Raw genomic sequence first — 72,089 nt, 5'->3', positions numbered from 1 at the left:
TTTTCTCCTTGATAATATTTACGTACGTTTCGGCAACAAAGTTTCTCGACAGGTTGTAGGTATCCCCATGGGCACTACTTGTGCCCCTTTAATAGCAGACTTGTTTTTGTACTGTTACGAAACACAGTTTATGACTAAACTCAGTAAAGACCCTTCGAAATTGCATTTAATTGATAAATTCAACAACACTTACTGTTATCTTGGTGATATTGTTTCGTTAAAAAATCAAGAATTTTCTCAATATACTGCTGAAATTTACCCCAAGGAACTTACTTTAAATAAATCAAATGTATTCGGTAATAACTGTCCTTTCTTGGATTTAGATATTTCGGTTTTAAACGGGAAACTTCACACTAAAATTTACGACAAAAGAGACGATTTTTCGTTCCCTATTGTTAATTTTCCATTTTTAGATGGTGATATTCCTTTGGCACCATCTTACGGTGTTTATATTTCACAACTTGTTCGCTATGCCCGTGTCTGTTGTTTCGGTTTTTTTTATTTTAACGGACGCAACCTATGTATTACTGGTAAATTATTAAACCAGGGATATCGTTACCATAAATTACTTAAAACCTTTACTAAATTTTTTCCATAGATATAAAGATTTAGTTTTGAAGTTTGAGTGTACCTGTAGAAAACTATTTTCAAACGAGAAAGCACATCCTCATTTTTACGGAAATGTTGTTAACCGTGCCCGGCAATTTAGAAATGATCCATGCAAACTTGTTACTCCTTATTTAAAAAGGCTACCTATTCAACACTATAGTAAGATCATTGAATATTGTTTTTATTGGTATAGATATTGATTTTGTTATCAGTAAATTAAAAGCTAACTAAATATTACTAGTATGTTATATACATAAACATTTTCATGGATCTACAATCTGTCGATACCTGTAACTTGGCATTGCACAAGGTCATGTTTTTCCCTGGCTGTTTATGACGTCTTTACACTAAATCCATTGTATGTTGGATATGTACGGATTGATTGTTTTGTCTTAGAGGCATGATTTTTTTATTAGTTGTTAGTGGCTTTGAACTAGCTGTCAGATAACTGCGAGTACTCTCAGATCTGTTCATTGTGTCTTTTTGTATCGGGATGTATAAGTACCCGCCCACGTCCACTTGTATTTTTTGTCTATCTGATGAGTTAAGCCTTTTTCAACTGATTTTTTATAGTTCGTTCTTATGTTGTACTGTTATACCACTGTCCCAGGTTAGAGGAGGGTTGGGATCCCGCTTACATGTTTCACCCCGCCACATTATTTATGTATGTGTCTGTCCGAAGTCAGGAGCCTGTAATTCAGTGGTTGTCGTCTGTTTATGTGTTACATATTTGTTTTTTGATGTTTTTTACATAAATAAGGCCGTCAGTTTTCTCGTTTGAATTGTTTTACATGGTCTTATCGGGGCTTTTTATAGCTGACTATGTGCAGTATGGGCTTTGCTCATTGTTGAAGGCCTACGGTGACCTATAGTTGTTAATGTTTGTGTCATTTTGGTCTTTTGTGGATAGTTGTCTCATTGGCAATAATACCACATCTTCTTTTTTATACATTCATAAAAGAATAAACACAATATGCCATTTAATACACAATCATAAAATTTAGAATGCTTGTGACATTCGTAAAACAACTATGAGCGACTGTTCTATACAATATTTAAAAATCAGAATAAAAACAGAGTTTCACATTTTACACAAATCATAAAAGTGCAATATTACCATACACATTGCAGGATAAAAATTGATACATGTGCATGCTCATAAAAATACTATCTTTAATGTTCATCGATATAAAATATCATTTTGTCTCAATAAAATAGTATGGCAGGTATTGACAACAGAACTATAAACATTTTCATTTTTTAAACAAAAACATAAAATTTTCATCCTCTGATAATGTTAAAAAATGTCTTGTCATGTTAATAAATGATGTAAAAAAATATAGACTTTCTCGGATCGTTATATAATGGACATGTTTAAAATACATGTTTTTCATTTTGTATATTATCACATTGAGACACAATTTCTTATGTCAATCTGATCTTTCGTAACGACCAGTCTCAATTTTTAAAGGTGCTACTCCACATCTAAATTTAACATGTGCCTTGCGATATCGAGTAGATATATATTTTGTAAAAAATATTGTTCAGTAGAGTATGAATAATTTAAGTTTTCAACTTATTTCCTTGAGCATGACAATCAAGCCTTGTACTCCATTCAGTCTTATACTTATATTTTCTTCTAACTGATAAATTGTATTTTTATCCAGTATATAATCATTTACATCACAAAATCTGTCCATTTTGTAAAGTTTCAACATTTTCATAACCTTTATAAATCCAATTCAAGCAATACTTGATATGTTGCACACACATGCACCGTGTCTTATTGCTTTACCCAGAGTACAAATTATCGTGATGATACAATTAATGATTTTACTGTCGTGTTAAGTTAGGGGGAACATTTTAGCTTTACGAAAATGCCTAAATGAATATAGCAAAATCACTTGAATATTTTCTGCTTTTGTTATATGATATATTTAATCTATAAACTATATTTTAAGAACTATTTTAACCACCTACAAATAGCGTAATAATTTTATTTTTCTTGTTGAATATATCACGTACACTTCGGCTGCTGGGGGTTCCCCGTCCAACATGAAATTTAGAAAACCGTGTCCAATGGACCTTATTACGACAATCGTAATTTTAAAGTATAATGATTTCCTTAAATTTTCCAAATTAATAAGCCGTGCGCTATCCGTTTAATTAAATTAACTCATTAACTGGAAGACTTTTTGAAAAATGGGCACCATACTATATGTACTATGTGTTAGTAAAATATCATGATTATGAACAACGTTGATTATGTAAGATGTCTAAACAGTGCAACACAACCGCGTTGATGCACAAAATGTAGGTGTCAATTTTATAAAAAAAATATATCTCATATATTCATTTGATAAAATTTGCTGTTTGCGAAAGCATTAATTGTTCTAAATAATAAGGATGTTCTTATCCCAAGCATAAAAACTACGCCGTATTTGGCACAATCATTTTCAACTTTTGATCTTCAGTGCTGTACAACTTTGTACCTTTTGCGTCACTGGTGAGTCTTGTGTTGACGAGGCGCGTTGTTGACGTATTGAATTAGAGACCTGATTCTTTTTGTTATCTATTAATCATGTGTTTCTTTGTCTAATATGTACTCCTATTTATTTGTATTGTAGTCCTGTAATATAATGTTGTCATTTTAATGTTATATTTAACTTGGCCATTAAAGTGCGAGGTTTGGCATGCCACAAAACCAGGTTCAACCCACCATTTTTATTCCCCTTTAAAAATGTCCCGTACCAAGTCAGGAAGATGGCCATTGTTATATTATTGTTCGTTTCTGTGTGTGTTGCATTTTAATGTTGTGTCGTTTGTTTTCTCTTATTTTTGAGATATTAAAATAAGACGTGGCACGGTACTTGTTTATCCCAAATTCATGTATTTGGTTTAGATGTTATATTTGTTATTATCGTGGGATTTTGTCTGATGCTTGGTCCGTTTCTGTGTGTGTTGCGTTTCGGTGTTGTGTCATTTTTCTCCTCTTATATTTAATGCGTTTCCCTTGGTTTTAGTTTGTTACGCCGATTTTGTTTTTTGTCCATGGATTTATGATTTTTGAACAGCGGTATACTACTGTTACCTTTATTTATATTCATGCTTTTGGTTTTTTTAAAGTATGCACATCTCAAAGTTATAATGAAAATTAACAATAATTTACTCTTATACCAAATAACTTCAAAAACCAAAATAAATTAATGTCAATAACATGAATAATCAATATCAAATATTTTTGATGATATTTTGGCTCTTTAGATAATACATAATTATATAATTTGGCATACAGTTTTATATTGTATTGTATTTGATTTTGTTTTTGATGTTTTGTTTGTCCAAATGAAAGTCATTAGATTCTTCAAAATGGCGTATTTCTTTCATGAAAGCAATATCCTTCAATGCAGGTAAAAAATGCTTATACAGAGATAAAATCACAAGTATGTTCACTTTGATTCTTGTGTTTGCCGATTGTTTGTTATACTTTTTTCGGAAAAGATACATGGAAAATATTATCAAAAACTTTTTCTTGTCGATTTCGGTTGGTGTTTCTAATAATAGACTGAGTATCTCCTTTTGTCCATGAAATAGAGCCAAATGCCATGGCCTTAGATAAGCAAAACTGGTTTCCACATTTGTATCAGAACCAGATTCTAACAAGACTCTACACTGTTCGATATTACCGTTTTCTGCACATATATGTAATGGATTCTTCAAAACTTTATAATGATATAAGAAGAAGAATTTAATATTTGTGTCGTTGTTTTCATAAATCATTGCATATGACGAATCTAAGTTTGCAAATGCTTCACAGTCAGCTCCTTTTTTCAGCAACAATGTCAAAATAGAAACATCTCCACATAAGCAGGCCAGATGGAGTGGCGAAAGCATACATACACTGTCCTTGTGTTCAGAAAAAGAGGAGAATTTTTCTACAGATATAGACTCATTTAAGAACAAACATATATGCCACATAGACATTGGACATATGTCGTTTATTGTCTGGACTTGTGATAAAATCATTCGGGTAAATGTTACGTTTTGCTTTAAGCAAGTCAAATGTAGCGGAAAGAGTTCTGAATGAGTTGAAACTGTAACAAATTCAGATATTTCGAATTCTATTGAAAATTCAGCAGGCAAGTTCAGATTGGCATTTCTTCTTATCAATAACTCTCCAATTTCTATATTTTCTTGAATACATGCAATATGAAAAGCTGTCAGGTTGAATGAAGTATAAGAGTTTATCAGCGGAGCAATTTCTGTGTTGTACTTGAAATCCATATGAAGAGGAAATATTTTACAGACGATGTCCGTTTTATCTGTTTTTCTTAATATCAATTCAGTAATAACAACGTCATCCATTAGACTTGCAATATGCAGCGGTGTTAATTCCGATGAACTGTTTTTGTATTTTTCACTTTTGTGTACACAAACTTTCTCAACGGTGAGGATTGTTAAATGCAATAAAGTAAGATTTGTAGCTATGCTGTTGAAATCACATTGTGTGTGGAATAAACCTTTAATGGCATCATTATTTTGCCTAAAACATAAAATATGAATAGGAGCCATTTGTGCCATACTTAAAATGTTTTCATTTATAACATATTTCAAGTAATATGTATTCCTCATTAGCAAAATAATATGGAGTGATGACAGGGTGGCAAATGAGTTCACGTTACATTTCATCATTAATGACATCAATACAGTTTTTTTCAAATCTTTAAAGCATGCAACATGTACATTTTTCAATTCTGCATTCTTGCTGATCTTCTTCATCTTCTCGTATGGTATTAAATTTAATATTTTCGCTAAACTCCCATTCATGAAACACATAAGATGCAAACATGGAATTGTATAGGTTATGTTCATATCGACATTGCAGTACAGTAACTTTTTTACATTATGTTTATTGTTATGCAAACATGCTGCAACTGCAGACGTAAAGAACACCTTATTTTCTTTAGCCTCCGTTATGTGAAATAATATATCTGAAATATATCCATCAGTTAAAAACTCTAACTCTAATGCTGATATCATAACTCCTTGTGAGGAAATCGAACAGGAAAAATCTACAATGTCAATATTACCCAGACAAATTAAGTCAACAATGCCACAACGTATGTACTTACTTGTTAGACTGTTAAAATTCATCATTTGGAGAACGGTATCCCATTTCTGGTTAAGACACGCAGCTAAAAGAATACTGAAATTGACAGATGTGCCTAGTCCTAGGTGTTCGAGATATTCTGTTATGTGATCAGTATCGTCGTTATCAAAATCTATGGTATATACTATAAGATCTGAATCCTCAATTGCACATAGATTCGATAAATCTGCATTAGAAACATCTGGCATATGTTGACATCTTTTATAATATGGCTCGCAATACATTAGCCAAGCAAGTAAACAAATAGGAACAGTGCTTTTTAATCTTTGTCTTTTTATAAATAAGCATGACGGTTTTTGTTTGCCAATACAAAGTGTTAACAAACAGGGTGTTACATTTACAGATGTTTGCATTATAATTGGATGTCCAGGCAAACTTTGTAAAATATAGGGGTCAGAAAAAAAGCAACAGAATTCAAAGAATGAAATGTTTAAGGCAAACTGATATCTTTTCCATGGTAGCTTCCATTCTTCCAAATAGTCAATGTCATCCATCAACTGAGAAACGGATATTAAATGAGAACACTGTATTGAAAATGGGTTGTTTGCATCAATGTTACTATTCAGAATTATTTTTAAGTGGTCACTGAATCCTCTATAGCAAAGAAAATGAATTATAGTTATATCTGTGCTGTCATTAAAACTCTCTAAAAACGGAAATGAAGTTTTCAATACATCTTCGTCGTTCTGTAACAAAGCAACAAACAAAGAATTTACACGGCATCTAGATGTGAGGGAAAAAGTAGCTCTGCAAGTTAAAATCAAAGATGAGATTTCTGGTTGAATTGAAATTATGTCCAGTAGACTAATATCTGCTGCATATGTAACTGAGGCATCATTACTTAACAAAACATTGATGAGTTTACAATGATTCATTAAAGTCGCATACAAAAGAGGCGTAACCTCGGTCTTGCAAAGTTCCTCTTGTAAGTTATAATTTTCTAAAACCTCAATAATACATGAACCATTTCCAGTTAGTGACGATAAGAGTAAAGGAGTAACATAAAATTTACTATTCACATCAGCAAGACCGTAATCTACAAATAATTCGACTATGTCACTGACGCCTAATATCACAGCTACTTGGAATGGTGATAAATTCAATTTGATATGATACTTTGTATTGCCATCAAAAAAGTGATTCTTTTCTATTAAAGTGTTGCTAAATATGGACACGTTTTGCAAAACGGAAAGTAACGAATTTTCAAGCAACATAGTCAGCATATGTTCGTTGTCTGACAATACAGCTAGATAAACCGGAGAAAGTTCCTGGCTTTGAAATTCCGGCTTTGAAGAAAAGTGCTCAATACAAAACCTTAAATTACAATCTGCATTTCTAGCTAGTAAAGCGCTTACTATCTTATCGTTATTCAACATACAAGCTAAATGAAGTGGTACGACATGTTGCATCCTTTTTATAGAGTTGCTACCAAGAAGGTTTTGAACACCATGTTCATTAACATTACATGAAAGATTTACAGACGCATTTGCATCTAGTAGTTTGTGAAAAATATTTACATTTTGTTTTGCAACAGCAATAAGAAGAGGCGTTTCGCCGTAAACGTTAAGACTATCTACATTTCCTTCAGATGTTATTAGTTTGTCTAGAAGTTCTTCATCCTCCATTCTACAAGCAAAGTGCATAACACTATCTACATCATTAACTGCATATCCAACTTGAAAGGAGCAAAGTATGTCATTCAATACTGATCTCATTGGCATGTAAAAATCATTTAATATGTTCTGTCCTTTTTCTTCGAATTGCTTTAAAATGTCAGACATTTTCAGTTCAAATAAAACTGATAAGACATTTGGTTGTGAATAGGAACACGCTAACAACAATGCATTTTCACCAGACGCCGTTAAAGCATTAACATTTGCATTGTTCTCGATAAGCAGTCTTACAATTTTATCATGGCCATTTGTTATTGCCATTTGAAGTGGTGTTAGTTCATTAAAAGTTGCCCGACTTTCTGAATTGATATTTTCACAATTTAAAAGGTATGTGACCACGTCGTCATTGCCTGCATTACATGCAATGTGTAAAGCTGATTGACCATCATTTATGCGTTGCTTATTAACATTAAGACCACATTCGTGCAAAAAGCGTAAACATGTTGAAGTACTGAATTCTGCTACTATAAACCATCCTTCATATAAAACACTAATACTCATTGGTGTGTCTTTAAAATAAGAATTGATTAACACTTTTATAAGTGAGACTTTCGATTTACCACAGGCCCAAATGATTTCATGTTCAACAACTCTTTGTTCGACGGATGTAGTATTCAAAATATCAGCCACATCACTAAGTTGTCCATTTAAACAAACTTGGTGAAATGATGAATTAACATTGATATCCGCTCCACGTTGTATCAATAGTTTTCCAATATCTGCATGACTATTTTTGAAACTTGTATGCAATAGTGTCTCGTCATTGAATATAACTTTATTGATATCCATTTCAACAGTATTATCTAATATGAAGTTCATAATGTCAAATTGTCCTTTTACGCATGCACGGTGCAAGTAGAAGTCACGTTCATGTTTACAAACATTCCAATCGGCATGATAATTTAGAAGACGTCGCATTATATCGATGTTACCAATTTTAAATGCAAAATATAGTGCTGTTTCACCCGCATAATGACAATAATCTACATCTGCATTGTACTTCAATAATAAATCTAATATTTCAGCATGATTTTGTTTGCAAGACATAATCAACAAACTCTCAGTATTTACCAGTATCGCATTCGGATTTGCGTCTTTTTTCAATAACATTTCTGCCTCGACAATATTGTTATGCCTGCAAGAAAAATAAAGCGGACTTAAACCTTCATACGATCTTATATTCACCTTCGCATTTTTTTCCAGAAGTAAACACGTAATTTCGTCATAGCCTCTACAGCAGCTTATGTATAGCGGTGTTTTGCGATCAGTGTTGTAGACATTCGTTCGTGCTTTGTTTACAAGTAGAAGCAAAATTATATCGATTTCACGATCATTGCATGCTTTAAATAACAATGTTTCCTTCTGTGGTCCATATCTTTTATCAATATCAGCACCTTTCAAGATAAGTACTTTAAGCATTTCGATATTTCTGTTATCATAAGCAATTGAAAGCGGTGTCATTCCTGAGCTACTTTTGAAATCCAAATATTCCTGAATAAGACCATTATTGAAGGCACTATTGTCAGATTGCGTGAGCAGATGTAAACATTCCATATTATTTGTCTTGCATGCAATGTGCAATGCATTTTCTCCGTGTTTGTTTGGAAGTATTGGATCTCCACCATTTTTTATCAAAAATTCAATTATATACGTGCACTCATTTCTCGTTGCTATATGGATTGGAGTTTCATCGGAACCCATAGCACGACAGTTTACGCGGGCATTGTTTGACACTAACAATTCCACAACCTCTGCTTGGTTAGCCTCGCATGCATAGTGAATTGGGGATTTCTTTTGATGAATGATGGACGTGTCCTGAATGATGACCAAAAGAGCTCTGATAGTTTGTATATCACCTAAGCTACAACTTTTGGCAAATGTTTCAAACAGTTTATGAATATTTGTTTGTTCAAAGCAGATTCCTAATTGTTTTAAATCTCTGATAATACTGATATGATTGTTTTCAAACAAAAACATTTCAACTGATGTTTTATAAACTGTTCCGTCAATTTCTCTGGTTTGTAACTCCTGCATGTTTCTAGAAAAACCCGCCAGTATTGTATCTGATATACGACAAGTTTCGAATGTAGAAGCACCGTGTTTAAGTAGTGTTTTTAAGATAGTCCAATGAGTACTGAAACATGCAATTTGTATTGGGGTTAACGTAAATGTCTGCTTTTCTCCGGAAATCAAGTCAAAATTTACGGATAAACCATGCATACATATTACCTGCTCTGCGTTTATCAAAATTGGGCTGTCTATATAATCGGGAAGATTAGCAATGTTGCCTTGTAATAACATTTCAACGATTCTATCATGTCCCATTAAACAAGCTAGGTGAAGAGGAAGAACGTTGTGAATAATACTGCAATTCGAATAGTTGTTCATTGCTTTTTCAGAACTATAAGCTTTGTTACATTTTTTGGCTAAAATGTGAAGCATCATTGGATTAACAGAACATTTCAACTTTATTCTTGTTTTGTTATCTAAAAGCATCTTTACGATATTTCCACTGTTTAAGATGCTTGCTATATGTAATGCTGATATTGAAAATTCAGGTGTATCGAACCGCTTGAATGCAACCATTTCTATAATATCAACTTGCTCGTCACTTTGGTATAATGTGTAACATATATCACCAATGTTGGTAACAGTGTTCACGTTTGAATTTTGGTTCAACAAAAGATTTACCATATCTTCATTTTCTAAGATGCAGGCAACAGCGAGAGGTAAACTTCCTGTTGCAAAACAACTGTTTGGATCTGCTCTTCTTTTTAACAAAAGCTCCATTATATCTATGTTCTCCTCATAGCATGCTATTTCTAAGGGACATACGCAAAGGTGATTCCAATTTCCAACTTTTTTCAATACATTATCTATGTATTTGGTGTTTCGAACAGCATAAGCGGTGTGTAAGGTTAATTCTGCTTTTTTATTTACATCAATATAATCGTCATTTTGAAGAAAAATTGAGCACATCTCGTAATTGTTCAAAAGACATGCTAAGTGAAGAGGTAAGGTTAATGAAACTGACTCTTTTGAATCGTTTACATCTGCACCTTTAGTTATGAGATATTTTACTAGTTCACAATCTTCACTTAGACAACCAAGCTGCATTACTGTCTCGCCTTGTGTGGTACAGATGTTCAAAATAGCTTGATTTTCTAATAATAAATTAATAATTTCTAGGTTACCGTTATCACACGCTAAGTGAAGTGCGTTTTTTCCTGATTTCATGAACCCGTTGATATCTATGTCACTTTCCATTAGAATTTCTAAAAGATCTCTATCATTTTTTTCAATAGCATATTCAATCATTAAGTAAATTTCGTCTTTTAAAATAACTGTCTTCATCAAACTGATTAATACTTCCTTTTTATCTCGTTGAAGAAGTTTAAGAGGTGATAGTTCCGTTTTTCCTGATACAGATAGTAGGTCAGCCCTATTTGCAACAAGCATATGTATTATATTGTTGAACGATGTAGAACAAGTTATATGTAAAGGTGTTTCACCATCTGATGAACATTTATTTGCATCTGCTCCGTTTTCCAATAACATTTCGACTATTTTTTCATGACCACTTTTGCAAGCCCGGTGGAGAGCAGTTAAACCTTTACCATCTTGTTTATCTATTTCTGCTCCAAATTCTATTAATAGTTTGGCTATTTCAGAATATCCTTTTTCACTAACAAGCAAAAGAGGAATTAAACATCTATCGTTACACAGATTCGGATTAGCATGATTTTCTAAAAGACGTTTCACAACATCTACGTTGCCAGACATGCATGCACCAAATAATGCAGAAAAGCCTCTCGATTCGTACAAATTTACAGTTGCACCTGCATTTAACAGTACATTAACCAATTTTTCATTTTCATACTTGCACGCTGTATGTAATGGGGTCATCCCTATGTCGTCGTATGTATTTATATCCACACCCTTTTCTAAACAGAATAATGCAAAATAGGTATATCCACGTTTACATACGTGATGAAACAGATCAATCCCAAAATATGATAATTTTAATAACCTTTCTATTTCTTTAGAATCAATTTTTTTAAAGAATGCAAGGAATTTTGTTCTGTAGTTTTTATCATTCATCTGTTTGCAATCGAAAATATCAAGGAAATTATTATCAGTTGTTTCCCTTAATAATCGTTCAAAGAAGAAAATCTCAAAGTTACCTGGTACGAAAAATTGATAATGTTGCCGACCTTCATCTAGGCAGTCAAGACCAAATTTATCACAAAGCATTGATACAGTACAATGTTTGATAATGCATTTCAAGAATGTTTTAGCCATGAAGGTAAATGTCATTTCAAATAGCCTTTCATTTGTAAATCGGTAAGAATTGTCTTCGAATATCAAATAAACTCCAATCATTGAGTCTAAGTGATCTTTGATTAATTTTCTTGAAGTCCCGCGTGTTTCCCCGCATTCCTCAAGTATATTATCAAATATGTTACGATCATCTGTTCCGATGTCATCAATGAGTAATTCATCGTTAAAACTGTTGTTGAAAATAGTCACCAAAAGTAAACCACAAAAATTCAGTTTGTCTCTACTTCTCATTTGGTTTAATTCATTTTCAAAAACCACACTTGGGTTCAACAAAAAAGTTAATACTTTACTCGTCTCCCAAGTTTTTGCCATTCTGCATAGTAAAGGAAAGCAATCATGTGCTTGAATACATTCATCCGATAATTCTTTTAAAACCGTTTCGGAAACATACTTTGATGCAATTAAACGTTTTTCCGGTATTGTAAAATCACTGGAAAGCAGATTAAATTGACATTCTCGCAACAAATATAATGACTCAAACGGCTTACTCTGAAATATTTGCAACCTACAATTACACAATATCTTTATATCTTTTCCGGATATACAATTTGCAATTTCCTCCGAATATCTTTCCCAGTCTTCGATTTCATTATGTAACAGGTGTGTTCTTCCGCAAACATCGTCGAATACAAATACCATTTTTGCATTTGCCGATACGTAGTTTAAAATATCGACTGGATTTCTAACAGGCATAATTTCATACCCGTTATAATGCAATTGTGATGCTACATGTCTTGTTGTAAACGATTTTCCAACACCAGATTTACCTGTGATGGTCAATGAACCTTTAGTCTCTAAAAGTTCGAATATTGTCTCTAATTGTTTTGTTGTTACAAACTTACAATCATCTTTTATCCAATTTGTTAATGCATTGTTCCAAAAAGCTGGAAAAAAATTATCTTCATAAATTGAATACTATCGAAATTGATGCGACTACATTTTATAGTATTCCTACATCCCTATATGTTGTTTTTTTCTTCGGTTGTATTTATCCTTAACCGACAGCATTTTAATATCTAGATTTTATTATTTACAAATTAAATGGCTTTTATCTGAATCTATTAATGTTATCTATTTGTGCATAAATTATAACTATCTGAACCCTTGTGTAGATGGCATACTAACTGATGCTACATGGTGATAATATACTAGTAGATATTCATGATGTAGGTTTATATTTGATTCTAACATGACGACCTATAACTGTCAACCAGTATAATCTCAGTATATCTACTTTCAGCGCAAGCGCATAAGTTCACAAGTCTGGCTACTCCGCCTTACGCCGAACTTAAGAATATTACCAGATATTCTCAATTTTCGACAACCAAACCATCATTTAGCATAGAACAAGAATCAGATACAATTGAGTTAGTCTTTTCTAAATAATCATTATTGAACTATATGATCTTACTTATATTATCATATTGGGGTAAAACAAATATACGGCTGCCATGAGTTATTTCTTAAATAATACATGTAAATTTGGAAGTGTTTTTATTTATTTCAAAAAGTTCAGATTTTGACAATTAAAAAAACCCACAGCGATTCAAATTGTGACACAAAAGCAGTAATCAAGTAACAATATGATGTCAGGAAAATAAATGAAATCAAGATTCAATATCCATAACTACAGAACTACTGAAATAAAATCAACGGTACCAATTTTGTTGCACCAGATGCGCATTTCGACAATATATGTCTCTTCAGTGATGCTCGTGGCCAAAATATTTGAAATCCAAAGCTTATATAAAAGAAGAAGAGCTATAATCCAAAAGGTCCAAAAAGTATAGCCAAATTCGTGAAAGGAATCAGAGCTTTGCACGAGGGAGATACATTCCTTAATTTATAATAATTTTTAATATTTTGTAACAGCAAATTTTAATAACACAAAAAATCCGTATTTTCATGCCAGTACCGAAGTACTGGCTACTGGGCTGGTGATACCCTCGGGGACTAATAGTCCACCAGCAGAGGCATCGACCCAGTGGTAGTAATAAAATCAACGGTACCAATTTTGTTGCACCAGATGCGCATTTCGACAATATATGTCTCTTCAGTGATGCTCGTGGCCAAAATATTTGAAATCCAAAGCTTATATAAAAGAAGAAGAGCTATAATCCAAAAGGTCCAAAAAGTATAGCCAAATTCGTGAAAGGAATCAGAGCTTTGCACGAGGGAGATACATTCCTTAATTTATAATAATTTTTAATATTTTGTAACAGCAAATTTTAACAACACAAAAAATCCGTATTTTCATGCCAGTACCGAAGTACTGGCTACTGGGCTGGTGATACCCTCGGGGACTAATGAAAGGTTTACTGCTTCTGGAAAGTTTGAGATTATATTATTAAATAATGACAGTTTTCATTTTTAATGAAAACTAATTGCTCTTTTTTTAACAATTGAAAAGATAAAGAATATATTACTTCTATGTAAAAGCAGGTGTAATTGTCTGATATGTTACGGGTTCCGACAATTATCAGAAGCTTACATTTAAAACATACACAACTTTATTTTCTATCTATAATTTTGAATATCACTCTAATATCTTTATCCCCTCTTTATCAAAATACACAATTTTGTAATAATTGTCCTTATTTATATTTTCAACTTAATGGGAGACCGAGATTTTTTTTTGTTACTTGTCAAACACAATTATCATATTAATAAGAGGAAAATTTTTGGTCGAACAGTGATGAATCCAGAATTGATCACTAAAGACATCATTAACCTCGTGCCATCATAGATAGCAAGAACATTTATTAATTCACGAAAAGTATTTCATAATTATTGCTTTATGTTGACACGATATAACGCATCGAGTATGTATATAATATTACCTCTTATATGTTGAGGAACTGTGTCTTTCAAACGGTTTTCTATGTCGCTTGTCTTTATTTTCAAAGCTTCAACCATACTTGCCAAGGCATCTGCTACTGCATCTTTGGAATGGCGAATATTTAACAGAATATCTTTATAAGATTCACTGTCTAAATTAGAACTTTTCAGAACTAAGCATTCTTGCTGGAAAACAGTGCCACCAAGTCTTCCTATAGCCTAAAAATAAAACCAAGGAACACATAATGAGTAATGCTGTGCAATTTGGATTTGACATCACGAACATTTTATCAATTTTTATACATCTTTTGAAACTATTCAAACGAGATTGTTATTAAAATGCGATTGGATTTTTAAGGACACATTTTTGTCGGAATTGTCCTTTAAAAAAAGCTTCATAGTTTATCACATAACTGTATCATAATCAACTGTTATGCTATATTATACAATTATGGCCTGATAAGGAGTTGAATATCTAAAATGGTCAACCTGTAGGATTATTCCACGAGGGCTCTGTTTTATATTATACCGAACAAACAAATTCATTATTAAAATTACAATATTGTAATAGATTGTAAAAACTCTTACCGTCTTGCGTTACAGAATTAGTATGTCTATTAACATTACACGTATGTACAACAAAGGTAGACTCTTTCTGTAAAATATTGATGGCCCTAAAAGGGTCCGTTTACAAGAGATAACGTCGACAAGTTGAATTTCTAAGTATTGTATGGTCTTGTTCCGTTGTCAATTGACTGATTTATAAGCTTGCCATTGCCATATTTGTTTTCGTTTCTCTGACGTTAAGTTACGTCTTACTTTAAAGGGAGTCAACTCTTGATCATTGCGTACGACAAGGGTTATTCCCCGGTGAATAATAGTCTGTTCGATGGAGGTTTCAATTTGTTATGGTTTCTCATCGCTATGGTTTGAGGCAATCAGGTGTTTACTATATAATGTTAGAAAAAAACTAACTTGAAGTAAGTCTAAATCTCTTGTTATGTTTCTTTGATGTTTGTTTGTAATAGTGTAAAAGTAAACACAATTAAAAACAAGACCAAGTGTTGCCCTCGCACTCCATTCTGAAGTAACTGTAGCAAAGTCAACGTATGAGGTTTTTAAACATATTATTGTGTATAGGAAACACACATTAAGCCCCTGCAGAAGGATATTAAATAAAAATACAGATCAACTATCTGAAAAAAAAACAGAAAATATTAAAACAAGAGTGCACACGCTGAAATGTCTCGCCTTCTGTGCTAATCATTGATATTATGTTGATAGTCCTAAGTATGAAGCTTTATTACAACTGTCATATAAACTTAACATTAATTAAGATAACTAGTCAAAGACCTATGAACCTTGAAAATGAGGTCAAGGTCAGATGAACTATGCCAGGAAGAGATGTTAAGCTAAAAATGCTTCTATACAACATAAAATTGAGAAGGAAATGGGGAATGTGTCAAAGAGACAACAACCCGACCGTAGAAAAAAACAAAACAACAACAACAGCAGAAGGTCACCAACAGGTCTTCAATGAAGCGAGAAATTCCAGCACCCGGAGGCGTCCTTCAGCTGGCCCCTAAACAAATATATACTAGTTCAGTGATAATGAGCATATATAGTTGACCTATTACTTATAGGTGAAGAAAAATAGACCAATCACAAAAACTTAACACTGTGCAATGAACTGTGAAAATGAGGTCACGGTCAAATAAAACCTGCGTGACTGACATAAAGATAATAAAATATTTCCATACACCAAATATAGTCGACCTATGGCATAAAGTATTAGATAGAAAGACCAAAACTCAAAAACTTCAACTTTGACCACTGAACCATGAAAATGAGGTCAAGGTCACATGACATCTGCCCGCTAGACATGTACACCTTATAATCATTCCATACAACAAATATAGTAGACCTGTTGCATTTAGTAGGAGAAAAACACACCAAAACACAAAAACTAAACTATAACCACTGAACCATGAACATGAGGTCAAGGTCAGATGACACCTGCCACTTGGACATGTATACCTTACAGTCCTTCCATACACCGAATATACTAGCCCTATTGATTATAGTATCTGAGATATGGACTTGACCACCAAAACTTAACCTTGAGCACTGATCCATGAAATGAGGTCGAGGTCAAGTGAAAACTGTTTGACAAACATAAGAACCTTGCAAGGTACGCACATATCAAATTTAGTTATCCTATTACTTATAAAAAGAGAGAATTCAACATTACAAAAAAAATATTTTTTTTTCAAGTTGTCACTGAACCATAAAAATGAGGTTAAGGACATTGGACATATGACTGACAGAAACTACGTAACATGAGGCATCTATATACAAAGTATGAAGCATCCAGGTCTTCCACCTTCTAAAATATAAAGCTTTTAAGAAGTTAGCTTACGCCGCCGCCGTAGCCGCCGGATCACTATCCCTATGTTGAGCTTTCTGCAACAAAAGTTGCAGGCTCGACAAAAATGAACCTGACTACATGAACACCTTCAATTTGTGTTGTCAGTTTGTTTTGGATTTATGAGTTTGACTGTCCCTTTGATATCTTTCGTCCCTCTTTTGCAATATAAGTACAAACAACCAGCAAACTGAAAACTTCCTAGCATTCAACCTGTTGGAAGATTTATGCGGAATATTTATAACGTTTTGTCCCTCTTATCTGGACGCACAAGAACCTGGCCACGTCCACTTGTATTGTTGTCAATCTGATTAGTTTAGCCTTTTTTCAACTGATTTTTATAGTTCGTTCTTTTGTTGTACTTTCATACCACTAACGCTAACGTTTTTAACCCAACCACATTATTTATGTATGTTTCTGTTCCAAGTCAGGAGCCTGTAATTCAGTGGTTGTCGTTTGTTTATGTGTCACATATTTGTTTTTCGTTCATTTCTTTTCATATAAATGAGGCCGTTAGTTTTCTCGTTTGAATTGTTTTTCATTGTCATATCGGGGCCTTTTATAGCTGACAATGCGGTATAGGCTTTGCTCATTGTTGAAGGCCGTACGGTGACCTATAATTGTTAATGTATGTTTCATTTTGGTTTCTTGTGGACAGTTGTCTCATTGGCAATCATTCCACATCTTCCTTCTTATATATTTGCCCACAATGTGACGGACGGACAGGAGTAAACCCACTAGGGGTTTAGTATTATAGTATGATGAAATATATGAGAAGAACATAACCCGTGTCATGCAAACAACTGCTTTTAGAATAAATGTGTTTTATTCCGATGTAAAGGCCCTATTATGCGTGAATGAATATTTAAGCCAAAAAATGCAATCTTTAAAGACCTTACAACAGTATCGCAACTAAATCCCTTCTCAGTAAGACTTTTTAAAGGTTTTGTGTCGCTTTTGGGGTAAATATGACATTTTTGTGCGTTGTAAAGAATATTTCTATAAAATACCTGAAACGTATAAGATGCATATTGAGTTATATTTACGAATGATGTCCTTGTACCAATGATAACATTTAGTAAACGTTTTGACTAGTCTGTGATATCGGAAACACTGGCGTAATACATTTTCATTAATACATAAATTTCTCTCTCTAGATCTAATACGTTTGTTACATACACGAGAGAATCGTACAAATTAAGATTTATAAGCACCTTAATATGGTGACAAAGGAACGACACCATCTAAAAATGGATAATTAACGAAAGGAATTGAAAAATCATCTCTTTTTTTTTTGTTAGATTCCTTTCAATGATTAAGATATCAAGCTCGAGGAAAGGACAGTGGTCATTGTTAGGATTAGCTTTATTGAAGGTTAGTTTAACAGGATAATTTTTTTAGTCTACATACTGGAGTCGGCATTATTGAGATTCAATATCTCATCCAAATATTCAAAAGTTATGTTAAATTTTTGTATCAGATGTTGTTTCGATGGATCTTTGCTGATTTTAGACATAAATTGCAACTCATAAGAATTTAGAAAAAATAGGTCCACATTAGCGGTGCACAGTAAGTCCCAATTGTATTTCCAATAACTTAAAGATATCTTCAAAGCGAACAAAAATGTTATCTAGCAAAAATCAAAGGGTAGCTTTAGTATCAGAGCATGTCCAATTAACAAAGTTCTTAGGCAAAGTTGTATAAAGGGAAAAGAACGAAATTTTGAACATATTCAAAAGGCTACTTTAGTTTTTCAAGTCGTTTCATGAACGCCATGAATTGACAGTAGGTTACCAGGGACGAAATTATATGAATGGTCCACAAACATACATAGATTTTTTTTGAACAACGGTATACTAATGGATTGATACAGGGAACAAATGATTAGGTATGAATGTATAAATAAAAACTAATTATCGTATGTACCATACCAAATCATTTGATTCTCGATTATGAGAACTGTGGGTTGAAAAGTGGGGATGAAAGTTAAGATTTAAGCCTAGACGTCGAAAAAGTAGGAGAATACATTGAATAATTAATAGGGATGCCGCTAGGGTTCTGTTTTTGCAATGTTTATTCAGGGCGAGACTTCTGGCTGTCCAAATTGTTATCAAAGGTACCAGGATTATAATTTAGTACGCCAGACGTGTGTTTCGTCTACATAAGACTCATCAGTGACGCTCATATCAAAATAGTAATAAACCAAACAAATACAAAGTTGAAGAGCATTGAGGATCCAAAACTCCAAAAAGTTGTGCCAAATACGGCTAAGGTAATCTATGCCTGGGATAAGAAAATCCTTAGTTTTTCGAAAAATTCAAAGTTTTGTATACAGGAAATTTATAAAAATGACCACATAATTGATATTCATGTCAACACCGAAGTGCTGACTACTGGGCTGGTGATACCCTCGGGGACGAAACTTCCACCAGCAGAGGCATCGACCCAGTGGTGTAAATTGTTATCAAAGGTACCAGGATTATAATTTAGTACGCCAGACGCGCGTTTTGTCTACATAAGACTCATCAGTGACGCTCATATCAAAATAGTAATAAACCAAACAAATACAAAGTTGAAGAGCATTGAGGATCCAAAATTCCAAAAAGTTGTGCCAAATACGGCTAAGGTAATCTATGCCTGGGATAAGAAAATCCTTAGTTTTTCGAAAAATTCAAAGTTTTGTATACAGGAAATTTATAAAAATGACCACATAATTGATATTCATGTCAACACCGAAGTGCTGACTACTGGGCTGGTGATACCCTCGGGGACCAAACGTCCACCAGCAGAGGCATCGACCCAGTGGTGTAAATTGTTATCAAAGGTACCAGGATTATAATTTAGTACGCCAGACGCGCGTTTCGTCTACATAAGACTCATCAGTGACGCTCATATCAAAATAGTAATAAACCAAACAAATACAAAGTTGAAGAGCATTGAGGATCCAAAATTCCAAAAAGTTGTGCCAAATACGGCTAAGGTAATCTATGTCTGGGATAAGAAAATCCTTAGTTTTTCGAAAAATTCAAAGTTTTGTATACAGGAAATTTATAAAAATGTCCACATAATTGATATTCATGTCAACACGGAAGTGCTGACTACTGGGATGGTGATACCCTCGGGGACGAAACGTCCACCAGCAGAGGCATCGACCCAGTGGTGTAAATTGTTATCAAAGGTACCAGGATTATAATTTAGTACGCCAGACGCGCGTTTCGTCTACATAAGACTCATCAGTGACGCTCATATCAAAATAGTAATAAACCAAACAAATACAAAGTTGAAGAGCATTGAGGATCCAAAATTCCAAAAAGTTGTGCCAAATACGGCTAGGGTAATCTATGCCTAGGATAAGAAAATCCTTAGTTTTTCGAAAAATTCAAAGTTTTGTATACAGGAAATTTATAAAAATGACCACATAATTGATATTCATGTCAACACCGAAAACAGTGAAATTTAAAAAAGAATAACAAAATAAGAATTCCAATTCATCGTAAATGAAAGTTAATTACATATATTGATTGTTTAATTGTTTTATCTGAATATCTGTTTGCTCTTGAGGTATATATAACATCATTAAAAATGTAGTAGTCCATGCATCATCTGCCGAAGTTTTGGTGGAATTCATCGATTCAATTTATAATCAGGGTACATTTAATATGACTAGTTTTGGGGTATTATAATATATAATATGTGTGTTTTGTAGTAACATATTTGTCGTTCAAGACATGCGAACACTTGCTTAAACATGTACTCATTATAAATCTTGAAATCGCTCACTTTAATCGAATTTGACCAATTGAAATTTTCAAAATATTTATACAACTTGGCTTGTGTTAATTTAGATTATCTATTAGTATAAGCTTGTAGAAAGATTGATGTTCAGTTAACATCTTTTTATTATTTGACCAAACAATGGCATACAGTAAAAATAATAAAATGCACCACTGGATGCAGCTTGATACGACCTCAAAGGTCGAACCCGGTTTGGTTTTGGCTCCTAAATATTTAAAAGAATATCCGCCAAAAGCAATCTTTCTGGTGTGGTACTTCCTACAATTTTATAGATCATTACTTATTGTAATACTCGCGTTTTTGTCTGAAAACGAAATATCTTTAACGAAATAACCACGACGTAGATGTGATATGGACAATATCCTTACACAATATAAACGCAAACAAATTGCGATCGAATAAAACTATGTTGAAAAGGGCAATCAGATAAAAACAAAGCAGAAAATGAAAGTGGTCGCATGTGTGTTCATTTTTACTATTGAAATATAAGTGTTAATTGATGATAATACATAACATATATAAAGGTTGATGATGACCACGGATGCGGCCACTTTCATTTTTGACAAAAAAACATGTGTAAAGTGACAGTTATTAGTATATTTGATAGATATTTCATATTTAAGCTTTAAATTGGTAAATATCTTTCACATACAATAATTGAATCAACTAAAATAGACACTTCAGTGTTTTAAAAGTGTCCAGCATCTTTCGTCAGATAAACCCTGAAATTTGAGGCAAAAAGGCCCTTAGCGGACCTACTCTTCTAAAAAGGACACAAAGTACAGCTCTTAGAGTACTCGCAGTTACTGACAGCTAATAAATATTGTATGAAACTAAGCATCAAATACATTGTTTAAAAATGTTTACCCATTTGAATTTTCAAATGTCTACGTTGAATAACGTAGTCTATATTTGACAAAATATAAACAATATACAGAAGAGAAGCTTGTAAACACCGGATTAATTTTGAAATCTAAAACGAATATATTCTTCCAAAATATAAAAATCCCTAGAAAAAAAACATTATAAGTATATTCTTCGAAAGAGTATAAATGGGGAAAAAACTTTATGTAACAAAATTTCAGGATTCCTATTTGAATAACTATGTATAATATGTGAAAGAGGTTTTGAACTGAACAGGAAGATTAAACGAATAATTGCACTGTCAGTTACCCAGACATCATGTCCATCAGAACAAAAACCACCTTCTACGAAATGATGTGAATTTAAAGAAACACAATTTTTTTCTTAAGGACACCACATTCTCTTCAGAGATCTAGAGTTGCTGTGGCTTCACACGAAACTATGGATGAGTACTTTAAGCTGTTAGATTTTACTTTTAACAAACTTGATCCACAAGAAAAACCCTCACACATATGGAATATAAACGAGGCTAGGTTAAAAAAAGAAACAGACCAAATGAAGTAAGGAATCCCCATCTGGTACAAAACATCCATACACACAGCAAATATCTGATAACAAGCACATAAATTTATTAGTATGTGAACCCGCTGCAGGTGGATTTATTTCCAAGTTATTTATCTTTACTAAATTTCGTCAATGTGGACGTTCCGCCACTAAAATGCCAAAAAGACTTTGTGGAATGGTGAAACCACACTCAATGACATGTGCTAAAATTGTGGTAGAGCAATCACATATCCGTTAGTGAAAGCAGTTTAAGTTGATAAGGATGTTATCATATTTTGATTTTAGGGATAATTACTAGATCAGACAAACCAAATAACAAAAGGCTAACATGAGCCCACATATACACTGGCAAAGAAATGCGAAGAACACTGAAAACAACAGAAAATGAAGAAGGGTTAAAACAGGACAAAGCGGTCAAAGGGACTAAAAGAATTGATATACAAAATGCCATTAGAATGAAGCAATCAAAGACAAAAGCTCAGTTTTAGTTTGTAACCCTAATATTTTTTTTAAAATCGATTTATGAATTTCGAACACCGGTATACTTCTGTTGCATTTATTGATATATTATAACGGTAAGACAAAAATTACCAAACAAAAACTGATCCATCTGAAGATAGAAGACACCGTGTAAATCCACATACCATCACAATTAATAGTGCTGCACAAACAGAGATAACTTCACCCAAGGAATCTCACAATGAAGAGCAAATTCAACTAGGAGTACAAAAAGCAAATTTGAGAAAGATAAGATAAGAAAACGATATTAAACATTATTTGGCAATGAAATTTTCTATTTACGTAAAAGAAAGTATTCACGAGTTACAAACAACAGTTGTCATAGAAAATCCACATTTTATGTTTACATAGTTATGTGATGTCTAAAATCTGACGTTAGATCTACTCATTGGAAGCCATCCGAATTATCAAAAAAAAGAACGATACAAAGAAAGCTACTGAAAATCAAAAAGTTCGTTTAATTTCATTAGACACGCTAAAATCAAATCTGTTAAGAATAAATCAGTTCATGAACAAGTAAAGAGTTTTAACGTGTGGCTATATATAAAAAAAAAAGTAAATTCACAAAAAAAAATGATCTCCGAGGTAAAGTCAAAACGTAAAGTCCCAAATCAAATGGTAAAATCAAATAATAAAACACATCAAACGAATGAACATCAACTGTCATTTTCCTGACTTGGTACCGGCATTATCAAATATTAAACAAAGGACACAGATGGATTCATGACAAAATGTGTTTTGGGGATGGTGATGTGTTTGTAGATATTACTTTACTGAAATTCTTGCTGCTTACAATTATCTCTATCTACAATGAACTTGGCCCAGTGGTTACAGTGGAAAACGTTTAGCGAACATTTACAAAATTAATGAAAATTGTTAAAAATTGACAATTAAGGGCAATAACTCCTTGAGGGGTAAATTGACCATTTTTTGCATGTTAACTTATTTTTAGATCTTATTTTGCTGTACATTATTGCTGTTTACAGTTTATCTCTATCTAATATGAAACTAAAAGATGCAAAATGTTCTTAAAATTACAAATTTAGGGCAGCAACCCAACAACGAGTTGCCTGAATGGTCTGAAAATTTCATGGCGGCCATCTTGGTTGGTTGACCGGTTCACTTGACATATTTTTTAAACTACATACCCCAACGATGATTGTGGCTAAGTTTGAAGTAAATTGGCAGAATTGTTGCAGAGGAGAAATTTTTTGTAAAAGTTCACGACGACGGACGACGACGGCGACGATTGACACAAAGTGATGAGAAAAGCTTACTTGGTCCTTTGGGCCAGGTGACCTAGAAAAGAGTATATACAATTTAACAAGCATTTTTATCTTTATACAAACCTTCGGGTAACTTTGCCGAATTGAATTTAAAATATTGTAACGTGTAGGGTGGAAGCCTGTAGGTTTGTAGGCATGATTTTTTTTCTATCTACTCGGTAAACAATAAATTTTACATTCACATTCGTCGTTTTCTGGCTCGAACGTAAAGACATTTAATGTATTGATGAATATTACATATATTTTTATTGTTATTAAATGTAAATATTCTTTTAACAAAACAATACACTTAGTAATTGGAAATAAAGGCAACAGTAGTATACCACTGTTCGAAATTCATAAATCGATAGAGAAAAAACAAATCCGGGTTACAAACTAAAACTGAGAGAAACGTTTCATATTTAAGAGAACTACGACACAACACCAAAATGTAACACACACAGAAACGAACTATTATGTAACAATGGCCATTTTCCTGACTTGGTACATGGCATTTTATGCAAAAAATAGTAGATTGAACCTCGTTTTGTGGCATGCAAAACCTTCCCGCTGGAATGGCAATGTTACTTATAACATTAAAATGACAATATTACACAATAAATAAATGGGAGAAAATATATCACAGATAAACAAACGAATAATAGCCATCAAAAAGTGCCTAGGTTACAAACAATTTTACGCCAGACATGCGTTACGTCTACACAAAACTATGCTAAGATGCAAAAGTTTGAAAGCCAAAAGAAGTAAAAGGTTGAAGATCGCCGAGGACCAAAACTTCCAAAAAGTGTGACTAATACGGCCAGGGTAATCTGTAAAAAAAAAAGAAAAAAAAAAAAGAAAAAAAACCATCATTATTATCAAGAATAATATATAGTTTTGTGAACAGTAAATTTAGTAAATTGACTATATAATAGATATATTGGATGAAATTCAAGACCAGATTTGTATGTCTTATCTAACTTATATTAATAAAGGGATACTCCATACCAAACTCGTTCAAATGGTATCAATATTTTCAATATTCAATATCGCTTATCTGAAAATACCACAATCGTTAACATTCTAAATAATAAAAGTCATTGTACACAAAAATCGATAAGTGAAATGCCACAAAATGACTTGCATGTCCCCGTTTATCACCCTAAATAAGTTTAAAAGGTCCATGTTAAATAGTCACACATATTCTTTAAATTTTGAAACTGATATCAATTTGAAATCTTACAGTTTTATCTATTTATTTAAAAGAGACAATTCTTAATGCGGTGGTGAACATAGGGGAGACTAGATGCTATTTATGTAAACGCACCCAATAACATCTTTATCGTTTCAAAAATCAAAATCACAAAAATATTAAATTCCGAGGAAAAATCAAAGCGGAAAGTCCCTAATGACAGTTGCATCAATTTTCATTATATTGAAAATGATGTGTGAAATAAACAAACAGACATTATAGGTTAAAAAATGTAAAAAAGTTGGGTACAGCAGTCAAAATTGTTTTCTTATCTTAAACACTCTTAAAAGAAAACAAAATTATGATACCAAAAAACCACAAAAAGGCATAAAGACAAAGCATATTAGCCAAAAGTATAGACAAGGATACAAAGTTTCATTACAATATCACAATAATACAATGACGGGATTTACATGTACAGAGAAACGTCATATGTATCACAGAAACACAAAAAGGCCTACAGACAAAGCCCATAAGCAAGGATAAAAGACAAGAATGCAATAATTATCATAGAACAATAAAACAATGACGGGATGTATTTGTACAGATTCAAGTCAAATTGATGACACCAAAAAAATCATAAGCAGTCAAAGAAAAAGTCATAACACATTACTAAGGTGATGAATAACGTCAGAATCTTAAATTAATGACCATCGTGTAATGTTTGTGAAGTTGGAACGGAATATATATATCAAGAAGGTTTTGGTATCCGATGAAATTTTTTGAAAAGTACAAGACGTTCTTTGACATTGTCCAGGTTCATCAACTTTCTGCTCAGACACGGATGACTTTTTATAAGAACCTGCAAGCTCTTTAAGATGGGGGAAATTGATAATTTAAAAAAAATGAAATCTTCTTGTTTGTCAACTAATTATTCTTGTACCGATATGACTGCGTAATTCAAATTCAATGTATTATTCTAAAACTTAGGCGGAGTCAAAAGACCCCATGTTTATAGTTCACGATTAATCAACACATTAAGAAGCACAATCTTTTGAAGTATTTAACCTTTATACTTTAGAAGTAGTAAATAAGCAACCTTGTTGTAGAATCTCATTACATACGTTGTGTTTTTCTACATACGTTTAACCGTCATGATAGCTAATGAATATATATGATAACTTATTCACTATAGCATTATGGTTATAACGTTACCGAAGTGCAATGCTAGTACTTCGCGTATTTTCCCACAAACCTACGTGTATGGAATCGCATTCAAAATGTGTGCCATTACAGAAAAATTAACTAAATTCAATTTTTTAACTTATTCTATAGAATTTACTCATAATTTTATTTACATTTTCGATATAGTTTGTAAAAATGTTTATGGATGTCGAGTGAATCGCAATCAGAGGAAATTTCTATCTTCACAATGTATCTATTCTTGAAGATGAGTAACTGTCTCATGCAGATACTGTCGGCAGACATTTGCTAGTCTTGTGTGGGTTTTTTTTTTAAATTTTAGATCATCTATACGTTTTGGAGTTTAGTATGACTTCAATTTTTACTGAACAAGTACACACAGTCTTCTTTATGTAGGAACCAGCTGAAGTCCAACTCGGGTTGCGTGATTTTCTCGCTGCATTTAAGACCCGTTTTTGACTGGCCGAATTGTTGTCTCTATGACATTTCCCCCATTTCCATTCTCTGTTTTATAAATAAATGTATTTACATATAAGAGTATATAGTGTTGTCTGATTATTGAGGCATTGATAAAATGGAAAGACTCTTAAAAAATATAATTTCATCAATTTAAGTTAGGTCACCATTACAACTAAAAATATGTTATGTTAAGAATCAAATCCTAAGTTGAGGACAGGGTGAAAAGTCTTAATTGATTTAATCTATTTACTTGCGTGACTGGTACCTATAAATCAATATATGAAAGGAAAAATATATGGTGATTTTACCTAACTGCTGAGTAAAGAGTAAGGGCCGATTTTGGCCTTAAATTTCAGGTTCATCTAACAAAAGATTTCGGACACTTTTTTAACACGTTAACATGGCAACATAAGAAATTTTTATACTTTTAATTTTTTTTATGAGCACTTTAGGTCGAATATGATGTGTGGACAAAATATCTAGAAAATCTACAAACATGTGTGCCGTTCCAGTGTTTTGCTTTTTGGCCCTTACAGAGAATTGTTGTTAAGTGTCTATTTCAATTGATTTTATTACTTTATGCAAAGATTTTAACTGATTGAGTCATTAAAAACGCTCCGATTTGAGCTCAAATATGAAAAATCTATCAAATATACCATAAATTGTCACTTTTCAGATGGTTTTTGTCCAAAATTAAAGTGGCCGCATCCGTGGTCATCCTCAACCTTTATATATGTAAAGTATTGTCATGGAATACAACTTACATTTCAATAAATAAATATGAATGAACACGAAGGACGGCCACTTTCATTTAAGACGGAAACCATTTCAAATTTAACTAAAATGCTAAAATTGTGAAGAGTAATTTAGCATGACTTAATGATGCAAGTACCCGATATATGTGCATTGTAGTGTCAAAAACAGCCCATATTTTTGTAGCAGAAGCATTATTCTTTCCAGGAAATAGCTTAAAAATTACATTTTCACAATTTGTAAAACGACTTTTTTGGGGGGCCAAAAAGGGGTCCTACTGGACATACTCATTTATTTTGCTCCTTTTATACCGTAGCATTGCTTATAAAATCTGCATTATCGTGAGATTTGTTTAAATTTACATATATAAATGCCAAGTGTTGTTGCTATGAAATCAATGTATTTTGTCTGTTGGAAGTAATACTATCACGTCAGAATAATTTAAAAACTATATGTAAGCTTTACAAAAGAAATCACAACATGTTTCACCTTTTGTACACACAATTTTTATGATAGATCACTGTGTTGGGAGTTGAAAAACAAATATTTAGGTAAAAATAGTTTTGTGATCCATATTTTTCTTTTTATCTATTGGAAGCTCACTGTTTTGAATATGTTATGTTGAAAAAAAATCAATAGACTAATAATATGAAATTTAAAGAAGAATAGAAATGAAATCGGGGCTGGATGTAATTAATATGTTAAAAACTGCCATTATTTGTGTTACATTTATAACATTACTTTAGTTACAATAATAATCTTTATTTGTCATATAAGTAACATTATACTTGTGACATAAACAAAAGTAACAACAACAATAAAATAACTGAGTTAACACACACATATCTATATATATATATACAAGTAAAACTAAGAGTCCCCTGTCCTCAGCTCTAAAGACTGTTTTATAAAGGAACCTGTTTTTTTCACTTGGTTTATATTAGTAGGATTTAGTAGGATTACTAGTTTTTGTGTATCAGATAGATTTGGAAACATAGGATTATCTATTGCCATGTCATTAAAAAGTTTTATATGTAAAACGTTATTAATTTGACAGTGGAGTGATTTTCATCTTCTAAGGTTTTACAAGTTGGACATGTTCTATTGTCTCGAGGTATTTTTAGATATCTGCCCTTCTCAATGAGCAAATTATGGTCACTAATTCTAATTTTTGTAAATAAACGTCTAGTTTCAAAATTTTGATATTTAAGATAAAATTCTTGGTCTTGTTTGACTTTAATATTTTTGTAAAGAAAAAGTTTGTTATTTTCGTTCAAACTATTTATTTTATTTTCCAATAGTTCTGAATAAAATTTACTTGTAATATTCTTAATCCAAGACTTTAATTTGTTAACTTGTTCCATGTTTTGACAGGACATTACTTTTTGTATATCAATATTCATTTCTTGTGTTGAATCTTTTATAAAAGTGGACCAAGTATAAACTCCTTGTGAATCAAGGTGTTTACTTAGTGTATAACTTTCTTTTAGTAACGGGTTTATGTTTTCAGTATTTAATCTAGCCCAATAAAGTATTGCTTGTGTTTTTATATATTTTTCTATTGGTTGTCTACCAAGTTCAGCTTTAACACCTAAATTAGCAGATGTTTTTTTTTAGTACCTAGAATATATTTACAGAAATTAACATGAACCTTTTCAAAGGGAGTGATAAAATATGAATAAATTCAAAATATTTTAAATTGATTTTGTTTTTACATTGTGTCATAGATCAAATTTATTCAGTCAGTGTATATAAAAAGAAAATGTGGTATGATTGCCAATGACACAACTCTCTACAAGAGACCAAACTACACAGTAATAAACAACTATTGGTCATCGATCAGGCCTTTAACAATGAGCAAAGCCCAAACCGCAAAGTCAGCTATAGAGAGCCCCGAAATGAAAAATGTACAACGATGTTCACTTGTAGGAAGATATTTATTACTTGAGTAAAGTATTTCAATTGATATTTTATAGTGTGTTTTTCCAAATTGTGATGTAACACTGTTGTCTCAGGTACGGGTGAAGGTTTGTTCCTATCAAAACGTCAGGGACTTGATGTTCAGCAGTTGTCGTTTGTTTATGTGGTTAATAAATGTTTTTGTTTGCCGTCTTTTTATACAGACCAGACCGTTGTTTTCCCGTATGAATGGTTTTATACTAGTCATTATTGGAGCCCGATATAGCATGCTGTGTGAGTCAAAGTTCTGTGTTGAAGACCGTACTGAAACCTTTAATGGTTTACTTTAACAAATTGTGACTTGTATGTAGAGTTGTCTCATTGGCACTCATGCCACATCTTCCTATATCTAAATATTATGAATCCGTTGTGCATATATACATGACTTAAGGTGAATTATGCATATTGTATACTCAGTAGAACCTTCTTATGGGAGTCTAAAATAAAAATGATAGAATTTGTTCATACTTTTGCCAAAAAGTAGTATCTATTGATATTTGTTGAAATATATAATAAAAATGATAGGTCACCGCGCATTTTCTCAAGCTACAGGACGCGACAAAATGACACATTTTGTAAGAATTATACAGAAAAAAAACACCATTTTGTGGTTAGAAACTAAACAAAATTATAGAATTGATAGCTTTCAGACAACGCTTTGAGAATTTCAAAAGAAAAGATAGAGTCACCTTAAGTTTTTTTTCCGGCTGAAATACAAAATAGGAAAATTCCATGAAGAATCTTTCAGAAAATGCACTATTTTAGAGTTACATCCCCTTAAAATGGCAATTTAAACAAATATAAAAAACAAACAAAAATAATCAACATTTGCAAAATATTAATATTTATAAGTTATATTCAAATAAATTTGTTCTTTTAAATGAAAATTCATATTGAATATCTGCATTTTTGCATCAAATTTTGCTTACTTGATAGAAAATCTGCACCTTTGGTTCACTTTTTTTTACAATCCAAAATGGAGGAAGACACCCATACCACCTTAATCTTCAAGAAATGGTTATAAACCTTTATATCTGAATTAATTTAATTAAAACTGAGGATAAACTAAATTTGTCTACATGTTTCCTTTTTCAAACAATATTATCTTACCTCCTATACATTTCTAGGATTGTGATTGGTTAAAAGCGTCCACGTGATTTTTTTAATATTTGAGCTTGAATCGGATCGTTTTTAATGATTGAATCAGTTAAAATATTTGATATTAGGTTAGTATGGAGGCGGGCTTATTCCATACATGGTTAGTAGTGGATTTACTTCCCTTTATTAGGTAGTAGGGAGGCGTGGTTTATTTCATACAGGGTTAGTAGTGGTGTTACGTCCCTTTATAAAAAACAAAACGGAACTGAGAAAAAATCTTAAAGGGTTACAACATACGAAGAAATTGATGATTAAGATTGAAATAAATTCATTAAACACATTGAAACCTATCTCTTGCACGTTTAAGACACCCTTGTAGATTTCAAAAAGAGCAGTCTAATGCCGCTACAAGGCAGCACTCGCACCCGCAGAGTGGAAGGGGATTTATACAAGTTGCTAAACTTGTTTCCCAATCCACTATAAATTAATATGTTTAAACTAATTAAACTAATTGAACTAATCAGGTTGTTATCGTTGGCTATTGTTCTTGTAGGATCAATGGAAGTAGTTTCTTAATGCTAACAGTATTGAAGAATGGCTTGCTCATTTTGATAGATAACAAGTCTAAATTTACACGTTCGGCAACATCCATTTTCTTATCCGGGTGGGGGGGTGTCTTACGGCTGGGATTTTTTAGAAAATTTTGATGGCCTAGCTGAAAGAAAAAAAGATTATGTTGTCACCTGCTTGATAAAAATTTTGCACTTCTGAATTTGAGAATAGTTAAAATATCAACAGTTGAGATGTTTCACAGCAGATTATAAACGTCTGTCCAGTCTACAGATAACGCTAAGATTTCTAGTACTACTTTTTGTATTTTCCTGTAATAGTGTTTGATCTAGAATATTTAACACTATTCCAAATCTCCCGCATATATGCTACTACATGAATACATACTTAAAACTGCAACTCAAATGGTCCTATTATTACAGGGATAATTATGGTATCATAAGCAGTCTTTTAAAGTAGCCCTGATTGTGTTTGACAAAGACTTATTTGCCAGTAGTATTTTCCTTTATATCATTTTGTATCATTCTTTATACCTCTTATTTCAATAGAATGTCAATTATCATAGTTGGAAACAGTGGATGTTTATAATGTTTATAATTTGGAGCTACTCACTCTTTGCCATTAAATATGGCAATGGTGGCCACTTCAATTGCAGTATAAAAATTCAAGGACTGTGGTACCTGTAAGACGGACTCAGAGAATATGATGTAGAAAGTGGGCTAAAAAAACACAGAGATAATGCCAGGATATAGACATGCCCATGCACTATACATGCATTTTAAATAATTAAAATGAATTTTATGTAAATTTTACGGTTTTGAGAAAAAAAAATGTGCTTCTGTTCCATATTATAGGGGGGAAAATTGCTTTCCTTCTCAGAAGATAAAAAAATATTTTATCTGAGAAAGGTTCTGAAAAAAATTAATGAACAAAATAAAAATCACAGCCCTCCGCCCCCCCCCCCCCTAAAATACGGTAAGATATATACCGTATTACGTAACTAGCACACTATGTAACTAATATATATTCACTACTTTTTGCAACACTTATATACCGCGAACTATCTGCGGTGTTTACAAAACTTCTGTATCACCCCTTTCTTTAGATATTATTTGGAATTAAATTTCATCGTTATTCATATGGTTTTTACTGATAAAATTTGCAAGTTATTTTTCCACTAAGTTATGTAACTCCACAAAACTAACTTCACCTGTATGTCTGTTATTGTTTAGTGTATTGAATTGTTAACGTTTTCAATGTTAAGACAGCTTAATTAAAACTCTGAGACTACTAACATAAAATATTTAATCATTTGATTTGTAAACTCCATTTCGTGACCTTTTGATTAATCTAAATGAAATCAATTTCGAAATACACTTTTGATAATAAAATTGAGAATGGAAATGGGGAATGTGTCAAAGAGACAACAATCCTCCAATGAGCAAACAACAGCCGAATGCCACCAATAGGTGTTCAATACAGCGTGAAAGTCCAGCACCCGAAGGCGTGCTTAAGCTGGCCGCTAAACAAACATATGTACTAGTTCAGTGATAATAAACTCCGAAATATACTCAAGAAACTAAAATTCAAAATTAAACAAGACCAACAAAGGCTAGAGGCTCCTGACATGGGTCAGTTGAAATACTGCGGCGGGATTGAGCATTGTTTTTTTAAATATTTCAACTGTATCTCTAGTCAATGTAAAAAAACAACACATAACAATACGCACAGTAAAACTCAGTTTAAAAATCTATAAGCATCGAATGTGATAGATCTTACCGTGGCAGCTTCATTCCAAGCATCCTCAAATTCATTGGTCAGCGTTTTGGAGTCTGTTGAATGAGCAATTCTATTTCTGTAATATTTTAAACGAGCTAAATCAGCTCCTGTGCTTGTATCAACTGATGATGGAAAGGTGTCATAGCCTTTGACGGGAGGAGTTATCCCACCAATATTTCTCAGAAGACATATCATTAATGTTATGTCAAAATTATTTGATGCAACTGCAGATCCTGTATAAAGTTAAAGTAAATATTAGAACTAATAATAGTTATCAACAGTACCAGGATTATAATTTTATACGCCAGACGCGCGTTTCGTCTACATAACACTCATCAGTGACGCTCAGATCAAAATAGTTAAAAATCCAAACAAATACAAAGTTGATGAGCATTGAAGACCCGAAATTCCAAAAATTTGTGCCAAAATCTAAAAACAATTCTTACCATTGTTGTTGAATATGATCGAAATCACATTTCATTAGATAAGCGTTCATTCAAATAAGAAAATTGTTCTTTTTTAAATCTACATACATTTCTTATAAAAATACATGAACTAAATCTGTTTTAAGATAGATATATCATATTAGAATGACATCATATTTTGTTGATAACAGACAGTTAAAACAATCTGAAATAAACTGATAAAACCAGCATAATGGTACTCTAGTATTTTTTGGAAATTTTGCAGTATGAAAAGTAAGCCAATTAAATGGTTTACTTTTTACAAATTGTGACTTGAATGGAACGTCCAAGGGATTTAGTGTGTTAACACCATAGGCAGTCGAAGAAGACCTGTTCAATGCCAAAAGAGAATTAATTTTCTACAGCAAGTTGGATAGTTAGTATTTAATCTAATAATAAATATACATCATGTTATATATATATTAAGTAATATCTTAATAGAAAGTAAGCGTGGATGTGATTATCTGTTTATAAAACTTTTGAATTTTTGAAATACTCAGGCTTTTCTACCCCAGGAATAGCTGTATTTGGCAAAACTTTTAGGAATTTTGGTCCTTAATGCTCTTCAACTTTGTAGTTTATTTGACCTTGTTGACCTTGTTGGGGTTCGAGCGTCACTGGTGAGTCTTTTGTAGACGAAACACAAATTGGTATCTTGGTATCTATGATGAGTTTATTAAAACACAAAACCAAACTTTCGAAAAGAATACAAATTTAGTTATATTTTAGTTTGTTGATGACAAAATAATGTTAGTGCCAATGTCAACATGGTCAACAATAATCAAAGATTTAATTACAACATTTATAAGATAAGATTTATTATTAAGTTGATGTAAAGGTTCGGTGTATTTACACAGATCACATAGTCTGATGTGAAATGTCATTTGTAATTTTTTTTCAGCAACATTTATTAATCAAATCTTTGTATCTATGAAAGAATTTAGTAAATGTTTTGATTAATTCATAGTTATGAAATCCTTGGCCTAATAAATTACCAGTCATGCATTTATCGTTAAAATCTATGATACAATTAAACAGTTGGGCAAAATGAATTGGTTGGGATATCTAATTACTGTATTATGAAGTCAAAAGAACATCGACGACTTATTATAAAGTGAACCATAGAATATAAAAAATCATTTCTTTTATCGTTGATTTTGGTAAAGAAGTTCCCATGCAAAAATGAAATATCTAAATCTTGAAAAGGACAACTCCTGCTTGTTATGTAAGATTATTTAGATATAAGTTCGTTTTAGGTAATTTTTCCGTTAGTAAATTTTAATAGGTACCAACCTTCGCCCTTACTCGAAACAATATTGTAAAATCTTATGGAACAGTTACTTATCAAATGTATCTTGTTTTGATTCAAACAATGTTTAAACAAAAGCGGAGCAGTGTAAACAGTCATACGACCAAACGGAACATAACAGTTTAAACAAATACAGGGGAATCTTTTACAAACATGAAACCTATAAAACAAGACAAAATCTTGTCTTGGGAAGATGGTATTAACTTAACCTGGATCATTTCATTTTCCTTAGACACAAATGACGTTTTACACAGTCTTTCAACTTTCCATAGGTCGCCTAAGGTAGCACAATACAAAGATTTTATACCTCTAATTCCCTAATTTTAAAATGCTGTAACTTTCTTTATAATGCTTGAAATTTATAAAAGTTTTATCTATGGATCGCTTACAGATTACTTTTTCAAATCAATGCAATGTTAGTATTAAACATCAATTACATGAATTATGTAATCAATTATAATGCTAACTGGTTCTTCAAAATTTACAACAAATTTTCACTTTCAATTGGAATTAGCTTCTTTGTGGATCCCCCATGAGTGTTAATTTTATTGTATGTTGTTCCTTGGGCTAGTATCTACAAAAGGGTTCTCAGTTTTGGATAGAATGTATAGATCAAATTTTACACCTAATCATACATTATCTACTTGTATGTGGTAAGGTTGTTTACACTAACTACAAATTTATGAGAGAATGGAATACAATAGCGGTCATTTGAGACGCGTTTGAAGCTCCTGCTGTGTTGATTAAGATAACGTTAAAATTTCTTGTGTAGCTATAAAGATGAAAGAGCGAAGTTCATTCAAGTGAACTGATCAATATTTTGCCATTAATTACAGAATTATCTATCTATATATATATATATATCTTTTATTAATTTATATGCAGTTTTAAGAAAGTTACAGCATTTTAATGATTGGGGATTGGAAGTAAAAAAATCTTTGTATTGTGCTACCTTCAACAACAAAATTTAGATTTTGGGATTGTATATTGGCATTCTTTTTTCGGTTCTTTTATCACACATGGTTTTTATATCTTCTTGGAATGACTTGTCGTGGCATGTAATTGTGATGAAATTATAGTGGTATTTTTTTAATTTATGTGTGTGTACGACTTGACGAACTATCCCTTTGACAACTAAAATATATATTTTACATACCTGTAGGAAATAACACGTTATACTGAACTAATGTTAAAACTCGTTTTCGATATCTTAAATCATCCAGTGCTGTTTGATGGTTCAGTAATGACGACTGAAGATTGTTCGGCGGGAAGACTTTGTCAAAATAACAACGAACAGCTTTTGGTGCAAGACCAATAATCAAGGCGACCAGTCGTAGGAAGTTCGTTTCCTCTACTGTAAGCGGAGGAGCCATCTGAAATACAATATTTATAAAAGTAAGAAGATGTAGTATGATTTGAAACTATCCACTAAAGTTTGAATAACGTAGATGTTTGCCACTAACGATTCAGTTTACGCGTAGAAAAAAAAACTATTTTTTAATATACCATATCAAAGATTGTAACGACAAACACAATTATCAGAGATAAGGTCATTCCACTCTGGGTAGTATCTGTATTTGTATGTATCTGATGGGTCAATGACGATGGAAGTTTTTAACGACCTTGACTGGCTATACAACCCTTGCACGAAGTTTTATTGTTCGTTCTTATTTTTTTTTATTTTTTGTACTGTAACACCACCCTCATTGTCAAATTCTAGATCAAGCCGACTTAACTGTATATGTTGTATCCTTTATCTCTAGTTCGAGTGGATATATGTGTTCGTCAAAGTTACCAGATTTTTAATTATTTATCATTATCTATAAAGCGGAAAGTTAAGTTAAAAGATATTGCTTACTTATTATTTTTTATCATTAGAAGTTCCTGTATGAAGTAAGCATCATAATAATAAAGAAACAATTCGGCACGATGTAGGGCGCCATTGGTTCACATCGGAATGTCGACATTCTGATGATCAAATAGACATAAAAGGTTAACATGTCAAAAAGAGCAGTATAGCAGTCAACATCAACATTGTGTTATAATCTTAATCAATTGTGTCGAAAAATGTAATGGCATATAAACAAAACTATGCAGATTAAAAGATAAGAATACAAAAGAGAAACCATATCAAAAACCACAATAGGGTGATGAATAAGTATAAAAAAACGCAAATAGGATATTACCAAGAATAAAATACAGTAACGGTTAAAAATCTATAAGGACAAATAAAAAATACCTATAACACGTAATATTCCCATGTCCATGTTTAGCAGGACAAGAGAACTTCTTAGACATACCCTTGTTTCCTCTTCTTTCTAGTATGCATATATAAAAGAAGATTTGGTATGATTGCCAATGAGACAACTCTCCACAACAGACAAAATGACATTGAAAATTAGAACTATAGGTCGCCTTCAACAATCATTGTTGACGTTCTATTAAGTCTAACTAGCAGCTGGAAGATATTGAGAAACGAATGATTTGGGATATGTAATGAAAGAAAACTAAACTTGTAAAACAGTGCAATCAAACATTTATTTTAGGCATATAGCTGATTTCTTAAAATCATAATTTGTAATTTTGGGACACCTGTTCACTCTTAAAAATATATTTGTTTAACCTGAATAAATTATTATCACAAAGATGTTTCTCGCTTTTTTTGTAATTTCGATAATCTAATTGTTGAACTTAGAATAGCAACTGCTTAATATGTAAGTTTTGCAAATACTGTATAAACATTAATTTTCGTGGTTTTGTATCCAAAAGTAAGTTCGTGGGGATTAAATTTCGTGGATTTTAAGTTTAGAAAACAATTACATAAATGACACTTTATAATTGACAATACTTAATAAAACTGATCTGAACTTTCGCTGTTGAGAAAAATCAATAATTGCATTTCATAGTAACGGTGAGCACGAATCAAGTGTTGTGCCCTGCACTTGTTAATTGGCTTTCCACACCTTTGGTGTTTTATTCAAGGACAATGATTGTGTAATAAATGTATTAGGACTTGAGGGCATTACAGACGCATTAAACTGTTAAATGACATTGACTGACAGTTCTTGATGATTATAAATTACTGTACAAACAAAGGATTAGATTACCGTCTGACTTAAAGAAAACCTTTGAATGTCGATGTCTAATCAATTAACCTATTTATTTTAGTGTATGCATTTATGTTCATCAATTACATAATGTCAATAAAATTTAGTCAGATCATAAAATAATGTAAATCTACAGTTAAATTTTCGTTGGGGTTTTAATTTCGTAGATAATTCTTATCCACGAAATAAACGAAATTAAATCCCCCACGAAAATTTCTGCTTTTACAGTATTCAAAATCTTGACTGAAGGTACATGGCTTAAAAGAGGGACGGCAGATACCAATGAGACAGTCAAACTCATAAATCTAAAACAAACTGACAACGCCATGGCTAAAAATGAAAAAGACAAACAGAAAAACGAAAAACAATAGTACGCATGACACAACATAGAAAACTAAAGAATAAACAACACGAACCCCACCAAAAACTAGGGGTGATCTCAGGTGCTCCGGAAGGGTAGGCAGATCCTGCTCCACATGTGGCACCCGTCATGTTACGTATGTGATTACAAATCCGGTAAATAGTCTAATTCGGTAGGTCACATTCATGAAAGGAACGGGGTTTGTAGTTACGACGTAAGGAACATATCCGATATCATTTGTGAAAGGGTTATTCCATAACGGTCAACCAACTCGTGATGGCGTCCGTAAAATGTACGGAGGGATGATTTCAACTTCACTTTAATAGCTTTCTTTAGAGCAGCAACCCTATGTAAAACCAATCATGATAGGAAATGCAAGCACGTGATTATCGTATCAATTGGGAGATATATACCCCGTATGCAGGTGCTGCTGGAATGTTGCTACTTAGAAATGGAAAGTTCACAATTGGAAAGCTGAAAATCAACTCTTTTGTCGTAAAGTTTTGTTTTCAACCGACCCTCATTGTCAATTTCTAGATGTCATAAACTAGACCTAACACTAACTAATACATAGTTGACGCCCCCGTTGCCGTCGCCGGCGACGCCAGAAACAGCAAACCTTTGTCTCGCTTTTTGACTTTGTCAATCGAGACAAAATATATGTTTTTAATTTGTTTCATGTATAACTAGAACTAGTTCTCCCTCATGCAAAACTCTGATTCTTTTCACGGATTTGGCTATACTTTTTGGACCTTTTGTATTATAGCTCTTCATCTTTTATATACGCTTTGGATTTCAAATATTTTGGCCACGAGCATCACTGAAGAGACATGTATTGTCGAAATGCGCATCTGGTGCAACAAAATTGGTATCGTTAAATTTATTAAGAACTATAGGTAACCGTACGTCCTTCAACAATACACTGTTGACGTATTATAAAGTCTAACTAGCAGCTGGAAGATATTGTGAACCGAATGATTTGGAATATGTAATGAAGAACAACAAACTTGTAAAACAGTGCAATCAAACATTTCTTTTATGCTAATAGCTGATTTCTTAAATGCATAATTTGTAGTTTTGGGACATCTGTTCAATCTTAAAAATATGTTTTTCAACCTGAATAAACTATAATCACTGAGATATTTTTCGCTTTTTTGTAATTTCGATAATGTAAATGTTGAAATTAGAATAGCAACACCTTAGTATGTATTTTTTGCAAATAGAAGGTACATGGCTTAACAATCGCAATAGACATAAGATGTGCCAATGCTAATACAAGTGCATACCAAATACCATTGACTTATCATAATTAGTTCCCTTTAAAATAAACCTTAACACAAACTAATATATGTACTCTTAGCAAAATTTCAAAGTCAATAAACCATAACTGAGGGGGCGGAGTTCAAAAATTCCGATGGTATTGAGATATGAAAATGCAAATACAAATGCATAACAAATATCATTGACCTACAACCAGTGGTTCGCCATAAACTTTCCTCATCATAAACTATGACTAGAAAACTAAGCAAAAGTTTCAATGAATTTCTCTTTTAAATTATTTGTCATTTCGGGGCTTTGTATAGCTTACTATGCGGTATCGTCTTTGTTCATTGTTGAAGGCCGTACTGTGATTTATAGTTGTTATTTTTTGTGTCATCTTGGTCCCTTGTGGAGAGTTGTCCTATTTGCAATCACACCACATCTTTCTTTTTTATAAGCATGAATTTCGAAGTCAAGACCTGAGGAGGCAGGGCAAAATTATCTTCATGGAAAAGAGATATGCCAATGCTTATACAACTACATACTTATATCTTTAACTTACTAAAGGTGGTTCCCCATAAACTGATCTAATCTCAAACTAATACTTGAAAAATAAGCAAAAGTTTCAAAGTCAAAAGACCATTACTGAGGGGTCAGGGCCAAATAATCTCCATGGTAATGAGATGTCCATAAGCTAATACATCTGCATACCAAATGTATCTTTAACCAACCACTAGTGGTTCAACATAAACTAGACCTTACACAAACTAATACATTATTGACACCCCCGTTGCCGTCGCCGCCGACGCCAAAAACAGCAAACCTTTGTCTCGTTTTTTGACTTTGTCAATCGAGACAAACAATATTTTTTTTAATTTATTACATGTATAACTAGGATATTTTATTACTCATAACAGATACCAGGCTGATAACTTTATGCACAAAAAATGGAATTCATCCACTTTGTCACTAGAAAGAAAACAGGCCAAAAATAAACAGAAAAGTAATACACTATGCCTCTCAGCCTTTTTTAATAATAATTTTTAAATGACTTACGAAATATAGCTTTTTTGTGTTAAAAAAAACCCACACAAACTTGTTACGTATTAAAATACATACAATGTTTTAAACATGATTTATGTTTTAAACAAAATAAAATGAATGGTAAATTCAATTATCTTGCCTAAATATTTTGAAATATTTGCAGTTAAAACCTGTATAAATTTTCAATGATAAAATTATTACTCACCCTATCAATGTGGTGTTGGTAAATCAGTGTACATTATTAAATTGAATATGGAAGATTTAAATTCAGACAAGCTATAGAAGGTTTATAAAAAAATTACTCTTTTGAATTTAAAGTAATACGATCTTTCTTATCAATTTCACAACTTGTCAAACAGCTTTAAATGTTGTCTTTAAATATACATATAAATAAAGATAAATTTTACAGGTAATGATTTCGATTGAATCTTTGAGATGTTTAAAAGGAAATTTAACACCTAATATTTTGTTTCTTTACATATGTCGCTCTTCGCGATTGATTTTCGCAAATCGGAAGTACGGAGAAATGACATAGCTATGAATTTTATTGACAAAGTTTATACATAATATTTAAATTTGACACCTGTTAACATACTATGGTAACGTAAGATTTACTACATTATGTAATTGATCTGATATCAAAACTGTGCATTTTTCATTTAGTGATGCAATCAAGGATCACGTGGCCATAACCAGATGATGCTTTCATACATCACACAGCGGAGCCTCAAAGGTGATGGATGTCTTGAGCCCCATATGTGATGCCATGAGGCATCATACGCCTTGAATGGGTGAAAAGGGGTTTTGCTGGGGATTATATGAGGAATTCAACACAAGATATTTATAAAGTGTAGAATTTATTTTACATATGAGGTCTTATCCACCATCGTGTGTTGATATTGATTTTATTGCGATGCTGTTACATTTCAATGATATTAAATGTTATTTTGTTGTGAATAAAGTAATGATTATTTCGTTCTCTACAAACAGTTCTAATTGCTTTTAATTGTGTATATACCACGATATAAAGGCAGTTACCGACAAAAAAATATAAAATTATAAGTGTTTCTCGCGATTTTTAAACCAGACGCGCGTTTCGTCTATATAAACTCATCATAGATACCAGGATTAAAATTTTATATTTACGTCAGATGCGCGTTTCGTCTACATGAGACTTACCAGTGACGTGTCAGTGGCCCAATAAAGTTCGAAGTTTAAGAGCAGACAGGACCAAAAATTCCTAAATGTTTTACCAAATACGGCCAAAATAATCTATTCCTGAGGTAAAGCCTTAGTTTTTTCAAAAATTCAAAGTTTTGTTAACAGTGATTTATAATTATGAACATATCGATGATAACTCGAGTCAACACAGAAGTGCTGACTCCTGGGCTGGTGATACCCTCGGGGAAATAAATCTCCACCAGCAGTGACATCGACCCAGTGGTTGCAAATAAACTCATCATAGATACCAGGATATATATGTGACTCATCATTATTACTATCACTGGGTTAATGCCTCTGCTGGTGGACTATTAGACCCCGAGGGTATCACCAGCCCAGTAGCCAGTACTTCGGTACTGGCATGCAAATACGGATATTTTTGTGTTATCAAAATTTGCTATTACAAAATATTAGAAATTATTATAAATTAAGAATGTATATCCCTCATGCAAAGCTCTGATTCCTTTTACAGATTTGGTTATACTTTTTGGACCTTTTGGATTATAGCTCTTCATCTTTTATATAAGCTTTGGATTTCAAATATTTTGACCACGAGCATCACTGAAGAGACATGTATTGTCGAAATGCGCATCTGGTGCAAGAAAATTGGTACCGTTAAATTTATTACTACCACTGGATCGATGCCTCTGCTGGTGGACTAGTAGTCCCCGTGGGTATCAACAGCCCAGTAACCAGAACTTCGGTACTGGCATGAAAGTACGGGATTTTTTTTGTGTGATTAAAATTTGCACATACAAAATATAAGAAATTATTATAAATTAAGGAATGTATCTTCCTCATGCAAAACTCTGATTCCTATCACGGATTTGGCTATACTTTTTGGACCTTTTGTATTATAGCTCTTCGTCTTTTATGTAAGCTTTGGATTTCAAAAAATTTGGCCACGAGCATCACTGAAGAGACATGTATTGTCGAAATGTGCATCTGGTGTAACAAAATTGGTATCGTTAAATTTATTAAGAACTATAGGTAACCGTACGTCCTTCAACAATACACTGTTGACGCTTTATAAAGTCTAACTAGCAGCTGGAAGATATTGCGAATCGAATGATTTGGGATTTGTAATGAAGAACAATAAACTTGTAAAACAGTGCAATCAAACATTTATTTTAGGCATATAGCTGATTTCTTAAATGCATAATTTGTAATTTTGGGACACCTGTTCAATCTTAAAAATATTTTTTCAACCTGAATCAACTATTATCACAGAGATATTTCTCGCTTTTTTTGTTATTTCGATAATGTAAATGTTGAAATTGGAATAGCAACACCTTAATATGTAAGTTTTGCAAATATTAAAAATCTTGACTGAAGGTACATGGATTAACAATCGCAATAGAAATAAGATGTACCAATGCTAATACAACTGCATACCAAATACCATTGACTTATCATAAATAGTTCCCCTTAAAATAAACCTAAACACAAACATATATATGTAAACTTAGCAAAATTTCAAATAAAATTGAGAATGGAAATGGGGAATGTGCCAAAGAGACAACAACCCGACCATAGCAAAAAAACAGCAGAAGGTCACCAACAGGTCTTCAATGTAACGAGAAATTCCCGCACCCGGAGGCGTCCGTTAGCTGTTCCCTAAACAAATATATACTAGTTCAGTGATAATGAACACCATACTAATTTCCAAATTGTACACGAGAAACTAAAATTTAAATAATACAACACTACACTAACAAAGACCAAAGGCTCCTGTCTTGGGACAGGCGCAAAAAAGCGGCGGGGTTAAACATGTTTATGAGATCTCAACCCTCCCCCTATACCTCTAGCCAATGTAGAATAGTAAACGCATAACAATATATACATTTAAAATTCAATTCAAGAGAAGTCAATAAACCATAACTGAGGGGTTGGAGTCAAATAGTTTCGATTGTATTGAGATATGCAAATGCTAATATAAACGCATAACAAATATCATTGACCTACAACCAGTGGTTCGCCATAAACTGACCTCATCATAAACTATGACTCGAAAACTAAGAAAAAGTTTCAAAGTAAAAAAAGATGGGCCAAATAATCTCCATGGAAATTAGATATGCCAATGCTTATACAACTGCATACTAATTATCTTTTACTTACTATAAGTGGTTCCCCATAAACTGACCTAATCACAATCTAATACATGAATTTCTCTTTTGTATTGTTTCATTTCGGGGCCTTATTTAGCTGACAAGGCGGTATGGGCTGATACAACTGCATACTTATATCTTTGACTTGCTATAAGTGGTTCCCCATAAATTGATCTCATCTCAAACTTATACTTGAAAATTAAGCAAACGTTTTAAAGTCAATAGACCATTACTGAGGGTCAGGGCCAAATAATCTCCATGGTAATGAGATGTGCATAAGCTAATACATCTGCATACCAAATGTATCTTTGACCAACCACCAGCGGTTCGCCATAAACTAGACCTAACACAAACTAATACATTATTGACGCCCCCGTTGCCGTCGTCGCCGGCGCCAGAAACAGCAAACATATGTCTCGCTTTTTGACTTTGTCATTCAAGACAAATATTTTTTTAAATTTATTACATGTATAACTAGGATATTTTATTACTCAGGCTAATAACTTTATGCACAAAAAAGTGGAATTCATCCATTTTGTCATTAGAATGAAAACAGGCAAAAATAAATGCACTATGCCTGTCACCCTTTTTTAATAATAATGTTTAAATGACTGATGAAATATAGCTTTTTTGTGTTAAAACAAAACACAAACTTGTTACGTATTAAAATACATACAATTTATTAAACATGATTTGTGTTTTAAACAAAATAAAATGAATGGTAAATTCCATTATCTTGCCTAATTATTTTGAAATATTTGCTTTTAAAACCTGTATAAATTTTCCACAATAAAATAATTACTCACCCTATCAAGGAGGTGTTGGTAAATCAGTGTATAAACTTTTAATGATAATTTTAATACTTTAGATGATAATCAAAAGTTAGTGTTTTTATTTTCAGATGTAAATATGATACGTGTGTGTACCAAAACCTGTCATTTGATTTTAAAAAGACGTAGAAATTTTATATGTTGTAAATAGTATTTTATTTCATATTGTGTATTATATCTATGCATTTTAATAGTCTCTCTCTTATAATTCTGTATAGAATGGCTCTCATTTTATTTAGTATTATTTTACAATGTATAAAGATTGATTGTACTTGTTGAGAGATGACACTTTAATGAAACATTGAATTGAATAGAATATACTATTAAATTGAAAAATGGAAGATTTAATTTCAGACTAGCTATAGAAGCTTTACATAAAAATGACTCCTTTGAATTTAAAGTAATACGATCTTTCTCATCAATTTCATCTTTAAATGTTGTCTGTAAATATACATTTAAATGAAGAAAAATTTTGCAGGTAATACGTTCGATTGAATCTATGAGATGTTTCATAAGAAATTAAACACCTTATATTTTGTGTCTTTACAAATGTCGCTATTCGTAATCGACAAGGTCAAATAAAACCTGCGCGACTAATATATAGATCATAAAATATGTCCATTATCATACACTTAATATAGTTGACCTATGGCGTATAGTATTTGATAAAAAGACCAAAACTGAAAAAAAATAACTTTGACCACTGAACCATGAAAATGTGATCAAGGTCAGATGACATCTGTTCACTGGACATAAGCAGGACAACATTTGGGATGACAATGACTTTGAATGCCTCTCTAGAACTTATTTGAGTATATATAAATATGTCAATGAGCATGTTAGTATCTTTATTCAATTATACAGTATTTGTAAGTTTTAGATATTGTATAAAACGTTTGATTAAACTGCTAGATGCAAAACGCACAGACATGGTGCAATTTCATACGGTTTACGATGTAAACAATGCTGAATATCTTTTCGTGCATACACCTTTGAGTAGTAATACCTTAAGCAATACTAAATAACTATACATTGAATTACTACGTGCCTTCAAATGTGCCCTAGAACTTAGAATAAACGCAGTATCATACAAAATAAATTTTCTCTGACTGTATTGTTCGGTCCACCAAATGTGTCGCGTTCGTTGTGCGTTTTGAAATAATCACTGTACAGTTCGTTGACAAAAACCGTGACAAACACTTTCTTGTCAAGGTTTTCGAGATGGTGTCGGCGACCCTTTTTCTGTATTTTATTGTAAATGTTTTTCTGTTAACTTAGTCAAAGTAGTTGAACTTAAAATATCTGTCATACAAAGCCAAAATTGAAATATGTAACTCGCGTACATCTGCATGGAATGTTTCTATTGAAATTTGAGACTTTCAATGTTTTTCCAGATGAAATGAACAGTTAATAAATATATTCCAGAGGAAAGAAAGTTTCGAAAAGTATAGTACAGTCATTAAAACTTTAATGACTTCCTTTTCACAATTTGAGGCTCTTCCAAATGCCGATGTTGGTCCAAATTCGCTTAGACGAAAGCAGACATACATGAAGGAGCTCGTTGAACTTAATTTGCCGAATGCCATAGATGGCATTCCAACTGCTTTAATTTTTTTATTACTTTTTTTTACATGCGGAGCTTTGTAGATGTGGTGTGATGGCCAGTGAGACAACTGTTCATTACAGTTTAAATGAAGTTGGCGTATAAACTATTACAGATATAGTCCAATGTACAAAATTTAACAATGAGGAAAACCTATACCATACAGTCGCCTAAAAAAGGCCCCGATATGAAAAAAAAATATGAAAAAACCGATTAAACTAACGGTTAATAATTTATAACTTATGAAATGACAGATCTATATAACCATTGACTGCAGGATTCTGACGTTGGACTGACAAAACAAAGTGCGACAGGTTTAAACATGTGAGCCCCCAACCCTCTCCTTAACATAGAACACTGGTGTAACAGCACAACATGATAAAAAAGTTCAGTTGCAATTGGCTAAACTCAAAATGTCGGTACAAGGCACAAAAAACATATACATAAAATATCGACAAAGGAGTAATTGTAGTAACTGATAGTTATTTCAAATCGAATTACAACTAAGAAGTAATCGTGTATCCAAAGTGTTTTAATCAGTATATCCTAAGCTTATAGGTAAAGACGTAATAAAACGCACGAACTTGTGCAAAGCCAAATATGAACAGTATCGAGAGGATGTACGGTATTATGAGTTCTCATAAGTGTGCATAAATTGTAATAATGTTAAGTGATGTTTTGATTTAACAGGTAGAGCAAAACTTTCTATATTGTGGCCAATTGGTTTGTTTTTATTTATGAAAGAATTTGGGGAAGGGTGACTGGGAGATATACTATAAGTTATGATCACTTTGGTCTTTTTCCGATCGGCAGTAAAAACTGACTGAAGTTGGTCACCTATTTAGTTGTGTGGGATGTAACAGTACACAGTCACGTCCTGTCTGAATGGGAATATAAAATCCAATGTCTCGTGTAAAGAGAGTACCACGCTAACTACAAAGTACGAACCCCTGCAAAAACTTCAAGAGAGGTCTATAAATAGCCTGTTGAAAGGCACCATTTGTGTCCTTATAAAATATACATCATTTTATCCAGTGGCAATCCTGACGTAATTCCGGAGGGTCTCCTCACAGGACTTACATGTATGTGTTGCTACTTTGTGCTTATCCTGAACATGCATGGCATATTTGCAAGTGATCGTTAAGCAAACAACAATCAGCCATTACGTACGCGTGTCATAAACAAATAAAAGGGTCCATATATTGTTAAGTACCAACAGTAAAGAAGAAACACAGCAAATGTCTAAGGTTAGGTTGGTGATTGATGCTTTGCTTACCCATAATTTACCAATGACGCCAAGGGTAACTGGGGAATATAAATATGGTCCCTGTGGTCTTCTGTGAAATAAATCAAAATTTGAATGAAATGCATATGGGTGAGTATAGACTTTAAAGGTGTTTATAATAACCATAATGACCTGACCAATCATTTAGATTTTTGCACCACAGTAGAAAGACTGTAATGTTCGAGGAATTTAAGCATAATCTTTATACCATAAAATTAAAATTAAACAAACACAAAAACATAATTAAAGAAAGCAAACCAGTTAATATTGAGTGTTGTCTCTTCATCTTTCTATCTTCACATTGAAGTAACTGTATTACTATTGATGGCTATCAGTTACATGTTCCTTGCATACACCTATTCTTGAGCCTTAAAGTAACTCTATGGTAATCTATGACCCCCTTGGACCCGCCTCTGAGATTCAGGCCAAAAGGCTTAACCTATTATTCATTGATTATATTTGATTACTTTCTATATCAAATAGAAGATGCGGTATTGAAACAGCTCTTTGCAAGAGACCAAACGAAACAAAAATGAACAACTATAGGTCACCGTACGGCCTTTAACAATGAAAAGCCCACACCGCTATTAAGCACACCGAAATAACAAATGTAGTCAGTGCATACGAGAAAAACTAACGGCTCAATTTTTGCACAAAAGTGTGAACAAAAAAATATATACAACCACTGAAATACAGGCTCCTGGCTTTGGACAGGCACATACATAATATGGCGGGATTAAACATGTTAGCGAGCACCCAACCCACCACCTAACCGTACATTGACTGTTGAATGGTAAACACTTTTAAGTATGCCATGAAATTAGAAATCGGACGTGTGTATCTGTATGCTTTGTCATAGTTGCATCTGTTGAGTTATTGTATTTTCCTACCAATTTACACTTTTGTATGCATGAGGATTTTTTTAATGTAAAAATTTCCTCCAAGTGTTTTTCGACACAACTGACATTATGGGTTGCTGTCTGCATGTTATGATGGTAAATTATTATTTTCAAACATGCATATTGGTTATAATCATATCAAAGCATAATCTAATACATGCAAAATTCATTGACAAACGCAATATGTTGTCAACGAAGCGTACAGTATAAAAAGGTGTAATGACATCGAAGCGTACACAACATGAAAATAGAGACATTTTAAAACGTGTATTTTTTTTGTTTCTAGATACAACATAAACAAACGATCTTTATAAGTTTGTCAATTTATACTATGAAGTTTTCAAAAATGTATGTTTTAAAAACTATGAGGTACGAGAAACATTAAGTTTTGAATGTTTAAAAATACCAAGCACGTTTTATCATTGATATCGTCGTGCGTTTTTTTATGTTTGTATAAAAAAATGTCACATTTTTGAAAAACCTTTTAGTAACTCATGAGTATTATGGCAAAGAATATATTGGCGCAAAATATACGAAGAATAGATATTGGATTGTCTTTAAAAGTATGAATTCCTTACTGTCTGAACTCAGTGCTATACGGTGTGCTCGACTCGAACGCGTCAACGTCCGGTTTCATCTGTATCGGGGTTATACAGGGTGATATATTAGACCTATTGCTTAAAGTATGAGAAAAACAGACCAAAACTCAAAAACTTAACTATATAACCACTGAACTATGAAAATGAGGTCAAGGTCAGATGACACCTGCCAGTTGGACATGTACACCTCACAGTCCTTCCATACACCAAATATACTAGCCCTATTGCTTATAGTATCTGAGATATGGACTTGACCATCAAAACTTAAACTTGTTCACTGAGCCATGAAATGAGGTCGAGGTCAAGTGAAAACTGTCTGACGGGCATGAGGACCTTGCAAAGTACGCACATACCAAATATAGTAATCCTATTACTTATAATAAGAGGGAATTCAACATTACAAAAAATCTTAACTTTTTTTTCAAGTGGTCACTGAACCATGAAAATGAGGTCAAGGACATTGGACATGTGACTGACAGAAACTTTGTAACATGAGGCATCTATATACAAAGTATGAAGCACCCAGATCTTCAACATTCTAAAATTTAAAGCTTTTAAAAAGTGAGCTAACACTGCCGCCGCCACCGGATCACTATCCCTATGTCGAGCTTGCTGCAACAAAAGTCGCAGGCTCGACAAAAACGAAATATTGATCAATGATACATGCAAGTGAGGTCAAGGTCAGATGAACCATGCCAGGCAGACATGTATAGCTGAAAATTCTTCAATACAACAAATATAGTTGACTTGATAAAAAATAAAGAAAAACCGACAAAACACAAACACTTAGCAATGGACTGTAAAATGAAGTCAAGGTGAAATAAAACCCGCATAACAGACATTAAGATCATAAAATATTTCCATACACCAAATACAGTTGACCTAATGCATAAAGTATTAGAAAAGTAGACCAAAACTCAAAAACTTAACTTTGACCACTGAACCATGAAAATGAAGTCAAGGTCAAGTGACACCTGTCAGCTAGACATGTACACCTTACAATCATTCCATACAACAAATATAGTAGACCTATTGCATATAGTATAAGAAAAACAGACCAAACCACAAACCGGATGCTCCGCAGGGCGCAGCTTTATACGACCGCAGAGGTTGAACCCTGAACGGTTGGGGCAAGTATGGACACAACATTCAAGCTGGATTCAGCTCTAAATTTGGATTGTGATTAAATAGTTGACACAGCATAGGTTTCTGACACAGAATGAATGTGGTCTAATGAACTTAAAATTTTTGTTTTGCCTGTGAGCAATTCAATATGCTGTTGAATATTAATCCTCTAAAAAAAATGTTTGAAAAATTTTCTTTTTATTTATGAAATTTCAAATTACTAAAGTTAGAGTGTGAAAACTAAAAGTATTCGGACAACGACGACCACGACGACGCCAACGTGATAGCAATATACGACGAAAAAAATTTCAAGTTTTGCGGTTGTATAAAAATTAACTATAACCACTGAACCATGAAAATGAGGTCAAGGTCAGATGACACCTGCCAGTTGGACATGTACACCTCACAGTCCTTCCATACACCAAATATACTAGACCTATTCCTTATAGTATCTGAGATATAGACTTGACCACCAAAACTTAACCTTGTTCACTGATCCATGAAATGAGGTTGAGGTCAAGTTAAAACTGTCCGACACGCATGACCTTGCAAGGTACGCACATACCAAATATAGTTATCCAATTACTTATAATAAGAGAGAAATTAACATTACAAAAAATCTTCACTTTTTTTTCAAGGTGTCACTTAACCATGAAAATATGGTCAAGGACATTGGACATGTGACTGACAGAAAGTTCGTAACATGAGGCATCTATATATAAAGTATGCAGCATCCATGTCTTCTACCTTCTCAAATATAAAGCTTTTAAGAAGTAAAACTGAACTTTAAGATCACTATCCTTATGTCGAGCTTTCTGCAACAAAAGTTGCAGGCTCGACAAAAATTACAACTTTACAGGACCGGACTACAATACAAAATAAATGGGAGAACATATAGGACATAGAAACACACAAATAATAGCTTACAATAGGTACCAGGTTTAAAATTTAATACGCCAGACGCATCAATAAGACAAATTTTGTATCAGACAAATAATTATCATTAGCCCTCATACACTGTGCAACCTGTTTATGTTCGTATTTATCAAAGGTACCAGGCTTATAACTTTATACGCTTCACACCTGTTTCGTCTACATAAGATTCATCAGTCACGATCATATCAAAATAGTTAGAAAGCCAAACAAGTACAAAGTTTCAGAGAAATGAGGACCCAAGATTCAATAAAGTTGTGCAAAATACAGCAAAGAATTATAATGATAAACAGAGCGAAATTAGCAAAGCAATATCAAAAGATCATCTGATTTGATGCTAATAGGTCATGCAGCTCTTAAGACAAGGTAGCGTACAAGTGTAAGATCAAAAGAAAAACAGGTTGTGAAATATTTTATTTACTCTTGTTGGAAATTAAAGATACACCATACACACTCTACCATTATAAAGACAAAAAGTAAATCAAACAGAAAAGGTAACATTAACTTAAAATGACCTAATTGCATATACAATTTCTGAAAGTAGGAGGGAAATAACAATCACAAAGGGAGTTAACTGGCCATCAAATCAAAAGGGGAGTTAACTGGCCATCAAATCAAAAGGGGAGGTAACTGGCCATCAGGTCAAAATGTGCAAATTAATATTCAGTTGCTTTACTTCCGATATAAAATAAAAGTACATAAGTTGGTGTTTCTCTCAAATATTCTAATATTCATCTGTCAATAACACAAAATAAGATAGTTACAATAGAATTAAACACATTTAATTTGAAGCTACTAGTTTTCGTAAGTAATTTGCATTAGCTTTGTATAAAGACAAAGAATTTGTAGGCACTATCTATGATCTTAGATCTTCCTTGTAAATAGAATTAAATTTTGAAAAACATGAATAATTAACCCCATGTTACGACCTTTTTTCAAATCTTCCCAAGTAATACAACCTTCACTTGACCTCACTGGTCATGGTTCATATAGGTATTCTATAAAAAATAACAGGTACAGAAATTAATTAATTTATAGTGTATACTTGTGAATATTGTTTTTTTACAAGAAGCGACTCTAGGATAATCACTTTGTCATAATCAAACCATGAGGGAAGCATCAAGTCACAACATTTACTATAAATTATACAATCAGATTTACATATTGTGCATCTTTACAAATGAATCTGTGGTTACCATAGAAACAGATAATGCAAAGAAAAGTGGAAATTTTTATTCTTTCATCAATGAAATAAATAAAATCAAATGTTTCACTGACCAAGAAATGAAAACATCAATTAATGAAGTCAAACATATGACATCTTGAATAATTCAGATATTTATTAGTGCTGAGGTAATGTTATTCAACATACTGGAAAATATCAAAATATTTTACCTATAAGTTTAATTGGTAGAGTTTTTGATAAGGAGATTTACACTTTATAAATTATTTTGTAATTTCTGTTGGTTACTACATACCCATTTTAATTATTTACCTCAGTATAATTATGATAAAAGATGAAAATAATGGCTTTATTAAATACAGAAAAAGTTACACTAACACAACAGTTTTTAATATTAAGAATGAAGCACACTTCTTTTACACTTGACATAGGATTACTACAGCATCTTATTCCTAGGGCTATCTTCAATATGGAATTAAAGGAACTTAATCAAGCTATTTGTAACTTTCATATAAGTAAATATGTTTTTAAGTTTTCTGTATCTTTTTTCCACAATTTCAACCAACAAAATGATAACAGCAAAAAACATGAAATTGACACATGATTTTTTTATGTTTGTTAACAATGTTTGTTGGCAAATATCACATACAACAATGAACTGAATTCAGAAATGAAGCCAGTGACACCAAAACAACTAACTTAAATATCATAGATAAAATGGTCATGGAACAATATTGCAATAGGACATCTTTTCAAGTCATTTCATCTCTTTTCTTTAACTGTTAGGTAGATATTTTTTTAGCAGGGTTTATTTTGCCATTGTGTTAAAATCATTAGATTAACCCTTATTGTAAATTTCATCTTTAAATATAAGAATAACCAATATGAAAAATGAACAAGGTTATGATAGTTATCAAAGGCTTATAATTTAATACATCAGATGCATGTTTCATCTACATAAGACCCATCAGTGATGTTCAGATCAAAATAGTTATACAGCCAAAAAAGTTACAAAGTTGAAGAGCATTTGGATAAAAATTCCAAAAAGTTGTGCCAAATACGACTACTTTATGTATGCCTGTGATAAGAAAATCCCTAGTAATTCATACTTTTGTAAACAGGAAATCAGAATTGAATAATGAATCAGAAACCATGAATCTGAATGAAAATAACCCACAATACAGAAGTGGATACATTGACAGATTGAAATCAAGATACTATAGTTATCCTAGACAACTAATTAGATGAAAAACATGTAAACTGTAAAGTGAGAACTTTGTAATGATAAATATCAAAATATTTGTACAGTAAAAAAATCAATTTTATTGTCAAAAGTTTATTTTTATATTCTCTTTTGACTCATCTTTGCACATTTCAGATGTCATATAACTTCTTAATCAAATTTTACAACAGAGAAAAATAAATTTTTACAAATACCAACTTCAACAACAAAAAATATTTTATATGTAATAGCTATATCTAGATCTAAAATGTTCCTCTTGCATTTGGAAAGAACCAGATTAAAGTGTTCCATTTTCTTTAACAAAATTATTTTACATTATAAAGACAACAGAATCATCATACAGGTTTATACTTTGATGTCTTGTGGAAATCATTTGCCTTTTTCAAATCCTAAAAAGTTCCCACTTTACAGAATTGTGATGAACAAAACCCATACCAGGTATATATAGAAAGACAAATTATAAATATGATGCATATATGGTCCAATATTAAATTCTCGATGTTGATGTAGAGGTTCATAGATCTTTTATTCTCATTCTATTTAATGAAATGTCGATGATCAATTCAATATTAAACATTTCTAATGTTGATCAATCTAATATAAAAAAAATTGCAGGACATTTCACAGGCATATTACTATTCCCTAGAAAACTGGGCCTCTTGTCCTACTCCAAAATTAACTAGCATGATAGATCCTTCAAAAACCCTGCAGGCTTATAATCTGTGTGGGAAACAGTACAACCGATCTAAAGATAATGCCACTGTAAATCTCTGACCAATGGGTTATTTCTCTCTCTCTGAAGAGCATAATTTATTTTACTAACATGCAGTTGTAACTGAACCTTTGTAAACTACTAAAGCAACATACTTCTACTGTACTTATTTGTCATTTAATGAAATGGATGCGGAGAATTATCAAAGCAAGCTCACCTCAATAAGGTCTAAAGATTTGATGCAAGTTTGGACCAAGCAGATTAGATAACTGTTGACACCAAACAAATTAAACCAGCTTTACAAGCAATAGCATAGATATGATCAATTAACAATTTTCCAGAAAAGCTTATATATATTCACTGTTTTTGTTGAAATCTATAATTTCCTTTCTTTATAATACACAAAATTGTTTGTTAGACCTCTTAATGGAGTACAGTATACGAAACTTGGGCTTTATCATTACACATTAACTTCATGTAAATTTTACTTCTAAAAAAAAATCTCAATATTTTAGACATAAATGGACATAGCTTCGAATAATTTCTCTAGCCCGTTATACGGAAAGTAAATATGTCACAAAACAGGTGTTATTAACTGCTGGTCTTTTCCTTAGGAAAAAAAACATAAATCAGAAAAATTCCTGACAAAAAAGATAAAAACAAACAAAACAAAAAAATGTTCTTTTATACCAATAAATCAAGTCAATTACTAAGACATCTTCATATGTATATAAATGTAAAACATTGCCAATTAGAAAGACAAACGACAATAGGCTATGGTGCAGTCAATGTGGATTAATACCATAGCAAAGTGATACATTGCAAAATTAAAATGATACATTATAAATTTGGTGTCGTAAAGACCTCTTCTGGATCAACCTTCATCAGGGGCGCCTTCACTATGGAAAAATTCAAACTCCAAGAATGATTTATTTGGATGCCTGAAGAACTTTTTGACCTAAAATTGGCTTAATCCATACAGTTCTTTTTATTCTATCAAAAGGTACATTAAACTAACAATTCAGAAGCATCCATTTTCTTAATTTAAAAATACATCTTCAATCAAATTCAAATTAAATAATCTTGCTGATAATTCACTAACACAATTGGTAAATATCACAATGCTATGAAATAATCACACAAAGACTGCCACAGTTTGACAATTAATTCCTAGATTTCATTATTTTCCAATAAAATTCACAATAAATCATTTTCTTTTCATTTTTAAGAGACCACTACTATCTTTTGCCAAAATTTATTATGGCATTCTTTGCAAAATTTAAATGTTTTTGCAATTGAACAGACCTGAATTGTTTCCCCTTGACCTTGTATCTTGTGAGACCAATTAAGACCACTTATATAGTTGCTTACATGAAACTTTGTGTGTATACATACATTTTCATTTTCTATTGCAGCTTTTTCAGAGAAAAACTCATTTATTTTGCCAAAATCTATTATTTCATTCTTTACAAATGTTGCATGTAATTTTGCATTGAAATAAACTGAATTATTCCCCTTTGAATCATAGGAGAACTTAATTATACTCCTTCATATCAAAGGTGAACTGAATTGTTCCCCTTTGTATTAGGAGATAAATCAAACCTATATAATTTTATAAATCATTAATAACAATATATTACAATGTACATGTCCCTTTGTACATTAATATTGTGCTGAAAATTAAAAAGTCATTAGATATGTGTAAGTCTTAAGCTTTTAAATCTCAGTCCCTTTATTTTGAAAATATTGCTTCAACTGAAAACTGTTTCCAATACTATAAGAAATGTTTCTCCTAGAACATAAATTAAGTTGAAAGCACTAAAAACCAAGGAATTAATTAATCACTGCCTTGTCAATATATGTATTTATCACATTTAATCTGTTGGTCTTTTTTCGCTGTGCTTTTTTGTGTATTCATCTGCATTTTTAAAAAATTTCTTCTTATCCCTAGTAAATTCTTCAGCTAAGTCCGGTCTGAGTGGGTGGCCAGGTTCAGGCTCCTGAACTAAGGCTATTAGTGATTGTATTACTGAAAATAGAAAAGAACATTATGAACAAGTGGTGAAGTAAATCATATTTGTTGGAGATTAACCATCTCCCTGAAATATATTTTTACAATTAAGCTGTCAAAGTTTCTACATGTAAATATACATAATTAATGACATTAAAATACTAAATCCCTGGGATGTGTTTTAGTTGATTTTAGTCTCTGATGCATGATTTTTTATTATTAATTGGTTTTGGCTTTTAACTAGCTGTCAGTAACTGCGAGTACTTTCAAATCGTATTTTCTTGTTAATTCGACCTGTTGATACTGTTTATAATACTTTTTTGTTATTTTTTATTTATATGGATCTTGTCTGTACACTAGCTTTGATTATTTGTAATATCTTCAATTTTTCACTACATTTGTATAAACTTCAAGATTAAAATTATTTTTTTAAAACCGTTTTTTTTTCTAAAGTGAATATTGATTGTTAAATATTTCTCAGTGATGTCCTGCCATGGCTTTGTTTGAATTTGTTTGTTAGCTTTTTGGTCATGAATGTTTGTCTCTAATATTTAATTAACTGTGCATTTGTATTCAGATATCGCAGATCAAATTTATTCGTTCATTGTGTAATCATACGATTTTTGATTGAGTAAAGTCTGCCATTTATCGTGTGTTTTTCTATGTTGTGATGTTATGCTATTGTTTCAGAAAAAGGGAGAAGGTTTGGATCCATTAAAACATTTAATCCCGCTGCAAATGTTTGCACCTGTCCTAAGTCAGGAATCTGATGTACAGTAGTTGTCGTTTGTTTATGTAATATATACTTGTTTCTCGTTTTGTTTATATAGATTAGACCGTTGGTTTTCCCGTTTGAATGGTTTTACACTAGTAATTTTGGGGCCCTTTATAGCTTGTTGTTCGGTGTGAGCCAAGGCTCCGTGTTGAAGGCCGTACTTTAACCTATAATGGTTTACTTTTAAATTGTTATTTGGATGGAGAGTTGTCTCATTGGCACTCACACCACATCTTCCTATATCTATATAATTACATGTATTAACAAGATAATATCCAAATCCCACAATGGAAATATGAAAGTAATCTGTAACATATGTCTAGCAACAAAGATGACTTTTACCATTTACCATTTATGGCTATTCATAACATTTAGCATGATAATTACTGAAAACAATTCAGAAAATATATCAAAATAGTCTTTTATTGATAATGATGTGATAAGCTGCCTAAATTCCAGCAGTAAGTTCAATGCAAGGATATGCATATCTTAATGACACCCCTGATGAGTTTGATATTTTGCGTGCTAGTTTACAAAGTAACATTCCACAGGAAGACATGTCATCCTACCAAGACGAGTTATTCAGACTCAAACAGCTCACTATTTGCTTTAACTCTTAAATACCCCATGCAGCCAACAAAAATTTAAAAGTCTTAAAATAGATTGACCCACTCACAGTTTCAACCCACGGTTAAAGATGTCTTTCCTCTAGTTTTAATATTTTTGCCAAATATTCAGAATCCTCTGGTTTTGTTTATGTAGTGCCGTAAAAAAAAAATCCAAACTAACCCCATCTTTACTATTCATGGTTTTATTACATAAAGTTGAAAAATCCATTTTTAAAAATTCTATAAAACCCTTATTTTTTTCACATTTTTTGAAAGAAAAAAAGTGCTAATGTTTAAGATGTTAAATATATGGAAAAGTCTAGAGAGAATTATATCCTACAACATTTTCGATGGCTTTTATCTCAAAAAACAAGCAAACGGACTATCTATTTTTTCTGCTTTTTTAGATTTTTCATTAATATATTATAATGGTTTACTCCTGGTTTGCCCACTTTTAATTCTACCAATTATCTATTAGTAAAGAAAACAAAAAAGACAAAAGGGTTAATGAGCATACAATTGTATAGTCTGTTCCAACTTAAGTATATAGATTTTAAGTGTTTTCTATATATTCATGTTGGTTTTTTTTGTATTAAAAAATTATTTAAAAAATCAAATATTTTTCTCAATAATTTAATATTAATTCATTCAATTCATTCAATATGCATAGATGTACACAACAAATAACGAAAACAATGATATTCAGTAACAAAAGTGTCTTTATAGTTCATTAGTTTCTGAATAATTTTCAAGATATGAATACATTAATACAAGATCGCTTTTATTGCAAACATAGTTTAATAACTTTATCAATTTTATAAACGCATTGTATAAGGAAATATGTAAAATGAGGAGAAATACAATCTGTTATATATACTAAGTACATCAAAAGTCACATTATATAGAATAATAATTAACAATATTTCACTTCATTGACCTCATTGTTCAATTCAAATGGAGAAGATGGGATGCTGTGTCAGAGTAATCTACCACGTTGATGAGTCTTGTAGGGGTCCACACTGTTCGTGCTGCGTTGTAGGTTGCTGTCTCATAGTCAGTAAAAACTCTTTCTTGTTGAAGTTCTAACTGGCATTGTTAGTAATCATGATTATTAATTGAAAGATATTTTCTTGGTTTTTTTTTTAAAGAAAATGCTACCTTGGAAGGAGATTACTGTTCAAATTGTGTCATATTTATAGCTTTGATACTGAACAGTTGCATTTATATTCTAGTTGTTATAGAATTAATTGGATATTTTTTTATATTAAATTATCACAACAGCGTATTTTATTAAAAATTAATAAAAAAAAGTTAAATAAAGTCAAAGATATTCAAATGAGATTTATTCTAATATATCTTTAGTTTCATTCTTTTACTTTTTACTTTTTTTCTCAGAATGTACCAATAGTTAAAACTTTTTGTTAATAGATTGGAATAATAATTCGTTTTTAGTGCACATTTTTCCTTTATTTTAATAAATTAAAATACATTTTCCTGTCAAAGTAATATAGAATATAGAAAAGTTTTGCACATTTTCCTTGATTTAATAGCAGAATATAATATTCTTTTAAAAATGTACAGGTAAAATAAAAGGTAAAAAATATGACTATAATTCAGAAATAAACTATAATTGTTAAAACAACAATTCCCTCTATGTTTACATATACATGTAATTAAAAGTGGGCAAACCAGGATGACACCATTATAATTACTATCAATTTATAACAATCTATTCAAATGCTTGTTAATTTGAATGACAGACTAATTGTTGCTTGCCTAACTTCTATATTGTATCTATCTATGTACACATTACCTTGATCTGTTTTTGTAGCTGGTTTCCAGTGCTCTGGACTAATGATAGGTAGACACACCTGACCCTTCTCGTCAATATTAGGGTGGTATATTTTTGTTTTGAACGTAACTTTTGGTGGTTTAAATGGATACTCTGCAGGGAAGTTAATCTCTACTTTAAACGCCCCTTTATTGAAGGGAACCTGATCCTGAAATATTACAAAACAAAACATTGTTAATATACAATGTACAATCAAACAAAATGGCCATTGTATCTAAAAATAAATTTGGGTATCTTCTGGATAGTTCTTTTTTTCATTATTGTAACCTAATGAATCTTATCTACATGTTATTTGTAATTTCCAAACATCAGATTTATTATACATGTAGGGAGGGGGAAGGACAATGATGATAACAATAAAACACATGTCCATTATTCCTGATTAAATTCTTTTAGAACTACATGTATTTGTAGATCTATCTGTCCGGAAAGTTTCAGATGAATCGGGACAACCTGTTGTTAGGTTGCTGCCCCTGAATTGGTAATTTTAAGGAAATTTTGCTGTTTTTTGTTAATATCTTGAATATTATTATAATAGAGATAAACTGTAAGCAGCAATAATGTTCAACAAAGTAAGATTTACAAATAAGTCAACATGACCAAAATGATCAATTGACCCCTTTAGGAGTAATTGCCCTTTATAGTCAATTTTTAACCATTTTTGTAAATCTTAGTTATCTTTTAGAAAAATCTTCCCTTCTGAAACTACTGGGCCAAATTAAAACAAACTTGGCCACAATCATAATTGGGGTATCTAATTTAAAGTGTGTCCAGTGACTCGGCCAACCAACCAAGATGGCCCCCATGGCTAAAAATAGAACATATGGGGTAAAATGCAGTGTTTGGTTTATAACTCAAAAACCAAAGCATTTAGAGCTATTACAAATTCAAATCTTGAGAAAGATACAAGTTACTGTCCGATTTTGTCATAATCTCCAATAAAACTTTTATTTTGAAATCAAATGTCGTTATTTAATGATATTTCATCAATAGAAAAAGTGACAACATAGGTGTTTCCTCTAACATTCAATTTATGAATTTTTATTTTGTCTTTTTTTGTGCATACCAAATCGATGTGCACGCATCTGTGTGTTGGCCTATAGAGAGCTATGTATTACGCGCCTGTAAATAGACCCTCAAATCTGCATTTAATGTCATTTGGGGCATGAAAAATTTATTTATTTTGAGAATAATTTAAGCCATTTTTTTTCAAATTGTGATTCTTCTCCAGAGGGAAAAAACTTCATTCTCGGGTAATTTAAGGCAAACAATATCACTGAGTGTATGAGGTGTGATGCTATAATTTCTAGACACAAGCTACATTTTACATACAGATGGTACAAATGTATTTCATAATTTGCTGTATATGAAACTTGTAGGGAGAAGACTGGTTAATCTGATTTCTTATGGTTAAACTGGTAGCCAAGTGGCCCTGTGGGAATATGAGCAGGAGTAATAATATTTTTTTACAAAATACTGCAGCATTTCATATTATCTTGTCATTCAAAAAATCATTAGATACTTTTCAAATTTTGCTGTAAAATACTTGAAACAATAGGTTTTATGGTTTGCAAATATATTTGTTATTTGAATGGAAAGTTGTCTCATTGGCACTCACACCACATCTTCCTATATCTATAGAAAAATGACCACTGGCAATGACTGGTCTTGAGTTTTGTTTAAGTTGAATCTCTACTTAAGCTAATCTATTGTAAATACATGAAAATGTAAACAAAATTACGTCTTCACTATCTAATATTTAATACTGCAGACATCATGGCAATTTTGATAATTTTTTGTCAGGATAAGTGTTTGAATTACATTGACACTTGAGTTTATTTTTGTAATCAATTGGCACAATGTGTATGTGAAGTAAAATGTTAAATCATGTTAATATTGCTGATACTTACTGGAACTATTAATCCTTCCCATTTCAGTATATTCGATTCATCTACAATAATATTTCTAAACGTTTTTAAATCAGCCTTTCTTAAATCTCCCAATTCCTGCAAAAGAAAAAGTCAAAAGTTTAATCTTATTCTTTATACAAATTTTTTTACATGCATTCTATGTGAAAATTTGTTTTAACTAACTTCCAAATACCATGAGCATACCATTTCTTTATATACTAGGGAAAAATGTGAAAGGGTTCTGTGGAACCCAATGTCTTCCCTCATTTTGCTGTTAGTCCCAGGCTCAACAAAAATGGGGAAAAAATTTGATACTTCAATGCAATGTATCTTTTGATTGTAAGAAACTTTTGTTTAAGTTTGGTAATAATCCAGGATGGCTTATGAAGCTAATAAATGAAGCTAATAAATGTTTTAAAAACTTTAACTGCAGACGGTCAATGACATGCAATTTTTCCGAAAAAACTATACATGTACATCTATCAGGTATTATATGGTCAAAACATGTCCAAATATGTTGTAATATTTCTTGACTTATTGTCTTCTGAATTATATTATAATATTATAAATTACATGAAAAAAGTGGACCCCTCTTTTAGAATAGTTGTTCCAAACATATATTATAATATTATAAATTACATGAAAAAAGTGGACCCCTCTTTTAGAATAGTTGTTCCAAACATTAAATGTGTGCAAATGTGTAGGTTGTGGTAGTACAAGTAGGACAATGAACGCAAACATATTTTTGGGCAAACAGACCAAGATTCATTAAAGTGGGTTGTACCCTATTTGTCCACTGTACCCCAAGCTCTTTATTTCTAACCGACAAAATGTTAAACAAAAATCATTCGGTTAGCAAGAACTTTTAAGATTTTTGTTTTAATACATAGTAGAAAAGTACAATTTTCTCTTTCAGTCAGACAAACCCTAAAACAGTTTGTCACAAGACTTTATAATTTAATTTTGGATATAACTCATCTTTTGATTGGCTGACGTTTTTTTGTTATGAGCCCATCGAAATAATTTAGTCATGTGACCGTGACGTCATCAATGCTTTTTCATGGTTTTCTACTGTTTAACATTGAATTTGAGATTAAATTATAAGAAATGACTGTAATATTTTTTTGTCTATGAAGAAATAACATAAAAAATTTGGTGCACACTGAATAACGCGCGTAGACAGAAAAAATGTTACAGTCATTCCTTAATTATCTGCCATTACTTGTACTGGAAATTCAAGATTTCCTTCAAATTTAGATGTCACTTTAGAAGATGTCTTAAGCCATCAAAGGAGTGTGATCTTTGAATCGCATCCAAAGTTCATAAGTCAGTCACAAATTCTTGGTTCAAGCGTCACAGATTCTTGTATATGATAAGGTCTATTACACAACAATGTGCAATATATCTTTAACAAAAACTTTCTTCAAAATAAGCTTGACTTTAAAACGTCTCCTCTATATTATGATTAATTTCTCTACCATTCAAGTTTGCTTCTTTTCTGTACGTTTTACATGAAGTTAATACATAATTTCATTAAAAAAAAAGGAAAACCAGGAACAATATTTTCTGGAATATTCTTATTCCCATTTGAGTAAACAATAAAAACACAGCAATATACTGTATGGGATTAATACTGTATATAAAAGAATAATTTTCAGATAAGATGCTTCTATCGAATGTACAAAAAACATATATCGATTGTCGTTTCTGGAATTTATTTTTGTTGTTGCTGGGTTAGTCAGACACAAGTTCGTAAATTCGTTTTTATGAATAAATGTAAGTAGAACATGGCAGGGTTTCAACGAAATGGAATGACCCATGTGTCTTTGTTTTGTTATATCTCTTTATTGACTAATATACTTTTATATAGGAATTACTACAGCGTTTTTTGGATTGTTTACCTTCTGAAGCCGCCTGGTCGCTGCCATATTGAATTGATCACGTGACTTGAATAATCGTCATGAGGAGGTAATATTTCGCGCCATATTTTTTCCTCAACTAAAGTGATCTAAAGTTATAACTTATTCAATTTCTTTTTCGGTCTTCTCTTCCGTTTAAAAACTCATATCGCCTCAGATCTATACTCCTAAATTTGATTCCAAGAAATAGTAAAGTGAAATACCTCACGATAAAGCCGATGACCAACCGAGTAGACCCTGTCGTGCCGACTGAAGGATCTAACTGCCATTCTCATAACGCACATAACATGCACACAATTCAGAAGAATTAAAAATTAATTTCATTACAATTCTTTAAATCAACCGACTGAAATTATATTTCATCAGATTCCATTTTCAGCAGCGTAAAATCTCTTTAATTATCTGTTGAATTGGTCAATCTCTCACGGTATATATCAGATATGTCTCCCAAATTTCAATATTAAAACAATCAGTTTGAGTAAAAAAAAAATAGATACAAATTGATAATTACTTCCTTATATCTAAGTAATTATGGTGTGACCATTGCTAATTAATGAACAGTATATGGCCCACAGATACCTGACTTATATAAAAAAAAAATAAAAAAAAAAAAAAAAAATATCATAGCGACCCTTAATTACTCCGGAAAGTCCCTCTTCTTTCTAGATTCAATATTTTATTAAAGGTCTAACCACTTGTATAACATTATACAGTTCAAAATTATACAGTTCAATATACATATAAAACATTGCGTATACATGTAACATGAAATATTGGATAACATTTATAAAACATATTATATATTAAAACTAACAGTAAAATATCCTTAGCTTAAATACTACAGAAACATATACAAGTGCCATTCTATCAAGAATTATGAGAGACTAATATTAAAGGATTAATTATATATTATATTTTACACAATTTTAAAACTACATATATCTACGATTTTAAATACATCATCAGCTATATATACAAATAATAAAAAATCTTCTACGTTGCATATTATTGCAGGTTTTAACAAGGGTACCTAACGCTAAACCAATTTGTCATATTGCAATTAAGTTTAATACATTATTCTACATGTGAATATATAGCTTTCAATGTACATGGAAAATGTGTACTAATTCCTAAATAATCCAATTTAGTAAATAATAATTTTCTACTAACAGTATCATACGCTTTTTTTTAAATATATGAAAGCTGTGAATGTTGATAACTTTTAAAGTTTTCTAGTTACAATAATTTCTATATAAATTCCTGGAAATAAAATAAAAGAAAAGGGAACCCTCAAGCAACCTCTTAAATATATTTGAAAAAAGAAAAAAAACGGCACTCGTGTTCACTCATGCGCGCCCTGTAAAATCTATTTGAGAAAGGAAGAAAAAGACAGTCATGCGCGCCCTCTAACATAAATTTGAGAAAGAAAGAAAAACAACACTCATGCGCGCCCTGTAAAATATATTTGAGAAAGTAAAAAACAACACTCATGCGCGCCCTGTAAAATATTTGAGAAAGAAAGAAAACGGCACCCATGCGCGAACTGTAAAATATATTTGAGAAAGAAAAAAAACGGCACTAATGCGCGCCCTGTAACATATATTTGAGAAAGTAAGAAAACAACACTCATGCGCGCCCTGTAAAATATATTTCACTCATGTGCGCCCTGTAAAATATATTTGAGAAAGAAAGAAAACGGCACTCATGCGCGCCCTGTAAAATATATTTGGGAAATAAAGAAAACGACACTCATGTGCGCCCTCTAACATATATTTCTGAAAGAAAAAAAACGGCACTCATGCGCGCCCTGTAAAATATATTTGAGAAAAAAAGAAAACGGCACTCATGCGCGCCCTGTAAAATATTTGAGAACGAAAGAAAACGGCAATCATATTCACTCATGCGTGAACTGTAAAATATATTTGAGAAATAAAGAAAACGACATGCACTCATGCGCGCTCTAACATATATTTGAGAAAGAAAAAATAACGGCACTCATGTGCGCCCTGTAAAATATATTTGAGAAAGGAAAAAACACTCATGCGCGCCCTGTAAAATATTTGAGAAAGAAAGAAAACGGCAATCATGTTCACTCATACGTGCCCTGTAAAATATATTTGAGAAAGAAAAAAACGGCACTCACTTTCATTCATGTACGCCCTGTAAAATATATTTGAGAAAGAAAGAAAACGGCCCTCATGCGCGTTCTGTAAAATATATTTGAAAAAGAAAGTAAACGACACTCATGCGCGTCCTGTGAAATATATTTGAGAAAGAATGAAAACGGCACTCATGCGCGTCCTGTAAAATATATTTGAGAAGAAAGTAGTCGGCACGCATGCGCGTCCTGTAAAATGCATTTGAGAACGAAAGTAAACGGCACTCATGGCCGTCCTGTAAAATATATTTGAGAAAGAAAGAAAACGGCACTCATGCGCGTCCTGTAAACTATATTTGAGAAAGAAAGAAAACGGCACTCATGCGCGCCCTGTAAAATATTTTAGAACGAAAGAAAACGGCAATCATGTTCACTCATGCGTGAACTGTAAAATATATTTGAGAAATAAAGAAAACGACATGCACTCATGCGCGCTCTAACATATATTTGAGAAAGAAAAAATAACGACACTCATGTGCGCCCTGTAAAATATATTTGAGAAAGAAAAAACACTCATGCGCGCCCTGTAAAATATTTGAGAAAGAAAGAAAACGACAATCATGTTCACTCATACGTGCCCTGTAAAATATATTTGAGAAAGAAAAAAACGGCCCTCATTTTCACTCAAGTGCGCCCTGTAAAATATATTTGAGAAAGAAAGAAAACGACACTCATGCACGTCCTGTGAAATATATTTGAGAAAGAATGAAAACGGCACTCATGCGCGTCCTGTAAAATATATTTGAGAAGAAAGTAATCGGCACTCATGCGCGTCCTGTAAAATGTATTTGAGAAAGAAAGTAAACGGCACTCATGGCCGTCCTGTAAAATATATTTGAGAAAGAAAGAAAACGGCACTCATGCGCGTCCTGTAAAATATATTTGAGAAAGAAAGAAAACAGCACTCATGCTCGCCCTGTAAAATATCACGATTTGAGAGAAGAAAAAAAAAGAAAGATGGCACTCATGCGCGGCCTGCATGTGAAATCATCTAGATATTTGTAGGGAGAATCTAGATACTTGTGAGAAGCATCTACTAGACACTTGTAGGAAGCATCTAGATATTTGTAGGAAGCATTTCGATACTTGTAGGAAGCATCTACATACTTTGTAGGAAGCATCTATAGATACTTGTAGGAAGCATATAAAAACTTGTGCGAAGCACCCAGATATTTGTAGGAAGCATCTCGATACTTGTAGGAAGCATTTAGATACTTGTAAAAAGCATTTAGATACTAGTAGGAAGCATCTCGATACTTGTAGGAAGCATCTAGATGCTTGTGAGAAGCATCTAGATACTTGTGAGAAGAATCTATATACTTGTAAGAAGCATCTAGATACGTGTAGGAAGCATCTCAATACTTGTAGGAAGCATCTCGATACTTGTAGGAAGAATCTAGATACTTGTAGGAAGAATCTAGATACTTGTGAGAAGCATCCGATACTTGTAGGAAGCATCTACATATTTGACGAAGCCTCTAGATACTTGTAGGAAGCATCTATATACTTGTAGGAAGCATCTATTTACTTGTGAGAAGCATCTTGATACTTGTAGGAAGCATCTAAAAAGTGTGCGAAGCACCAAAATACTTCTGCGAAACATTTAGATACTTGTAAAAAACATCTAGATACTCGTGCGAAACATTTAGATACTTGCAATAAGGATCTAGATACGTGTAGGAAGCATCTAGACTCTTGTGCAAAGCATCTAAATACCTATAGGAAGTATCTAAATGCTTGTGAGAAGCGTCTAGATACTTGTAGGAAGCATCTAGATACTTGCAGGAAACATCTAGATACTTGTAGGAAGCATCTAGATACTTGTGCGAACGTTTAGATACGTGTAGGAAGCATCTAGATTCTTGTGCAAAGCATCTAAATACCTATAGGAAGTATCTAAATGCTTGTGAGAAGCATCTAGATACGTGTAGGAAGCATCTAGATACGTGTAGGAAGCATCTCGATACTTGTAGGAAGCATCTAGATACTTGTGCGAAACATTTAGATACTTGTAGGAAGCATCTAGATACTTGCAGGAAACATCTAGATACTTGCAGGAAACATCTAGATACTTGCAGGAAACATCTAGATACTTGTAGGAAGCATCTATATACTTGTAGGAAGCATCTAGATACTTGCAGGAAACATCTAGATACTTGCAGGAAACATCTAGATACTTGCAGGAAACATCTAGATACTTGTAGGAAGCATCTAGATACTTGCAGGAAGCATCTAGATACTTGCAGGAAACATCTAGATACTTGTAGGAAGCATCTAGATACATGTAGAAAACATCTTGATACTTGGAGGAAGCATATAGATATTTGTGAGAAGCATCTAGATACTAATTGAAAGTACAAACTTGATGCTTTTAAGAAGCATCTAGATGGTTGTTGAAAATATCTAAATGCGAAAAAGGTATCTAAATAGTTCGCTTAAGTATCTAAATGTATCTTACACCCATCGAAATACTTATAAGAATCATTTTTATTATCTAGATGCTTGTTGAAAGTTTCTAGATTTAAAAACCATTTAGATGAAACCATCGCTATATTGACATGAACGGCTACTCATACTCTCCAATGGTGAAGCGAATATTGTTTCTTTGGGAATTTTTGTTATCTGGATATCGTTTTGGTTTGTTTTATGATCGAATATGAGAATGTAAGTCTTATCGCTGAAAATAAATTTGAAAGCTTGTGCCATTTAAAAAAAAAACAATAACAAAATCCTATGTAGACTCTATTTTATTATGGCAGGTTTTTGATATTTCGACCTGGATGTTATGAAATGATCCTTTCAATATTTTATAAACAATGGTGTCCTTAACCGATTTAAACCATCAAAATAATAGAGAGGATCTGTATGGGGTTTAAACAATATCGGATATTGGACGAAAAGTGCAGAATAATGTTCCACCCCCACCCCACCCCACCCCCCACCCCCTCAAAAAAAAAGAAAGAATAAAGAATTGGTAAAGAAATAAAGAAAAGAGAATAATAGTTGCTTAAATATGACAAATAGGGGAAATGAAAACCAAAATAAAGGACCCCCCATAAACACACTCTTAGTACCGATCAAACTATATTTAAATGTCCACACATCGATAATTGTTGGAAAAATGTTGTAGAGTAAACAAAGGCTAAAGAAACGCGATCAACTATTTTTCTTCTAATTGGTGTATTACAGTTGATCAAACATAAGGACAATTTCAATTCAAATCAGAAATGAATACCTACTGTATGTCAACTGATAGAAAAATAGGGTAATAATATTGAAAGATTTATACTTTTAGACATTTAAAGAATGTTCAATTGAAGTATCTTTGTTCTTGCGGATTAAATCCTGGACTCAAAAGCCTATTTATAAAATCTACCTTGTATAAAAAGTTGACCTCGATGTTAGAGCAACATGTTACTTTTATCATATAAATACACTGAGAACTCATGGCTTAGGAGTTTATAATGGCGACCGAATCCCCAAAAAAGGAAGGTAAGGACCCCCTTTGGGGCCTATTTAAAATTTAAAATCCGGTTAGATTATTAGAAAGATTAACATTAGCTTTTAACCTAGAATTATACACTATCAATAACTGTAAATGCTTAAGAAATTAAAAAAAATAAGCACACGTGTACACTTTACACGATTTTCAGTCCAGCACATAAAAGGGGGAGGTATGCGTCAATGAGACAGCTATCCGCAACGACAAAAACAAAAACATCTAACAAGTATGCAACACATACGACAACAAACAGGTGTCCAAACAATAAGACAAGGTCCTATTAGTCTAAATCGTTTAAATTATAAAAGATGTGAATAAATCAAATATCAACATGATAAAAAAAACCTGCATGCCATTAATATGAAATTCTTCAAACCGGCATACAAAAAACGACCTGACGAGGTCCCTCCCTGACTAAGGCTGCATACGGGGTTTATAGAAAAGAGAATATAACGTACCAAGAGTACAGATAATGGACAAAAAAATACCAATTGAAAAAAAAACGCCAAACTAATAAAGAATAGAGCTAGAACCTTTGGGTACGTAAATATCAAGAAAAGAACAGATAATAATAAACAAAACGTCAAAAGAAGAATAGAGAAATATGTTCTACACAATGAAAGAATATAGATTAAGACTCCCCTCCCCATCCAGATATTTATATGTGTCTGGGTTAAACTAGTTCTTTTAAAAATAATACAAAAAGAAACAAACAGTGAAAATCTGTAGAGAAAAGGGATTAAAAATAGTATTGAGAAGACTCAAAGTTAAACCGACCTGCATTTTAAAATATTTTTTTTTCAAATAATCGGATTAGTCTAAGAATATGTATTATATAGATATAGATATAGATATGACAGTTTTCGTCATGTCTATTGGCTTGCGCCTTGTTTGTTTTCTTTTGAACCTTAAGATAGACATTATTTTATAAAGTAAATGGCGTTTTAATCTAATTTTTGGTCGATTTATTGACATTTGTATCATATAGTCTTTATATACTTTCATTGAACAAGTAAATAAGTTTTTATAGATTTTTATGACAAATATATTGATTGATTTTCCGTCTTTTTTTAATGAAGGTAAAATATATTTTTGTTTTGAAATCGTTCCCCCGGGTCCCCTTTCCAAAATGATCTAGATAAAAATTAGTGAATGAAACTAGTAAATAAAACTAGTAAGAAAATTGAAAGATAATAATAATTAGATGAAGAAAAAAAAAGTTACAAATCCGTGTTCTGCATGGTCAGTAATATTTTATGCTCTTACAAATTCAAGTGTAAACTGATTATGTATGCTCTGTAAAATACATGTTGTATATGTAACAAAAAGCATTTGAAACTGGTGATAGGAAAATATCAAATAAACTAGGAAATATGGTGCATGGTTTTCAGTGTGAAATTCTTATGTTTTTTCTTATGATGGTGTATACATATAAAGGATTAAAATTAAATATTTTGACATCTTAAAGAACAGAATTGCCGAACCCTGGACCAGGAATCAGTCAGAGCTATATATGCATTTTTCTATCGAAGCTAGGAAAATCCGCAGTGTTGGCGATCCCATACTTTTTTTCTCTCTCAGACTCTTATTGGATCTCCTTGGACTTTAGCACATATCCAATATGGTTCACTAACAAAAATATGTAAACAATCCTTTGTTCCAGTACATTTTAAAAAAAATCAAAGAAAAAAACCATGATGAAACGATTTCTTATATATCTATATATATATACACGCGAATGCTTCTATTAAGAATGGTAACAGATTAGGGTATTTTTGTAAACTCAAAAAAGATGATTTAGATATAATTCATGTGTATTGGCTTGCGTCTTATTTGTTTACTTTTGATCCACACGATAGACATTATTTTTAAAAGCCGACTTTGAAGATAAAAACTGTATCCCGTTTGTACATGTTGTTCCTATAAGTTCGCTCCATTGACTATTCTTTTGTCTCAAGGAGTGTCGGGTCATGCGTATTGTTATTTTCATCACGAGACAAATCTAACGTTTTGTATTTGAGACTCGGAGCGCATACAACAGTCCGTTCTTAATGTATTGATAGTATCTGTAAGAAGTACTAATATGGTTAAGTCAATAGGTTGTATATTTGTTGAACAAATTTAAACAATTGAGATACAAATTTAGTATGTATAAATACATCATACCGTACTGAACTCTTTAACTTCGACTATATACACTGTTTAAGTGTGGACATATTTCTTTGTGTTAGATAAATATATATATATATAAACGGTAAGAAATTATTGAAGATCTGTAAGAAAAAAAGAGTCAAATTTTGGTATATTAAGTGGGGGCGATGTTGTTGAAGAAGGATTGGATTTTTCATCATGCACACAATTATAAACAGTTAATGGTGTTTTAATTCTAAAAGGTTGAGGTCTATCATTCCACTCATACAATGGAAGTGTGGCTTGTGTACGCTAAATTTATATCCCTCACGGAAACAAGGACGTCGACTATGTTAACACGCAACACTATGTCACAGTCCTGTTTTCAAAAAGGAACAAAACTCTTATCGTATTAGTGAAAAATAAAGCAACGGCATAACAAAAAAACATAAAATGTGAAACAACCCGAAACAGAAAATTAACGACCTTATAGTAAACACAACAAACGAAATAAAGTAAAATAAAAATAAAATAAAGAGCAACCAACGGCAATCATTTATAGACAAACTACTGCCTTTATACTATCACACGCATATATAGGCACAATGAGAATGTAGCTTTAAACCTGTTTATGAGCGCAAACCTATCCCCTAACCCTGTGACATAAATTGTAATGATACGGAAACTCTATCATGTCTATAGCATACGAAGATATACACCAGCTCGTTCATTGCACTGGCGACCTTAATTTGATAAAGACAAGTACTGTTGTTCTGCGTGCAAGCAACCGAATATTTTCGACTCTGGATGTTGAATCTGTTTTTTTCTTCTTTTAATTATATATCGAAGTACGCGTGTTTAA

At 32.1% G+C, this 72,089-nt stretch overlaps 2 protein-coding genes across 2 annotated transcripts in view; one reads left to right on the top strand and one right to left on the bottom strand.

Moving 5' to 3' along the window:
- Positions 1-52,737: 52,737 nt before the first annotated feature.
- Positions 52,738-63,548, bottom strand: LOC134701953 (ubiquitin-conjugating enzyme E2 L3-like). The gene is made up of 4 exons (XM_063563067.1): positions 63,420-63,548; positions 61,519-61,614; positions 59,570-59,756; positions 52,738-56,391 (listed from the first exon to the last, which is right to left on the bottom strand). The coding sequence occupies exons 1-4, from the start codon at positions 63,444-63,446 to the stop codon at positions 56,237-56,239; spliced, it is 465 nt and encodes a 154-aa protein (XP_063419137.1). The 5' UTR covers positions 63,447-63,548; the 3' UTR covers positions 52,738-56,236.
- Positions 63,549-71,293: 7,745 nt separating this feature from the next.
- Positions 71,294-72,089, top strand: part of LOC134701916 (BTB/POZ domain-containing protein 6-like) — a 3,527-nt gene continuing 2,731 nt past the window's right edge. Inside the window, exon 1 of the mRNA XM_063563024.1 lies at positions 71,294-71,351. The gene's annotated coding sequence lies outside the window, so the exon portion shown is untranslated. The remainder of the gene's footprint in view (positions 71,352-72,089) is intronic.

Source organism: Mytilus trossulus, unplaced genomic scaffold (assembly GCF_036588685.1).
Source record: "Mytilus trossulus isolate FHL-02 unplaced genomic scaffold, PNRI_Mtr1.1.1.hap1 h1tg000373l__unscaffolded, whole genome shotgun sequence".
NCBI lineage: Eukaryota > Metazoa > Mollusca > Bivalvia > Mytilida > Mytilidae > Mytilus > Mytilus trossulus.
Note: the sequence above shows the minus strand (reverse complement) of the source record. Positions and strands in the feature narration are given on the sequence as shown.

Bases quoted from the DNA above. Each gene is read 5' to 3' on its own strand.
- LOC134701953 (XM_063563067.1), bottom strand. From the start codon at position 63,446: ATGGCAGCGACCAGGCGGCTTCAGAAG. The intron at 61,615-63,419 runs GTAAACAATCCA...TTTCTTTTGCAG, and splicing joins CGACCAGGCGGCTTCAGAAG to GAATTGGGAGATTTAAGAAA. The intron at 56,392-59,569 runs GTAATGTGTACA...TTCTATTTTCAG, and splicing joins AGCTACAAAAACAGATCAAG to TAATACAATCACTAATAGCC.